Source organism: Lactuca virosa, chromosome 3 (assembly GCF_052849685.1).
Source record: "Lactuca virosa cultivar CGN04683 chromosome 3, Lactuca_virosa_CGN04683_v6, whole genome shotgun sequence".
NCBI lineage: Eukaryota > Viridiplantae > Streptophyta > Magnoliopsida > Asterales > Asteraceae > Lactuca > Lactuca virosa.
In genome coordinates, this window is record NC_136428.1 from 66,683,914 (window position 1) to 66,756,002 (window position 72,089).

The 72,089-nt window shown below is 38.2% G+C and overlaps 2 protein-coding genes across 2 annotated transcripts; one reads left to right on the top strand and one right to left on the bottom strand.

Moving 5' to 3' along the window:
- The first annotated feature begins 21,586 nt into the window (after window positions 1-21,586).
- LOC145165878 (NAC domain-containing protein 83-like) lies at window positions 21,587-22,749 on the top strand. Its single transcript, XM_079084793.1, has 3 exons — window positions 21,587-21,945; window positions 22,035-22,282; window positions 22,371-22,749. Exons 1-3 carry the CDS (start codon window positions 21,765-21,767, stop codon window positions 22,611-22,613), a joined length of 672 nt encoding a protein of 223 aa, XP_078940919.1. The 5' UTR covers window positions 21,587-21,764; the 3' UTR covers window positions 22,614-22,749.
- A 3,212-nt stretch (window positions 22,750-25,961) lies between these two features.
- LOC145163614 (uncharacterized) lies at window positions 25,962-26,705 on the bottom strand. The gene has a single exon (XM_079082430.1). It carries the CDS (start codon window positions 26,703-26,705, stop codon window positions 25,962-25,964), a length of 744 nt encoding a protein of 247 aa, XP_078938556.1.
- Window positions 26,706-72,089: the final 45,384 nt, after the last annotated feature.

A 72,089-nucleotide genomic window follows, 5' to 3' on the forward strand; every position in this document is an offset into this window, starting at 1 on the left:
TCCGAGGTCCTTCATAGCGAAACACTTCCCAAGCCAGGACTTAACCTCCTACATGGTCGGGATGTCGTTTCCTATGAGCAGTATGTTATCGACATACAATACGAGGAAGCTAACTATACTCCCACTGGCTTTGACATATACACACGATTCATCCTCGCTTCACAGGAAGCCAAACTCTTTGACTTTCTCGTCAAAACAAACATTCCATCTACGAGATGCTTGTTTCAACCCATAAATGGATTTCTCAAGCTTACACACCCTATTAGGATGCTTTGCATCGACAAAACCCTCTGGCTGACTCATGTAAACATCCTCAGTCAACTTCCCATTAAGGAAAGCGGTTTTGATGTCCATCTGACATATTTCATAGTCATGAAATGCAGCAATCACTAGAATTACCCTAATAGACTTTATCTTCGCAACTGGTGAGAAGGTCTCATCATAGTCAACTCCGGGAGTTTGAGTAAAGCCCTTCGCAACCAATCATGCCTTATAAGTGTGTACTTTCCCATCCATGTCGGTCTTCTTCTTGAAGATCCATTTGCACCCGACCGTCTTACGACCTGGCACATTGTCAACCAAATTCCGAACTTGGCTGTCATACATGGACTGAATCTCGTTGTCCATAGCCTCTTTCCACTTTACAGACTCCGGGCCTGCCATGGCTTCCTTATAGCTGTTAGGTTCGTCCAAATTTACTAGTGTACTATCACTAATAAACGTATCCCCTTTAGTAGTGATATGGAAACCATAAAACGGGGGTGAAACACTAACTCTTTTGGAACGTCTAAGAGGTAATGATTCGTCAATCGGTTCAACAGGAGTTTCCTCCTCAAGTTGAGCGCCAATGTCAGAGGTTCCTTCATCATTCGGTTCTTGAAGCTCTTCAAGATCGATTTGCCTCCCACTGTCCCTTTGGCTTATGAGTTCTCGTTCTCGGAAAACCCCTCTCCTCGCAACGAAGGCAACATTGTCACTCGGTCTATAGAAGAGATAACCAAAGGACTTCTGCGGGTAGCCGATGATAATACACCGCTCACTACGAGGTTTGAGCTTGCCGTGAGTCTCTTGTCTTACGAAAGCCTCGCAACCCCAAACCTTGATATGTGCCAATGAGGGAGCTTTCCCTATCCACATCTCGTGAGGTGTTTTGGCAACCTTCTTCGTAGGGACTAAGTTAAGGATATGGGCGGCAGTCTCTAAGGCATACCCCCAGAATGAGATAGGTAGCGAAGCACGGATCATCATGGGATGAACCATGTCTAGCAAGGTTCGATTACGCCTCTCAGCGACACCATTCAGCTGCGGTGTCCTAGGCGGCGTCAATTGCGAAACTATTCCACATTCCTTGAGGTAGTCGTGGAATTCAAGACTAAGGTACTCTCCACCTCGATCAGATCGAAGCATCTTGATTTTCCTGCCCAACTGATTCTCCACTTCTTGTTTAAACTCTTTGAACTTTTCAAAGGTTTCTGATTTGTGCTTGATTAAGTAGATATACCCATATCTGCTATAATCATCGGTGAAAGTCACATAGAAGCGGCTTGCATCCCTTGTGGTGGATCTAAAGGGCCCACATACATCTGTATGTATGAGATCCAATAAACCCTCACCCTTTTCACAAGTACCAGTGAAGGGGGACTTGGTCATCTTTCCAAGTAAACAAGACTCACATACGTCATCGTCCCTAAGGACGAATGACTCCAACATTCCATCCTTTTGGAGTTAGGCTATGCGTTTCTTGTTGACATGTCCAAGACGACAATGCCACAAGCATGCTTTGTCCAAACTATTGGAAGAATCGATACACAACACATCATTTCCTAAATTGTCTACAACCATTACAGTTTCATATATTCCATTACAAGGCAATGCTTCAAAATAGAATACACCATTAAGATAAGCATTAATAGAACCCTTTTCATTATCAAATGAATGTATAAATCCTTGTCTAAACAAACCATGAAAAGAAATGATGTTTCTTGCCATATCTGGCGAATAGCAACAATTATTCAAATCTAGTCATAATCCATTACTAAGCACTAAAGAGTAAACTTCAATCTTGATGACAGGCGACGATCTTCTGTTTCCCATGATCAAGTTTATCTTCCCATGCTCCACATCCCTATTTCTTCTTAGGCCCTGCAAATCAGAACAAATGTGAAAACCACATCTTCTATCAAGTACCCAAGAAATAACATGTGATGAATCATTAGATTGAATAGTGTATATACCCGCGAAGGACCGCTTGATCTTCCCGTCCTTGTTGTCTTGGAGGTACTTCGGGCAGCTTCGTTTCCAATGCCCTATGTCGTGGCAGTGATAGCACTCTGCATCCTTTGGGTTTGAGGTGGGTGCAGTGGGACCAGCCTTGGTTCCACTAGAAGAGGTGTCATCTCGGGACTTTCCCTTATGGTGGCTCTTTGAGGGAGCCTTCCTCTTCTTACCCTTCCCTTGCCCAATAGCCAAAACTGGGGCAGCAGTAGGAGTTGATGCTTGCTCAACGTGACCTCCTCTTTGTTCATGTGGTAGGTCATGCGGAACTGGTTATAGCACGGAGGTAAGGAGTGAAGAATTATGTCAATTGCCAGCTCCTCACTGAAGTCCACATTTAACTTCTGCAGGCGATCAACATATCTTTGCATCTTCTGAAGATGAGCAGTGACAGACTCTCCGTCTCTCATCTTGGTCATGATAATCGAAGTGATGATCTCGAACCTCTCCTGCCTCGCGCTTTGATGGTACCTATCCATCAAATCTTGATGCATCTCGTAGGGGTAGAAGTCCTCGTAGTACTTTTGGAGTTCTGCGTTCATGGTAGCCAGCATGATGCAATGGACTTTCGTAGCATCATGCTCGTGAGTTTCATAAGCAGCAATCTCCTCGGGAGTAGTAGTTTCGAGGTTGATCTCCTTCAGCTCCTTGTCGAGGACATATTCCTTGTCCTCGTAGCGGGTAACCATCCTTATGTTGCGGATCCAATCATTGAAATTGTTTCCGTCGAAGATTACCCTCCCACAAATTCATGAGTGAGAACGATCCTGAAGAGTTCGAGCCTGAAGCGTTGTTGTTGTTTGAGTTCGACATCTGAAAAGGAAAAGAGACAAAGTTTGATTAGATAAGAATCCCCAATTAAACACCCAAATGAGAAATTAGGGCTAGGATCCAACAACATTATTTACAACTTAAAAGAGGGATGTCGTAATTTAAATTGCAAATAATTTGAAGGTCAGTGAATGACGATTCAGTAATTTCCACCATGAAAAACGAAAACAATTAAGTTTTAAATGTATTGAAATTCCTAGAACTTTTGAGATTCATTGAACTTTTCAATGGCATGTTTAAATCTCGATATGCCCCTCAAGTTTGTGACTGAGATACCGAGGATCACAAACAGAGTGTGAATAACCATGCAAATATACATGGTGCCCTCAATGTTACAATCATCTAATCGATGTGCCGGTTAACCACACATGCTCCATCGATCCATGACAAACATCGAGTCACCCTTTGCCACCTTTGGTTAGAGCCAAATTAGTGTGTCGGTTAACCACACATGCTCCACTAACGTCTTAGCAAGGGTACAAAGTGTAATTTTATGGAATAGCATCAAATTCACATTTTTCCTAAAGTAACTAAGATTGAGAATTTTTGTAAAAATATTTAGTTACTTTATAAATCATTATACTTTTAATGAGGAAAGGGTTGCCCTATCCTACCCGTTCGGCTAACGACCCTCCATCAATCAAGGAAGTGGTGGGTGAGAGTGGACACCCATTAAACGACCATTTTATAGGCCATAACCTTATACCCCCCTTATAGATCGGCTTCGTGAATGAGGCCTACTAACGGTAAGATTATCATTTATCTTATACATATATAATAGTTATTCTTATAATATTATAATAGTATAGGGTTGAATTTTAAACTTGTAAAATTCTAGGGTTTGGAATTTAATTATTTCAAAATTAAACTTTTTAATCCACAAATTTAAATTCTAAAACTTGAGGGCAAGTTTTGAAACATTTCAAAACAATCTAGATCAAAATTCAAATAAATAATTAAACAATTAATATTGGTGATTATCTAATTTTGACCTAATCCAATTTCATGCAAGATAATTGACCAAATAATTCAAATAATTAGCATTTATCATATAAGGAAATAATTATTCAATTAATTTGACATTATCTTTTATTTTGGCAATGATAATCACATAATATCAATAAAATTTATATTTTATCAATTAAAAACGTTTTGGTAATTATCCCACATCAAAATAGGCATAAAATCCCGAAAATCCCTCTGTCTGACTACCCGACTCGTCGAGTCCCTTACTGGACTCGTCGAGTTCATCCTACTCAGCGAGTCCTCTTTGGGACTCGGCGAGTCTGTCAGACAGAAAGCCAAAAAATCGAATTCAAGCAATGAACAATCATACAATACATCAAATACAATAGAAACCAAGCAAGGTTCTGATACCACTGATGGGTTTAGAGCAAAAGAACAATCCTATGTGCTCATGCAAATCCTTAAAGCTTGGATCTAGGTTTCTCTATTGTACATGCAATTCATCCAAGACTTATGAACCCTAGATCTAGCATACATATTTCAATGATTAACCTAATAGATCAGATCTAGATGATTCCCTTTCTTGAATGGCTTGAATCTTCAACTCTTGGAGCTTAGTGTCACAAATGCCACACCTCTAATGGCTTACAAACACCACAAGTAAGAGGATGATGTTGGAGAGAAGGGAAGAAGGCACAATTTCGGCTATGAACTCTCTAGGGTTTCCAGTCACTGAAATCTGATGCCCTTAGGGTTCTATTTATACATGTGCTGCTAGGGTTTCAGTCAAAACCCTAATGGACAGCTTAGGCCTTAAGCAGTCCAAGGAACCTTCTGGAATAAGGCCTCCTTGGACGAATTCAAGATGGACTCCATCTTAATTTTTTCCATGCCCTAATCCATAAGGATTCTCAGCCTAATAACTAACTATCACACAATTGACAGTTCTAGTCCCCTTTATTTAATTAATCTCTTTCCGCCACAGAATTAATTCTTAATTAATTCTTGACTAATATTAATTAAACTATATGATTTCTTCTTGAATATATTATTCATATAATATATTAATAAACCATAATAACCTCTCTCTCTCTCTATAAATCATCTTGTCAAGTTGCTTTGGTGAAGGCAACCCAAAAGGACCGTGAACAACCGGGTCAAGTACATACCAAATATAGTTACAGGCTTAGACACTAATCCAACATAAACATTTGAGACTTATTGCTGTAAGTGCTAAAATTGTTAAGACACACATGTGAGCTATCTAAGGAAAGGTGTATGATTTTGAGAAGCCTAGATAAAATCTTATCGAAGCATCTCGTATCAGAAATCTGAACTTTGGTAATGAAAGTCAATAAGTATTGATTTCTAGAAGTCCAACTGATTTCTGGGTACATGTCAAAGCTAGTGGGAGCATAAGTATTATGCTAGTAAGATAATAATTATTGTGCTAGTGGGAGCATAATTATTATGGTAAGTGTTGCAAGTTAGCAATGTTAATTATAGAAAACAAAGGTTTCAATTTGCAAAGATGCAGGGTTTGAAAGGTTGTTTTGCTATAATTAAGGGAGAGAAATTTATACTTCTTTTCAAATCTAAAAGCTTAGATTGAGTTTTTAATCAAATTTTGGTCAACATAAGGAAATTCTATATATATAAATGTTAATTGCGTTCTCAAAATTTGATTATGATTTTTTGGATACATCTCAAAGCTAGTGGGAGTATAAGTATTATGCTAGTAAGATAATAATTATTGTGCTAGTGGGAGCATAGTTATTATGGTAAGTGTTGCAAGTTAGCAATGTTAATTATAGAAAACAAAGGTTTCAATTTGCAAAGATGCAGGGTTTGAAAGGTTGTTTTGCTATAATTAAGGGAGAGAAATTTATACTTCTTTTCAAATCTAAAAACTTAGATTGAGTTTTTAATCAAATTTAGTCAACATAAGGAAATTCTATATATGGAAATGTTAATTGCGTTCTCAAAATTTGATTATGATTACGGCATCCCTCTTCATAATCAAAATTATGAGAACATGGCAAATAGTAATATTATAGCAAAAGACTGGTCTAGTATCGTGTCTTTATGTTAGACATTATGAATCGCATCCCATATGCTTCGGGTATAGGATCGATTGCATATGATATAATATTCTCGTGTTCTAAATTTCCAAATGCCTAGGGCATTAAGAGGGGAAAATGAATAGAACCGGATATGACTAAAGTGGTTAAACAACTGTTAAGGACAATCTAAGGTTCGCCAAGGATTGGTCGCTTAAGGATAGTTGGAAGTATGGTAATAGATGGACCATATTGACATTATTATGAATAGACAAGATTTTATTAATAATGATTTGTCGTATGGAAAATATGGAATGTTTCCATATTGGGAGTTGAAGAATATATGAGAAAGTTAGAAACTTTTATGCAAAGAAGGATGTTCAAAGGAATGTACTTTGAATTTGAGACTTCATTTCCATGGAATTGTCTTATGGCAATCTCTAAAGGAATATTTTGTAATATCGTTGGTTAAGTCTCTGTGACTTTTGGTACCCAGACATTACAGAATAATCATTGCATATAAGTTTAGAATCTAACAGATTACAGTAAATGACAAGAATTAGATATTCTTACATTTACGGTAAGGATTTGGGATTGTGAAATGAGCATCATTGAAATATTTTTCAGTTGATCTATTTCAAAAATTCAGGACCATAGACAAACATAGTGTGCATGCTTGGAGCATGGCATAGCTATTGTTTTAATTCAAGTATTAAGTTGATAAATCGAAACATTATACAATGAATAATGAGTAATCAATATGGTACTCAAAGGTTTGGGGGCCATATAGGATTATTATTATTCTTGTGTTTCACTTTGCATGTTTTGACTTCCCGAATAACTAGGTTATTCAAACCATCCACAGTCGATCATACTTTGGAAGTAGGTATTGAGGTAAGACTGTCGTGAATGGGTCTGTAGTTTGTCTAGGTGTTTTAGACATAGCTGCAGTATTCATGAGTACTCCTAGAATAAGATTCGAGTATTGGATTCAACCCACGCTCATCTGAATCACTTCATGGATTTTATCACGAGTGATTGTGAGACGATAATATCTTATATTCTTGAAACGGAGACATGTGAGTTGTAGTTGCGAGTTGGTTGCACATTGGCGTATGTAAACGCACCAGTAACTTGGTGTTATAAAACATATTGTTGTGTGTAATTTGATGAGTAGGTACATGCAAGCATTTGGGTCGAAGTTTATCTGTTCCTTTTACCCCATGTGGATAAAAGCGATATATGTGGGCCCCTCGATGATTTAATGATGACACCCCTAAGTGCTTGGCCAAGCCTGGACTGGTTTGATTTGTTTAATTAGTTGGCCGTCATAAATCGGAAATCAGGAAACAACAGATGGACAGAGAGAATGATTATAATCCATGTCTCGGTCCATATGATATCAATGGAGGTACATATGATCCCTTATCTAATGGACGCGTCATTGACTAGGTCAGAGTTCGACAACGACTTTTAAGAGCTACGATTGCTAGTCGGGTTGTGGATTCGTACTTGCAATAATAGTTATTAGACTTATCCAAGTGGGAGACTGTTGGATTAGGTGTCTAACCCCATAACTATAATTGGTATGTACTTGACCCGATAGTAGCATGGTCCATTTGGGTTGCATATCACCAGGACAATTCAATAGGATGGACTTTTGAGAAGAGGTTATTTATGATTTATTAATATATTATAAGTTCTAATATATTAATATGAAATCATATTATTTAATTAGTATTGATCAAGAATTAATTTGGAATTAATTTTGTGATCAAAAGAGACTAATTAAATATATGGGGTTGATTTGGTAAATCATTCATTCTTATGGTGTGGGCCAATGATCCATGATTCCTTAGGTTGGGCTAAACCCATGTGACAATCCATGGATGATCCATGGAGGTTTAAACCCATGGAGCCTAAGGAATATGGAAAGTCATGCCCATTAGGGTTTACATGGTGTAACTTTAATCTTGCCACACTATATAAAAAGCCCCTTAGCATCCAAAGTTGGCGACTAGGCACACTAGTGTTCTTGGAGTCACTATAGTCAATTTGAGTGGAAGAAACTCTCTCAAAAGTCTCCTTTGTTCTAGGTGTGTTGTGATTCCATTTGAGGTATTCATACTATTGGTGCTAAGTTCTTGAAGGCCAAATACAACAAGTTCTACAAGCTACATGAAGAGGTAAACTCTTAACTAGTATTTTATGTTGTTTATGTCAATTGCATGCTAGTTGTAGGCTTTATGCTTTGGAAACAATATTGCATGTATAATTAGAGAAAACATAGATCCAAAGCATTTAGGGTTGTATGTGCATCATAGGATGTTGTAGTATACTAAAACCCATCATACTTTTCAACCACTATGTACAGACAGGGGCCAGACATGAAACACCGGAGGGCAGGACCATTTTGGCATTATAACACTTCTGAAATCCAACAACCCTATGCGGCCCTTCAAACTAGATTCTCCGTACCGCGAGCAGTTAACAGATATTATAATAACACTTTTATAATTTATACTTAGCACATATATTTCTTATAGGTTCGTAATAATGATAATGAACTTAAATATAAGTTATACTTAAAGTAGGGTAAGCATAACTTACTTACTAGGAGGTATGGCTAGGAACCAGACTCTGTGGGGGCATAACTTCTGAGCCGAAAGCTCTTCTTCTCGTAGCCTTCTGGCGCTCCGGGACTCGCCTCTAGCACTCGGGAAGTGCTAGGGAATGGGAGGGGCTAAGAAGGGTGTTTGAGAGAGAAAGAATGGGAAATAAGTGAGTTTTTGAGGTGATTTGCGCCTCTATTTATAGGCTCAGTCTGGTTCGAACACATGGCGTTCCCTTGATGAACGCTAGGTATTCGTAGCTAGGTGTTATCATCTGGTGCCAAGCCGTGGTGAGGAAGCAGTGGCTCAGATCGCGCCACGTGACGCTCGCTGATTACTTCAAAAACTAATTATGTTCTAAAATCTATAACTTTTGCATACGAACTCCGTTTTTAATGTTCTTTATATCCACGCGTAGGTATCTACGGGATCTACAACTTTCATTTAGACTCCGTCGGCTTATTTTGACTTTATTTCTAAAGTTATATTTTGACAGACTTAGACAGTTAAAATCCGTTAAAAATTCATACATTTTTCATTCGACGTCCGTTTTTGACTGTATTTATATCGTTGAGCTCATATTAATGAGATATTCAATTCTCATTTAGGTTGTGTTGGCTAAAAATCGATTGATATAAAATTCGGTTTTCGGGCTATACACTGCTATGCTAAATCTTAGAAAAATCATAATTTCCTCAAACGAAGTCAGATTTGGACGTTATTTTTTTGTACGCTCTCAGTTTAACATATACTACGACTTTCATTTAGACCGCTAAGGCTAAAAAGTAATTTATCAAAAATTCACTTTTTACGTTACGCGGTGCCGTGTCGGTTTAGCCGTAAAACTTCGACGGGTCATAACTTCTTCGTTATAACTCGGATTTCAGCATTCTTTATATGTACGGAAACCTTGTAACATATACTATAACTTGGTTAAGATTATTTATTCTAAATAATCTTCTATCAAAATATAATTTTTAACGCTCATTGTCTCTAAATTGGCTAGCCCGAATATACGAGCGTTACACTTAGATACTGGCTCACACATGTCTTCTATGATGACACGTGTTCATGGCTAAATAGGGCCCTCTCATGGAACATCCTGGTGATCTCAGTCGTCATCTCTGTCTTCTGATTGAGAGACAGGAACTCTTGTGCCAACCGCTCTCTGTCAACCAATGACACAAACTTATCTCTAAACATCTCAGTAAACCTCTCCCAAGTCACTGCAGAATGCTCCGTAGGAAAATGGTCAATCGCCATAAACTTCCACCAGTCCTTCGCTCCCAATCGTAGTAGGTTCAGCGCACAACAAAACTTCAGATTCTCCGGACAGTAGCAAGTGTAGAAGCAACCCTCAACATAATAAATCCACTCATCACAACAGTCGGGGTACTTGGTCCTGTTAAACTATGGTGGCTTCGTGTTGCTGAACACCTGATACCACAACGAATCACCCCCCTGCGGTCTCGCAGCAACAACGGTTGCGGTGGATGCGACAGCAGCAACCTCAACAATGGCATCATAGCACTTGTCGTAAGTCTCGATCGACATGGCCTTAATAGACCCGAACATCTCTGGCATGGCTCTCTGATCGCTACAGCCACCTCGGCGACAACAATCCTACGGATCTCATCATCACTGGCACTCGGCCTCTCGGGGTCGCTGGATCCTAAACTTTAGGTAACCACCATACTGAAAGATACAAGAAAACGATCAAAACCAGGCTAAAGCGTATACACAAACACTTACACATTCCTGCAAGTTCCGTAGTATCCTAAGATTCCTTCTTGAGTCGCGTACGGATCCGGTGCTTTAAGTAGTACGGGCCCAATACTACCTTCAACACCAATCCGTATTTGCCTCAAGTTGTGCTCTCAATACCCTAAGTCACAAGAACTCTATTCCTCAAGGGTATCTATACACTCACCTTGCAGGTTCCTCATAACTACTACTAAGCATCAAGGCACTCATCCAAGACTACTCCCCAACAACGCTCCGCCTCGCAAAGATCTCTGTTATCCTCACCACTTACATCACGTATGTCAATCGTATACAAAACAAGACTCGATAGACAGCCGAATAAATGATTCTACCTCAAGTCCATTACCAAACAAGGAACATGAAGAAAGGCTAAATCAGGCATTCTAAGGCTATAAAAATCCTACCCATGTACAATTATGCATCATACACCAAGAAAATACCAAAGAGAGGTTTAATCTTATAAAAGCAACCTCCTAGGCTAAAGACATCACAAATCATGCAACCCTAACACACACTTCCTGAGGAATCCTTAGTGTATTAACTAGCATGCAGTTCTATCAGTTCGTAAGATAACAGATCGACACTACACATAAAATAAGTAGAGATATTTTGGGAAACTACCGCTCGAGCTCTGGCTGATTATACACACTGCTTCATCTGACTTTTCTCCTTTGAATTTCGTTGTTTCTTTTTTGAAAAGTTTTTATGAAAATCCTCATATCCTTAGTTTTATATTGGAATCTCACAAGTATTTATCCAAATCCCTCAAACCTGGGCTCTCATACCAATTTGTAACATCCAGATTTCCAAACCAAATTTTTCATTTTTAAATTCATATAAAAACATTGTTCATAAAAACCATCTCAATAAAATCACAAATGTCAAATACAGATCATCATTAAAATATCATAGTGTCCTAAAATATCTGGATTCATAAACTGCAGGCGAATGTGTACAATCAAGCATTCGCCTTCCCGCGATCCTCAGAAGTACTTGAAACACATTTAATCAACAACTGTAAGCACGAAGATAAGTGATTTCCCGAAAATACCACATACAACACAACACAAAATAAATAGCTATGGGTTATCAGCAACCTTGGAGACTACCCGAAATCTCAGTAGGCAAACAACATGCCTTGTGGGTTATCAGCAATCCAGGAGACTACCCAAAGTCTAAGCACATATTGTATCACATATCACAGTGATAGCACATAGACCCATCTGGTCATCACATATATACATATATATTCTACCACACAGGTAAGAATAGTGACGGGACTCACCTTGCACAGATGACTAATAGAACTCACACCCGAACTACTGGACGTAGTCTCTGCCTTTTAATTACACCAATTAACCCTAATTAATAATTAAGGTAATTTTTCGTACTCCACTAGTCACAAGGCAAGTCTAATCCATGTTTAGGGCAAAAGACCATTTTGCCCCTTACAAACCCAAAACCGTCACCAATCCACCTAAGGCACAATTGGTCAAAAAGTCAACAAAAGTCAAAGGTCAGCACTCTGACCGCTACGCACGACGTACTTAGCTTTACGCTGGGCGTAGAGTGCAAGGCACGAAAGGATCAGGTTCGCAATTGGCCACGCTGGGCGTAGCCATAATGACGCTCGGCGTACGCGACTTATCTCAAAACTTAACGTTTAAGGTCTTAATCATTAAGACACTTTTCCCCAACCTCAAATCTGACCCTAAAAGATATCATAATCAATAAAGTCTCTGACTTTAAGACTTTGCATGTCTAAAGAGAGCTTAATCCCAAAACCCTAACATTTTACTTCACTAAAAACTCTATAACTCATGCATGGATGAAAGGAAAGGGCCAAGCTAGCATTTTTATGATTCTATACACCATAAAACATCTGAAAGGACAGCTCGTATGCTCTGGAGTATTTCATACTCACAAAAATCAAGGTTTTGGGAAAAATGAACATAAATCTAAGCTTAAACAAGATCTAGCAAAACAAGCTCCAATGTATGAACTTTATACCTTCAAAAGACGATCAAGGAGATGTAGATTTTAGATCCAAAAGCATGAATGCAACACCACTTCTTGAATGATCTTCCTTCACTGCCAAGAACACTCAAAAATCACTCACAAGTTTCAAATCTCACTCACAAGGGATAGGTTTTCGATTTTAGGGTTTAGAGGAATGGAGGCTGGTCATAAGAAGGTCCAAGGGGGATTAAGATGTTTAATGTAACGTCCCAAAAATAAGACCCAAAAATTTCATTTTTGATTTAATAAAAACATTAATCCAAACATTTCAATACAACCCCAAAAAGATCAAAGTATGTCACTACATCAAAACATATCAGTGTAAATCTCAGAATGCAGAAAAGGTGGTGTGTGCTCTGCAATCATCACGGGCTCTTCCCTTTCGATCCGGAAGTACCTGAAACATAAACTGAAAATCGTAAGCCCAAAGCTTAGTGTTTTCCCCAAAATACCACACACCATACATAAATAAACACATACTGGCCCCCCCGTCCCATATCGGACCTCGCTCGACATCGAGTCCCACTCGGCCTCGGGCCCTGCCCGACATCGACTCCCGCTTGAATTATAGATCTGGCTGCTGGCCCGCTAAAATCCCCGCCCTATAAATCTCAAAATAACACTCAGTTAATAATTAGATCACGACTCACACTAAGAGTCCAAACTAGGCTAAAAGACCTTTTTACCTTTCCCTAACTTTGCCCAAGGCCAAAGCCCAATCCAATTGTCCAAAAGCCCAAATTCCAAAATAATCACCTAAAGCCCAAATATGGCCCAATTTTCCAAATTGGGCCCAAACCCATTTCATGGGCCTTCAACCAAAAGAGTCCAATAAAATATCAACAACCCAACAAGAGAATTTTGATGGCCCAACAAGACCAACGACAACAAAAGTCCAACATGGCCCAATACCGAGAAGCCCACTGCTGAGTACGCAGGGCGTACTCATATCGTACGCTCAACGTACTCGCTTTAGGGCTTGTACGCGCATCATACCTACTTGTACGCCCAGCATACTCCACCAACTTGGCCAATTTTCACTATTCAGCTCTTAATCGATTAATACTTCAATCCAAACTCAGATCTGATTTCCTTAAGGTGGATTATCACGTAAAGTTGCCAACTTTACGTGCATGCATGGCTTAATGAGGCTCTTAAAGCTCAAAAGAGGTTAACAAATTGATTAACACATGCATGAGTCCATAAACACCTCCAAGCTTGCATTTTTATGGACAAGGGGACCAAAAGGATCCTAGATCTACCATCAATCACTTCTGGAGTGAAGCAAGAGGGTCAACAATCAAACCATGGACTCAAAAAACACAAAATGGCACCAAACTAGATCTAACATCATGGATTAGCAGTATGGAAGCATTTTACCTCACAAGGAAAGAAAATGAAGAACAAATCTCAGATCTTCAAGCTCCAAGCACAACTTCGAACGGTTCACTTCTTCTTCTCCTTCACAAAGCACCAAAAATCACACTTTAAGGCTCAAACTCTCAATATCTCACTTAGGGTTCGATTTTCTGGACAAGAGGGGATGGAGGCTGTCTAAACATGACCTAGTGAGGCTATCACAAGGTTTAAATAGGGTGCAACACCCTAAAATTAGGGTTTCACTTAATCACACATACGCCATGTGTACCCTATGTATGCCCAGCGTACGTGAACCAAAGTCACGACCAACCCGGGCTAGTACGCCAAGCGTACCTCCTAGTACGCCCCGAGTACTAGCTTAGAGACCAATTTGCAAACTTTTAATTTAACAAGGGTGGAATAAGAAACTTACAAAATCTAAGTGTTACATTTAAATAGGGGATACAACCCTAAAAATTTAGGGTTAAAGAGCTGCACGAGCACGCCCGGTGTACTCATGTGTATGCCTAGCGTACTCCAAACTTGACGCGCCACAAGCTGCTGACTTACGCACGACTTACAGCCCTGTACGCCCAGCGTAAGGGCCTTATTTGCAACAACTTAAAATATTAAGGGATAAAGTAAAAATACTTGACATCAGGTGTTACACTTGAACTTGTTGTTTTTTTGTACACATTCAGTCCTTATGACCGACCATTCCAAGTTAAGTTCTGAGCTTATACACATTTAGTCCTTAATGTTTTTTTCCAGAATAAGTCTTTATTGTTTTTGTACACATGCAATCCTTATGATCGATTTATTCAAGTGTTGCTCACGTGGAATACTATGCGGGACAATCATTAATGATGTGTTCTCATATGTGGGTTGTATGGATAGTGGAATCATATGTCACTTGTCTTGGTTTTGGTTTGGTAGTGAGATCATCTAATATTATTTAATAAAGGCATATTAATAGTATTGTATATTTAATATAATTATAGAAGATTACAAGTTATTTTAATCCTATCACTATGTGAATTATGCTTCAACTCATTCACTTCTTTCTTGAGACAAGAAACATTATCTTTCACAACAACAAACCGATCTTTAAAATATGGTTTCAATTTGATATGTTCTTTATTAACCCATTGCCAAATTTTTCACATTTTACTTGGTTTATTTAGTAACAAAAAACAAAATATAAGCATGAAAGAAATAAGGTCAATTTGAAAAGAACAAAAAAACCCATTTGTAGAAAAAATGGTCAAAATCAACATAACAAGAAATTAAGGAAGACTCTAAACTTTTTGTCAGTGTGTTTTTTTGTTTTGTAAATGTAATTTTGCATTGGGAGGAAGCAATCACAAAGAATGTTGTTTTATGCTTTGGATATAGATGAAAGTGAAGCCAAAGACACCTTTATCTTTTAGGAAACTATCGCACCAACATTATTTGACGAATTCATGAATTAGGTTATTGAAGCCACATATAAGAACACCTCATTAATGATTGTCCCAACTAGGATGCCAGGTGAGAAAAACTTGGAGAAACTAGTCATAAAGACTAAATGTGTACAAAAACAAGGACTTATTTTGCAACAAAAAAAAACATTAAGGACTAAATGTGTACATACTGAGCATCATATTACCCTAGTAACTCGTTTTTCCATGCATAATCTAGAGTAGCCAGTCATAAAACTCCTTTAAGAAACTTATTACTCTACAGTAGCCACTCATAAGGACTGAAATATATACAAAAACAACAAGTTCAAGGATGTATTTCACAACAAAAAATAATAAGGACTACATGTCTATAAAATGAAAAACTGTACTACCATATTAAGTCATCTTCCCTAAAACTTAAAACTCCTTTAAGAAACTTATGAATTAGGATTAGGGAACAAATTTACTAAGGGAATGGAATACAATTACCAGAAACCACATACATAAACACATCCACACATAGATCTATAACATCAAAAAAGAACAAAACTATAATGACATGTGTTAGCATAAGCATAAACATAAAAACAAGAACTAAAATATAATGATATGGAAAAAGAAACCCATAAATGAAACTCAACATCAACCTATAAAGATTGTTATAAAATGATCAAATAAATTTTCATATGAAATCTTTGGGTGTAATTACTTTGATTTTCATACAAAAATAAATATCTATTATAAATGAGAGATTAAAATGCCAAGAAATAAAAACTTAGCAAAAGGTATACTTTACTTGGGAAATAATATGAGATTATGTTTTCCAAAATTGGTTTCAACTATATACATGCCTTGAAAGGAAAAAAAGATGAAGCAGAATTGCATATCATTCTCTTTTTAAGCCCATATTTCTTAGAAACAGATAAAAGCATTTAAGTCCATATCAGTTAAAGATATCATAGATCCTCCACAAGAATAAAATAAATATTAGGAATACAGATTTCAAACCTTTATACCAACCATAATTCCACATGTGGGTTTAATATAAAAAACTCTAGAGAGAAGAACATAAATGGTGTGGTGGGTTGGCCCGATGCAGGTTAGGGTTTCTCGTGGGTCGTAATATTAGATGCCCTGGAGAAAAGAAAATTAGTGGTGAAATGTGATGTATTTAAATTAAGAAAGAGAAGATATGAAACATAAAAACAAAATCTAACATAATTACGAGAAAGTCTTCATCTTCAGCATGTCATTATTTTAATCTATAATTAATCAAAACTAAAAATCAAAATCATTAGCGGATCTTCCAACAAACAGTGGTGGTGGTGTGTGAGCATGCATATGTAGAGATAGATAGAGGTGGTATGATTTAGGTATGTATGGTAGTGATCTTCGCTATGGTATGATGATGTGTGTGCTTAGACAAAGAGAAATGATAAGTTGTGGTGGTGATGAGGATGAGAGGTAGTAGCGGTGGAGGTGTTGGTGGTGACGACTAGGGTTTCCAGAGACAAATATGGTTTTTAAAATTTGAATTTTTTAGATATGAGGAAGTGGTGTCCAATGAAGGACCATGATTGGAGTGACCTTAGCGTATCCGTGTAAGTCTACAATTTGTTTAGCAACGTGCACAATGCTATGTAATTGGTACATTTTAGATATTGGTTTGTGATTAGTTTAAACATATTCCCATGGATCACAGCCAAATTAATCTAGGTCATCCAAGTTATATCTAATGATTAATAATTCATCTCCTTGTTTTAAAGATTATGATCTTAAAATCCAATTTCTCACTATTATGTATGCATTACTTAATAATTGTGGGTGTATATATATATATATATATATATATATATATATATATATATATACACACACACACATGGTGAATTCAAATAAAAACGCAAAATTTCATGAGAACGGTGCTCCAAAACTTTGTCAACAATTACATTTTTTCTTCGTTACTTGATTGCTCAAAAACGGGTTTTTGAATGTCAAACTTATCATTGTTCATTATTTATAATCAAAATTTTAATTTATTTTGTATTTCTTTTATTTACAATATTGAAAATCACAATTTAAAATCTCATTTAAGTTTTTAACTTAACAAACAATCAATTTATTTAATATTTTATCGATTATAAATTATCTGATTAATATTAATTCTGGATTTTTAATACAATTATATACTTAAAAACATAAATGGAAGGATGGTTATTATTTACCATTACACTATATTATTGTATTTGAAAAATAAAAATATAATAAGAAAATATGCATAATCCTGATCTTACCTCCACCAATCTACTAATTTTCATGATATTCGTATTACCATGACTCATAAAAATTGTTATATACTCATCCGCAACATCAACAATAACTAAATTACTCATATGTTCCTACAAAACAAAACCTCGATTATTTTTATAAGTTCTTATATAGTTGTACAAACGTTAAAAGGAAAGTGAATGAAAAAGTATAAAACATAAATAAAGTTGTTATGATGTTAATAACCCTATTATACTAAAATTGATTGTTGTGCAATGTCAAAACTATTCATTAACTCATATGATTTGAGGAATCATGACTTTGTTCCCATCATTCTTTTTATACATCATTCGTGTTTAGACAGATGCTGGTATTTCGATTTAAAATGACGACTCTTATTCCTAGATAAGTAAAATAGTATCTTTTTTATACTAACAATTTTATTTTTGCACTTATGTCATAGAACCAATTAATAATTATTATTTGAAAATTATTTTGATATTTAATAATTAAAAAATAAATTAAAGAATTGTTGGGGTTTCAAATAAAGACAAAACACAAAAAATTACTTATATTATAATAGACGGTGCGAATATCCATACCTTGCACAAACTACGTAATAAAAATTCTAACAAATATATTATGTTGAAAAGAATTATGTTATTTACATTGACTATTAAATTATAATTGTTACACTAAATTGATTATTATAGAATTCAATAACCTCTACCGCATCTTGTGAGTGAATGTAAAACTCAATGCCAACAATGACACGAGTAACTCTATATATAAGGAAAAGAATTACATTTACAACCCCTCAAATAATAAATGATTATACAGTGAACACAAAATTTACATAAGGCTAATATCCCCCCTCAAGCGAAACTGGTGGAAGTCCGATACGGAGCATGTGGCGAAATTGCTCGAACTGGTGTCGAGGGGGACTCTTCGTGAAGATATCCGCAACCTGAAGCTTGGTCGGCACAAACATGGTGAGGAGTTTTCCCGATGTAACGAGTTCGCGAACAAAATGATAATCCAGATCAGTATGCTTGGCGCGCTTATGAGAAACTGGGTTCTGAGTGAGAAACAGAGCACTCTGGTTATCACACATAATGGTTGGACGGCCAGTTGGCAGGGCATGAAGCTCACGTAGCAAATGAGCGGTCCAGATTAGTTCGGCAACAATTTTGGCCATGGCTCGATATTCAGACTCACAACTGGAGCGAGAGACCGTCGGTTGCTTTTTGGCGCTCCAAGACACAAGATTACCCCCCAGGAAGATCGGGTACCCATACGTGGATCGACGAGTGTCGAGGCAACGGGCCCAATCAACATCAGAATACCCCACCAGGTTCGTGAGCTTGGGCCTGGAAAATATGAGTCCAAAGGACAGAGTGCCTTTGACGTATCGAATAAGACGTTTGACGGCATGATAGTGAAGAACCGTTGGAGCTTGCAAGAACTGACTGACTTGATTAACTGCATAGGAGATATCCGGTCGAGTGATGGTCAAATACTGAAGCGCCCCAACAAGAGACCAATAATGAGTGGGATCCGCATATAGCACCCCAGAAGCAACAAACGAGGTGTTGGTCGCAAGGGGCGTTGAAACCAGCTTAGAATCAAGAAGTCCAGCACGATCAACAATGGAGTGAGTAAAAAGGGGCCTTCCTAGTCCTTGAAGTTGTTAGAGTTCGGACTTATCAACTTGTGTAGTAATAGAAGTGATCTTCTTTACAGGTGCCTACCACCCCTAATTGAGCTCTCTCTTTATCATCTCGCGCCAGATGCAACAAAGGATGAGTCCTTTTTCCTTCTCGCGAACCATGGAAGCGCCTAGCACCCAGAGGAGTAAAGCTTCTTTGGGAAAACATGTTGCTCACGTGCGCGGGCATCTACTGATTCACTTGATGACTGATGCTCGGCCACTGCTGCTGCTACTACAGAGTATTCTTCTCCTTGGTTCCGGGATGTAGTTACATGTTCATGGTACTACTGTAGTCGACTTAATAGTGATGTACTTTTAATAGACTTTTGGCTACCTTGCTCTCCCAAAGGAGCTTTCTAGCTACTGATCTCCTCGACCATCTTCCTTCTGGTATAAAGGAAAGAGCTTCCCGAGAGCCCCTATGCAACCTTTCGGCGTCCGACCCGCGTTAGAGGGGAAGAAAAATGGAGAGAGAAAGAGCAGATGGATTCTATCCCCTATATCGAACACTCATTCCTATCTATTGATAGAAAGATCTTCGTCAAATACCGGACTAGCAACACTTTACTATAATAAATATATTATATATTATTATTAAAAATTATAGAAAATAGTTTATATAAACAAGTTTTTAGTCCACTTAATTTATTCATTATAAAATTATTGTAATTAATTAGTATTGTTAATGTTTAGATAGAGATTTTAATTTAATTTTATTATATTTGTTAATATTAATTAACTAATTTATAAGTATTATAAAAAAATCATGATTGTTTTATATGTATTCTGTAAAAAAAATACATCTTTTTTAATTCAAAATATATAAAATATAGGTCAAACATAACAATAAAATATAATAAATTCATTTGTTCACTATATTGTTATTTTTACATTTATTATCACTTTTTTAAATATAACAATATCATGTTCTCTAGATTTATGGATGCACTTTTCAAAAGAATTAGTTTTTATCATATAAAAAGATTTAGTGGTGCACCTTGTTGTATGCTTTTCTTCTCACTCGTTATATTGTGATCACTAATTAACTATGAATAATATCCAATAAAAAAATAGACAAAAAATAAAAACGTAACAAAATGTAATATATTCATTATTTCATTATATTGTTGTTTTTACATTTATTATAACTTTTTCAACTACTTTTGTCCTCACTTATTAAAATTTATATTAGAATATATATAAAATATATTGTAATAAAATTTGTCGAACCCACAATATTTATGTCATTTAGATTTTTGGATGTAGCTTTTAAAAGAATTAATTTTATCATACAAAAAGGTTTAGTGACAATTTGTTGTCCATTTGACTTCTCACCACTTGTATTGTAATCACTAATTAAATATAAATAATGTTCCAATACAAAAATGAAAAAATTCGTAACAATAAAAAATAAAAATTCGTTTATTTAATTATGTTGTTGTTTTTACATTTATTATAACTTTTTCAACCACTTTTTTGTTGACCTAATGACGTATTGAAATTTATGTTAGAATATTTATATAAAATATATTGTAATAAGATTTGTCAAACATACAATATTTATGGCATTTAAATTTATGGACGTAGTCTTTAAAAAAAATGATTTTATCATACAAAAAAATTTAGCGGCATAAATTTACATTCTCATTAGTATTAGTAATATTGTGATTACTAATTAACTATGAATAATTTTCCAATAAAAAATAAAAAAAATAACAATAAATATAATAAATTATTTATTTCATTATATTGTTGTTTTTACATTTATTATAACTTTTTCAACCACTTTTGTATCGACTTATTAAAATTTATATTACAATATATATATATATAATATATTACAATAAAATTTGTCAAACATAAAAATAATGAGTTGTAAGACAAGAAAACAAGCGGTGGATAGGGAATAAATTATTTAGTATTAGTAAACATTCTCATTAGTATTAGTAATATTGTGATTACTAATTAACTATGAATAATTTTCCAATAAAAAAATAAAAAAAATAACAATAAATATAATAAATTATTTATTTCATTATATTGTTGTTTTTACATTTATTATAACTTTTTCAACCACTTTTGTATCGACTTATTAAAATTTATATTACAATATATATATAAAAAATATATTACAATAAAATTTGTCAAACATAAAAATAATGAGTTGTAAGACAAGAAAACAAGCGGTGGATAGGGAATAAATTGCGTCAAAGGGGAAGAGGAGATTGAGTCCGGTTCACGCAAAATACACTCGTCCTTCTTCGTCTATCCTCTTTACTATTATATAAAGACTCCTTACTTTCCTTCTTACATACCTACACCCCACACACCTTTTCTCTTGTTCCCCAAATCTCTAAATAAAAACTAAAAACAAATGGAGTTTTCAACTATCCAAGAACCCTAACCTTAAAACAAAAAGATTTCACCCTTTTTCTACTATCTTTTTCAAAATCGCGAAATGGAAAAGCTCAATTCCGTCAACAATGGTGGCCTCCGATTACCTCCTGGGTTCAGGTTCTTCCCCACTGATGAAGAGCTTGTGGTGCACTTCTTGAAACGCAAGGTCCAATCTCGCCCTGTTGCTTCCCCCATCATTGCTGAAGCTGATGTTTGTAGGTCTGATCCATGGGATTTACCAGGTCCGTGACTCTTCTTTCTGAAAATTCAAAATAATTCTTTCAAATAAATGTAATGTGAGATGATAATGGGTTGTTTTCGTGTGTTTTAGGTGATCCGAAGCAAGAAAGGTACTTCTATAGCAACATGGAGATCAAATACCCAAATGGAAAACGATCCAATCGAGTCACTACATCTGGATACTGGAAGGCGACTGGTTTAGACAAGCAAATTGTTGATTCGAAGAACAAACAAATTGTTGGTTCGAAGAAAACTTTGGTGTTCTACCGAGGCAAAGCCCCAAACGGGTCTAAGACCAATTGGGTCATGCATGAGTACAAGCTTGCTAATCCTATCCAGGTAAGATCGAAAAAAATCGGCTTAATTTACGTTTTGTTTTCTGAAAATTCTGATAATTAACCTCATTTCGAATTCGAATTATGTCCAGGGCATGGAGAATTGGGTGATTTGCAGGATGTTTTTGAAGAAAAATGGAAGAAAAAGTGGTGAGAACGATGTGAGAGTTGAGGAAGCTGGACCAATTTTCTATGATTTCCTGGCTGGTATTCCAAGAACTGGCGATCTGAATTTGGAACCTGCTGCATCATCGTCTGGTTCAAGTGGGGTTACAAATGCTTCTCCCATGGCAGATGAAGGTGAAGAGAACAGTAAATACATGCGGGGAAATTAAGAATCTTGTTGCTGAGTTTACTTACAGTAGTATAACTAGTAATGTAAAGTTAGTTTTTTTTTACATCGGGAAGCTAGTTGAAGTATGTAATCGGAAGTTTATGATGATAATGAAAATGATGATGAAATTTCAGTTTTATGTTGTGTTCGTGTTCTTCAATCTAAACTTGAGAATCATACAAAAAAATTGTGGTTTAATGGAAGATTTTGCAGTTGAAGACAGGGTTCGTTTTGGGTAAAGAGGGGAGGGACGATTCCACCCACAAACAAACCCCAATTTCCTCATGTCAAGATTCCATCCGTGCATCTATTTTGAGAAGGAACATATACTACAAGAAAATATAAATTGGAAATGAAAGCAATGTGTTTTTAATTAATTTTTATATTAGGAAATGTTACATGATATAACTTATAAGTTTATAACTAAATAATAAAAAAAAATCTGTTACTAAATATAAATCTAAAAATCTAATTATAAAGAAGTTGATTTATATTTTAGACAAGTTAATCGTTAAAAATCTACAACAAAATATTTTTAGTTAATGCTTTGTGAATAGTGTGTTAATTAACTTATTATGTGTTTCTTTGTTTGTTTGTAGTTTTAATATTATATTGTTTGGTAGTGATATTTTGTTTCAACTATTTTGTTACGTTACAAAAGATTTTTTTATTTTAAGGTATTAAAAGTGTAATCTCTTTTTGGGATATTCTAATTCAGGTTTAATCATTTTTCATTTATTGATCATATAAAGTTTTTAAGCGATTAATTATGGGGGAGTGTGTCATTATCCTATTTGATAATTGCATAGTATAACTTTAGATCTATAGTTTTCTCATTTGATCCAACAAAGTCCTATTGACACCTACATCTCTCGTGCATTATCCCTAAATGCTTTCTAGCACTTCATTTGGCGTATTCATTATTTATTTAAGTAGATAAAAATATTAGTAATATAAGAAGTCAGAGTTCTCATCAAAACAAATGAGACCAATAATTGGTACAAGTCACTTGCACAAGAGATTCTTCATGATAAAATATTCTCTGCCATTGTAAATATCAAAGTTCTAAATAATATGAGACGCATCGTGGTGACAATGTTAAGCCTTAAGTTTTATGAGTTGTGACAAGTCATGACGTTTGTTAAGATGTCACTTAAGGCGGCAATTATGTGTGTGTATATATATATATATATATATATATATATATATATATATATATATATATTCTATTATTATTTATATTTATATGCATATATATGACTTAATATGATATTTTCTGGAGCCATGACATCAAGTACAAGCCCTGAAGCCATGACGTCAAGAACAAGCCTTGGAGCAATGACAAACTTTTTAGAACCATGATTAATATTGACACTCTAAAGGAGGTAGGGTTTATGTATTTACTAGATAGCGCAAAACACACGAGAGCGCTGAAGAGGTAGTTTTCAAACTATAAAACAATTACTCGGTTATGGTTGGTAGATGGATATTTTAGGTCTTAAATGTGTAAATCCACTATACTAATGGTAATGTTTATGATTTGGTTAATCCAATTTTTTTATACACTTAATCCCAACCTTATCAAACCATCAAAATAGATAATCGATTATGATTGATTGGTTGATTTTTCGTAGCATGAACATGCAAGGCCATTATTAAAACATTAATATGTGCGTTTTGATTTATTACAGTTTTAATATGTTATTACTTATAACCTAATCATACCACTTAACTCCCAAAACAAGATTAAGAAAATTACAAAGAATTTCATTATTGTCTTTCATGAACTTTTGACAATGTCATGTAACAAGGACAAATGGAAGATCCCACAACATCTACACTGAGTGTGAATGTTATATGTATTAGAGTTTTTGTTTTTGTACAAAATAACGTAAAACATCGTATGCATGAAAATTAAAAGAAAGAAGTTATTGATCCAGAAATTAAATAACTACCTTTTATGGAACATATTATAAAAAGTAAAAACTAGCAAAAAGCTAGAAAAACATTTATATTTCGATAACCAACACTAGGTTTTGTAACCAAGAAACTAAATTGACTTTTAGTGTTTGTTATTTTTACGAACAAACCAATTAAACGAATACATGATAATTCTATCATAAATGGAATCGCCAAGGTAATTTTGTAGCCAAAAACTACTCTACTCTCTTAACTCCAAAGTACTTGTTAACAAAGTACTGATATGGTGGTCATTAAAACATCATCCAACACTGATAGTTTCGTAAAACATACATGACTTGAAACAAATATTAAAGTCTTTACGAAAAGAATACTGCAAACCAACTCCATGATATATAGTTGTGTATCCCAACATGAGGCTAAACTCATTCTTCGACTAGATCCATTAAAATAAGGGAAATCTCTGATAAAGTCTCAATATTTTGGATTAGTTTACGGTTTAATCCCAATATTTATTTTTTGAACAGAAAAATCGTGATTTTTAATTTTATACGATAATCTGTCATTTTCTGTTAGAAAAAAATAATGACTATTTCGTTAATTTGAGTAAAATATAAAATAATTGAGACTTTTCTGTTCAAACAACAAAAGTTACAATTAAACCGTAAACTGACACAAAATATTGAAACTTTATCGGAGATTTCCCATTAAAATAACAAGCTCTTTTTCTTAGACCATATTAGTAATGGTACACTTGTAATTTCTCAACTTAATCACTAGACACTCACACTAATCAAATGCTTACAAATGTATAAGCTTTGAATGAACTTACTCCAACCTAAATATAACACCAAATGTAAACAAGGATAAATTTTTTGGTTTAGTAATCTGGATGACGTGGAAATACCATAACGACTTGGTTTTTGGAGACAAGGTATCACAAAGTTAATATGTTTTTCATAGCATAGTTGATTTTTCTTTTATGTGGTATACGAATAGAAACAAAAGGGTTAAGACTATTAGGTGTGGGCAACATGTTATTACATGTTATCACATCTAAATTGTCCACCTCATCATCCTAGTCACAATTTGGTGTTATAACATCAATGGTGGAAATGGACAACACCAAATAACATGAGATAACACATACTATTTTCTATTTCTTTTTTTATTTTTTTTGATGTTTTTAATTTCTATTATTCTAATTTGTTTTATTTTTTTATTTACTTCATATATTTCTAATTCGTTTTATTTTTTTAATATATGTCATATATTTATAAAAAAACATATAAATTAATAAAACATAATTTCATTAACTAGAAAATTAAAAATACCATACAAACTTAAAAAAAACATTACAAACTAAAAAAAAAACATTGAAAAAAAACACACGATAGTCCTAATAATTAAAAATAAAAACACCGACAAACTATTCTTCGCCAAAGTATTTGCTTTCGATCTTTGCTTTCATCCTCCGTATCACCTCCGCTCGTCTCGGTGGCAAATTTTCTTTGTTCGTCGTAAGAATCGCCAAATCCTTCGATATCCGATCTTCTTCGGCTTCTTGACGAAGGAATTCCAAATGCTCCCGTTGCAATTCATATCTTTTATTTGCGATTTCCGTATGCGCGTCGATTTTTTTTTTCATGTCCTCGTTGTCTCGAAGCCGACTTTCATTCTCCTCCGCATGTCGTTGAGCTCGCTTCGCTTTGTCGCGCCCCACCGGTCGTCGTGGCGGAGAGATTTCCTCGATGTCGTCAAACTCGTTCGGGATCTCATCGGTGTCCGCGTTGAGGTCGATGTTCGTGTGTTCGTCGGAAACGTCAACCGAACCCGAACCACGAGACCTCTTCGATTGTTGTTTCGATGATGTTGGCGTTTTCATCCATTTTGGATCTTTCCTCACTATCTCCCATATTTTTTCATACTCAAATACGTGCCCCATTTGCAAGTGATATTCCTCCCTCGCGGCTCTAAACACATCAAAATCATTGGCACCACTTTGACGTTGCGAAGAAATTTTGTTGTATATGGAATTGAATTTGGTGCACTTCCGGCTAATTTGAGTCCATTTTCCACTAAGCATATCATTATTGCGATATGTGTCACCCTTGTTCAAAATCGTGCGGAATTTGACGATTATGGCATCCCAAAAAGCAACTCTCTTCATCATGGTTGGTTGTTTTGAAGTACCGCACCAAGCCACCGCCAACGCATGCTCTTCCTCCGGTGTCCACCATGTTGGAGGTGCTTCTGTTTCATCCGTCCCGACAACAACCTCTTTCCCTTTCTTTTTTGGTCTCCCTTTTTTTCCCGATGCTCTCTAACTACCGCCAACTTGCGTCTCGACAACGGGTTCTTGCGTGGGTGTGGGTTGTGTGACGGTTTGGCGCATGGAACCGAATGTGTGAAAAAGGTTTTGTTGTATGTTTGCATTTTGTTGCATAAATGGTGAGGTAGGGAATTGTATTGGGGGTGAGGCGGTATTGAAAAAATTGCCGGAATATGGAATTTGTGGTGAGTTTTGGGAGTTTAGAAGGTTCATGTATTCCTCGTATCCCGCAAAACCTAATGGAGTGGATGTGTTTGTCTTCGGAGGAGGGGTATTCGAGTTTTGATCCATAGTGGGTATTTTGTTTTGAATGAAATAGAGATAGATATAGATAAATAGCGATAGAGAGGTTAGAGTAAAATGATATATATATATATATATATATATATATATATATATATATATATATATATATATATATATATATATATATATATATATATATAAAGTAAATTGAAGAAGTAAATTTTTTTTTTTTTACAATTCCACCGTATACAACAACGGTATTATTACCGTTTTTCAACGGAAAGAAATTGAAACGGTTAATTTGGAGTGTTAATTTGGCTCCATAACCCGTTAATTTCTATATCTTTGTAGTTGTTTTGGTTTCCTAGCATTTGGTTAATTTTTAATAAAAATAGGAGGATATTTAATTTCTCATATTACAGTTGTCCAAGAAAAAGTAAGTCTTTCGGTTTAAAGCTCTCGATCACGCTTCAATTAAGTTTCCTTAATTTTTAATAAAAGTAGGAGGATATTTAATTTCTCATATTACAGTTGTTCAAGAAAAAGTAAGTCTTTCGGTTTAAAGCTCTCGATCAAGCTTCAATTAAGTTTCCTTAATTAAAAATATATGAACTCAGGATACCTTATCATGATCGAACATGCATTTGGAAATGTTGTATACCATTAATGCTCGTTACGGAGTTGAACAGCTTTTCCTACGGTGAACCTACCCGCTTTTAAAGAATATTTATATGTTTATCGGCATCAAAATATATAAAATACCAAATTGGCAAATTATGGTTTTGTTGATTTTATAAAAACAATATATGACTTCTCAAAAAACAATCTTGGTACATTTATCTCGAGTATAAGCGTTAATATTGGTATCCTAAATCATTTAGGATGTATGAATTAACAAGCATGGTATGAATTAGTAAGATCATAAATAGTTTTCATGCTACAAATTGAATCATTATATACGCCAACTGATCGGTTCTTGAGTCTTAAATATTATAGGCCATCATCTACTAATGTTAATGCATACATTAAATTATATCAATTTTAATATGCTATTATTCATAACCTAATCAGTTTAACACCTATTGTGGAATTAAAAAAACTTATGATATTTTGTTCTCATCTATCTTGAACTTTTAACGGTGTTATGTAAAAATGGACTAATAGATGTACTCTTTTGACGATCGATATACCTCAAGTGGGAGTCTAACACCCATTATCATAGGGGATTTTGGGTTTTTTTAAACATATTGTGCAAATCATGTCATCATTCGTCATAGCAGGAACATATATAGTTTTATTTATTTATTTTGAAAGAGAGGAATATATAGAGTTTTCAGACTATAAACTAAAATAACAAAGTTATCTGGAGACATATGGGCTCTTCAAGTATTGAACATGCATGAATAGCATACTAACATATATATTTTATACTAGTTATAAAACTCATGTAGTACATGAGTTAATTTAAAAAAAAAAAGTTAAGTATAAAGGTCAAAATATTTGAGAACTTTGAATTTATAAGAAAATAAGAAAAATAATGAATTATTATAATGTAAATGTTTTTTATCTTTTAAATTTAAACAAATAATTTAAATAAAGAAAAGAAACTAATGAGCTTTAACTTTGTGAATTTTCAAATTAAAAAGCAAGTTTATTAATGAAATTAATATCAATTTATTGCTATATTTATTGCAATTATTACCTTAAAATATTATATAGAATTTAATAAAACAGAAAACTCATAAAATGACATGTGGAAAAAAACTAAATTCAAAATAACCACAAATAACATTTGGCAAATTGAATGAAAACGAGACAAGTAGCAAAAAAAAAACATTTATTTATTAGAGAGGATTTTGAGTTATTTTAAATTTAACTAATTACCAATTTATGAAATAATATAAAGAACGGCGTGATCAGCTATGTTAAAAAAATATTTCTAAATTATATTGGTTGATCGTCGCTTACTAGGATCATATTTAAAGGGAACTATTTTATAAAAATAGCAGAAAGACTAATGAAAAAAGCAAACAATGAAACAAAGAGGAAAAATAAAAACCTCAAATGATGAAGGTAAGAATTTAAGAGATTTAATTAATGAAACTAACTTGGCATATGAGTCGATCGAATGGGAAAAAAAATAAACTAGATTTTGTGGTGCTACCTCAAATGTAACCCCGTAGAGGCTTGTTTATGTACATTGTTTCACTAGCTTGTCACTAGTTTTTTTTCTTTATGTATTGTTTTCCATTCTAAAAAAAATAACGTAACAAATTCTTTATGTTTGTCGGGATTGGATGCCGTACCACAAGATATCAAAGAGATACATGAATCATTGAAGTCTTCAAAAAGATTCAAAGAAATAACAATGCAATATATAATGAACTTAGAACATACTCCCGGTTGCGATCACGGGATGAATTATCCACTCATAATTGGCGAAGATTCAGAAATAGAGTTATTGATGAACATGCTTCCAATGCTGAAGAAATTCTTCAATCTTGATGAATAAGGCTGAAGGAAGTGGTGTCACACTTCCTTATTTTGCCAGACTTCAATACCACACACAAGGAATGGTATACCATGAAAATAGGAGAGAGAGAGAGAGAGAGAGAGAGAGAGAGAGAGAGAGAGAGGAGCACTCCCTCATTTTTCCGCACAACCCAAACCGCATCGGAGGGGCGGTGTTCACTACGGTAAAACATGTCACATAAGCTCTTACCGCACTCCACTCCCTCTAGTCTAAGGATTTGATCTTGATAAAATATGGATTGGAAGTATTTAGGGAAGGATTTTCAACCGTTGGAGCCTATAAAAAGTAAGTCAAAACGTCTAGAGACCGTTGATAAATGATGAGGCAAACTTCCCTATTTTTAGGGCTTCTCAAATATGGAAAGTAGGGTAACTCATGACGGTGGCATCCTAGTATGTTGGATAATATGTTGCATACCATTTTTGCATGCTCTTTAAATTCTTTGTTTTACACGGAAAATGGATGAAAAACGTGGGGCGTCCTACGTAGTATCCTAGGATGTCAGAAGCCTATGGTTTTTACGTCAAATGTCTGTTTTCACCAAAAGCATTACAAAATCATTGGTTGTCCTGGAGAGGCATCTAGACTGCAGACTTCTAAGCTAATTTCGATGATAATGGTAGAACTAACATAAACTTAAAATACTAAAGTTGTAAATAATTATTCCTTCTTCCCACAATATAGCTATAATTAATTATGGTAAAAAATTAAATCAATTAATATTCCGTAAATTAAGCATATTAGTTTCACCCTATAACAATATCATATATCATCGTTATCTTCACCCACATAACACATACCTCTGTATCATCCATCACCATCATCTACACTCGTGTACCATTCAACCACATCAGGTTATCCTTTCATCGTCACAAGAACCAAATCAACCCCCCAAACAATCCCATCATATCTTGATGCCTTTGATTAGCACTTCCCGGGGAAGAAACAAATGTTTGAGCCAATATGGGTTGTTATTAGGTCAATGATGCAACTCGACAAAAGGTGCATGGGAGGAATTTCTTACCAGGTTTCAATTCTTCTCTAATGCTCTTGATTTCTTAATAACCAAAATGATTCTAATCATGCTTTATCTCTATGAGAAATCATCAACATGAGTGGGTTGATTCCAAATTTGATTATGTATAAGTCTCTGACTGGTTTGCTTTGTAACAATGAGGAAATCGGTAACACCTACCAAGTTGCTTGATGAAATGTATTTCAATGGAGTTTTCTATGATTCCCAAACCTACAACATAATTTTCGAATGTCTGATCAAGAATAAGAGGTGAAGAAAACATGAGACTTTTACTTGGATTAATTAAGAACGAACAACCTCTAACCCCTTTAGATTGTGCATCTGCCATCTCATATTTAGGCTCGGTTAGAAGCTATCATGGTTTGTAATTTTGGGCATCACAAATATTTTTTTAATAAATATGTTTTTGTTTAATTGTTTTACTTAATAAACAAACCAAAATACTTTTTAAGGGACCCATGGACTTCCTTGGCTTTTGGGGTTTCCAATAAGATGATTCTAATCGCACTAAGACTTATTTGATAAACTGTAATGAGATATGTGTCTGATCGGTTAATAAATCTCCCTGACCGAACCCTCAAAGAGGCCATCCGACCGAACCTAAATGTGGATTCTCGGACTACCGAACCTGGGCATAAGTAATGGTGTACCGAATTACTTGTACAAGACGAGTGGAGGTCGAACCTATCGAAAGCAAGGTACATCAAGTAGTAATGGGATCAAGACAAATGCACCTCGATATACACAATAACAAGTTGTAGCTTACCGTTAAAGTTAATCACGGTACTTAGGATCTATCAGACATGACTAATGAATTAACCTAAGTATAGTCTTTGGTACCTTCGACCTTTCTTGCATTAATGAAAATTAGACTTGGGCCTGCTCGGCTTGGAAAGGCGATGATTCCTAATGTAAGACGTATAAAGGACCATGAACAATTAGAGCAAAAGTACACAAACACAAATACTCTTTCTAAATTAATCGAACTAAAATCTCGATCATTGACTAATTTAACCATCGGAGCGTTCTCCCGGGACCCATTCCCGGTGAACTCCTGACTGGTTGTGTTATATTTCAGGTACGGAGTTTCGGGTTTCTTTGACCCCATTAGGTTCGGGACCTTCATTGAGACCGAAGACACTGAGATTCATCACGTGACGTCATCCATGGGACCACACAACAAATGGTCACTGGTAGCGATCTGATCGTCGACACCAGTCCGATTACAAGGATGTAAACTCTAAAATCTCTTACAGGAATGTCGCAAATAACAATGGTAGTAAGAAATAAAGATGTAGGAGGACCTTCTGTCCCATAAGTGCATGAAGGAAGTAAAGAAGAGTTCATGAATGAAATACAAGAGATGGAAGAATACGATAGGAAGAAAAGGAAAAACAAAAGAAAAATGTTGAGAAAGATCGGGAGTATGTGTCGGTTAGAACGTACAACTTTAGTGATTCTGAAAGCAGAACAGTAAAGGATTGGCAAACTCATGGAAAAGGTGAAAACGGGGAAAAAGCAAAGGATGGAACAAGAACGAAGGTAATAGAAAGCATTATGGAAGTTAAAGAATACAATAGAGCCTTCAAAAGCTTAAATTTTAGAAACCAATTTACAGATGATATTAACGAAACATCTACTCCAGTGGGGCTTAAGGGACCCAAAGTTAAACCATATGACGACACTGAAGATCCTAATGATCATGTTTCGAACTTCCAAGGGGCTATCAAGATGACCCCCATGGATCCTAACTATGGAGTCTCTACTTTGCGAGAACGTTAGATGGGTCGGCACGATACTGGCTGGCTAACTTGCTGACGAAGAGTATTGGTAGCCTTGAAGAGTTGTGTATGAAGTTTTGCAACAAATTTATACACCAGCGAAGATTCCAATAACGAGCACATGTCATATTCTCTTGTAGGCAGCAGAAAGGAGAATCAAATAAGGCATATTTCAAACGATTCAATGAGATAAGTAGGAAAGGAGTGGCAAAATGCTGAAAATATGATAAGGAAGGCAAATATGTTCCTTATATAAGAGGATGAATGTGTAGAAAAGGTTGGGATAGATAGAAGAGCGATGTCTTGAGCAGAGAAATGTGTCCTCCGATCTCATAATACCTTTTCGGGAGTATTCTATCGAATACAAAAAACGCGAAGGTTTGATCATAGAAGAAGAAGAGGAGTTGGAGACAGGTTCGTCCCATATAAATAAGAGACGTTTGAAGTACACCCTCAAAGGAATTTGGGAAAAGGAAATGGTGGAAACAACCAAAAAGATACCCTCGGGATCCTACCTAATATTGCGATTTCATAAAAAGTTAGGCCACACCACTGTCAACTGTGAAAGCCTAAAAAGAGAAAATGATAAGGAAAAAGAATTAAAGCGAAAAGAAATCCCAGTAAAAAAGAAATATGAAGTGGTCTATAATGAAGAAGTGATGATGAGCAGAGGAGAATGCAGTAGAATGTCGATAAAGAAGAGGAAATGGACTAGTATTGAACTCACAAACAGTAACACAATACCATCGAACCATCAAGGGACCGAACCTCTCATCATCTAAGGTTCAGTCGGTAAGACGTTGATTCACAAGATATATGTGGATAACAGAAGTTCCGTCAACATCATATACAAGAATTGCATGTCACGACTGTCGGAAGATGTCAAAGAGTTTGTTAAACCAGCGACATCGAGCGAGATAGGCTTCACGGTGCAATCAATGTGGCCGAAAGGGAAGATTTTGCTCCCCTTCACATTGGCATATTTTGAAAATGGTTTGAAGAAAACAATTATAAATGAGTTCCTCGTAATCAAGGCTCCTTCGCCATACAATATGTTCTTAAGAAGGACTAACTTATGGAAGTTGCAGGCAGTACCTTCCACGGTACATGGTTTGTTGAAGTTCCCAACCGAAGGAGGCACAGTCATGTTAAGGAGCATACCGTTAGTTCCACATGAAAGGAGTCGTGCCACACAACAAGTCGGGGAGCAAAAAGAAGCAAGTCCAGCTGCGGATGAAGAAAAAATTGTGATCAACCATAAACATGCTGAAGGGGAAATTCAAGTAGTCTCGGGACTGCTGAACCATCTCAGGATGGGGTTGAAAGGCCTTTTAAGAAGATATGTATACGTATTTGCATGGAAGCCTGAGGATATGATAGACATCCCAATATCTATAATTGAGCATCATTTGAATACCAACCCTGAACATGCACAAATTAAACAAAAGAAGTGGGGAATGGAAAAAGAAAGGAATGTAATAGTAAAAAATAGGTGGAGGACTTGGTAGAGGCTGGAGTTGTGAAGGCCACGTAGTTTCCTAAATGGATTGCAAATCATGTTTTGGTTAAGAAAAGCGATAGGATAATGTGAATGTGCATTGATTTCACGGACCTAAACAAGGTTTGCCCAAAAGACAGTTTCCCCCTGCCCGAAAAAGAATAAAATATAAAGTCATTAGGGGATACAAGTGGAAATATCTTTTGGATGCATACAAGGGATATCATCAGGTCCGGATGGCAAAGGAAGACAAAAATAAGACAACATTCCATACCGAAAAGGGAACTTTTTGTTATCGAAAGATGTCGTTCGAACTAAGAAATGTAGGGGCGACTTATCAGAGGTTGGTTGATCTAGTTTTTGAGAAGCAAATTGGAAGAAATGTTGAAGTATATGTAGATCACATGGTCATTAAGAGTAAAGAAGATCAAAATTTCCTCGAGGATGTGAAAGAAACATTGGTTCGGCTGCGGGAGACGAACATGAAGCTCAACCCAAAAAAGTGTGTGTTTGGGACCCAAAAGGGAAATTCTTAAGACATATCGTGACTACGTCCGGAATTGAATCCAAACAAGATAAGGTTCAGGATGTGATAAGTATGAAATCTCCAAAGTCAATAAAGGAGGTACAAAGTCTAAATGACAAGTTGGTTGCTATGGGGAGATATCTTTGGTGAAATTGGAAGAACAATCCTTACCTTTCTTTTAGTCCATGAAAAACCATGTGGGGAAGAATGATATCACATGGAAAAAGGAGGCCGAAGAAGCATTTGTAACGCTGAAAAAGCATTTACAAACCCTTCCGACATTAGGTAGTCATTTAGTGAATGAGCCATTAATTGTATATTGTATATCTCTCAACAAACAGATAAGCCAAAAGCGCAATGTTTATTGTGGAAGGAGACAAGAATCAAGTTCCACTTTATTTCGGTTGTTGGACACTTCAAGGGACAAAGTTAAACTACTCGCTAATAGAGAAATTGACACTATCTCTAGTCCAAACGGAGAGACAATTGCGAACGTATTTTTAAGCTCATCCCATTACAGTACTGACTGATCAACCGATAAGGCAAATCCTGATGTAACCAGAAAGGTCCGTACAAATAACCAAATAGGCAATAGAGCTGGGGGAGTACGATATCTCATACAAGCCTAGGGTAAGCATCAAAGCTCAGGCACTTGTAGACTTCTTGACTGTGATGCCTCAAGAAGAAAAAATGGATGTGCGTATTATAAAAGAGCCAAGTGACAGAACTACCTCCAAAGAAACCATGTTCAGTGGCCTATGTATATTATACACAGACGGAGCCTCTAGTCGAGACAGTTTGGGAGATGGAATCATTTTAATGATCCCTACATGGGAAAAAGTGACATACTCATTGCGCTTTAATTTCGAATGTTCAAAATTTGAGGTAGAGTATGAAGCGCTGATAGGAGGGTTACAATTAGCTCTTAGTATAAACATATCGAAAATAAACACGTTTGGAGATTCCATGTTAGTAGTCAACCAAATTAATGGAATGTATGAGGCTAAGGAAGAACACATCAATAAATATCTGGCTAAAGCACGAGAACTAGTCAAGTAGTTCAAAACATTTCACATTGTTGGGGTACAAAGTTTTCCTTGAATGACTTTGTAATGTTTGACTTTTGTAAAACCCACTTGCATGTAGAGTATTAGCCTTGTGACACATGAGAGATAGAGAGTGAGAGAGAGACATGTAAACACCTCTATATAAGGTGGGTTTAGTCCACTTGTAGAGGTGTGCTTGAGAGATGTAAAAGTGAGTGTGTAAGTGTGTGTTATTTATGTAGTTTAGATCTAGATCCTTTTTGTGTAACACCATATACAATCAATACATCTCTTGAACACCCAAATCACCATGTTCATTGTGCAAACTTTAATTCCGCATGCCAAACCATGTTCTTATGTCACTACAATTGGTATCAAAGCGGGTGTTCTTGATTGGATCAAGAATTGATCCTTGATGGCTATCTTGATTTGGTGATTCTTCATGTTCTTATTGATCTTCGTGTTTAGAAAGTTTTTTTGTTCTAGAAATCGATTTTTTCTAGATTTGATCCATAATTCGACTTTCTCTCTCTAGAATACTTGTTTGTACCACTTTCTCTCACTAGAATTTGGTTCATATTCACTTTCTCTCTCTAGAGATCTTCTTGATTTTCACTTTCTCTCTCTAGAAAACCCAAGTTCATATTGTTTGATTCGAAAGAAAAGAAGCAATTATGGAGAAATGGATGATACATAGTAAAGAAGTTCAAGGTGAATGCACTTTTGAATATCTTCTTTATAGCTTGACTGTTGGATTGAAAAGTGAATGTGATATCGTTGTAAATGGAGAAAAAAATGAAGTTGGAGAATTAATTAGTTGTCCAATTTATCAAACCAAAGATTTGTTTGATCGTTTGGTTACAACATATCAAAAGAGACGAAGAAATAGAAGAGATGGAGAAATCATAAAAGGAATTTCTCGTGCTGAATGCAAATATGGAAGCAATAAACTTGAATATTATGCAGATTATCGTGAAGCTCGGGATGGTGTTCTTGATGATGATGATGTTCAAGAAAAAGGAGTTCAAGTTGATTTTCATGATGAAAAAGTTTTTTGCTCGATTGGAGTTCAAACCGATGATATTTTGTGTTCTTGTGATTCGTTTGAAGGAATGATTCCTTATCGGAAGTCAGTGATCCAAGAAATTCACAAGTATCAAACTCCAAAAGATTTGATTCAAACTCAAGAAGTTGTAGAAAGTGGGTTTGTTCATGGAGTCAAGTCTTCAAGATGCAAAAAGATGAGAAAGAAAAAGAAGAAAAAGATCAATCGCAAAAACAAGCGGGTTTACTCAAATGTTGTGAAGCCGAAATCCGTGAAGCAAATTTGGGTTCCAAAGCAACAATCTTCAAATGTTGCATTGAATTTGAAGTCAAAACCCAAATGTGTTGGTGGTTCTTTTGAAGATGTTCTTGGATTGTTGAAGAACACGAAGAACGAGTTGTACATCAAGCAAAGTGGGTGGTACAATGTTCAAATTGGAGATTTTCTTGTTCCAACAAAAGAACCAAGATCTTCTAAATTCGATTCGTTTGTTGAAAATGGATCTCAATTCGTCAAAAGGTATCTCAAATTCTCAAATGGATTCCAAAACATCCATGATTTTGATTCGTATTTTGCGTTTTTCAATTTTTGATCGATTTGACTCGATTGGATCGATTTCGTTTCATGCCCAATTGTAGATCCAATCTATTTATTTTCCAGATCAAGTCCAAGCCCAAACCATAATCAAAATCATTTTTTACTCTTTAATAATGAAATCCGATTCGTAAGCCCAATTTTTTTTCTTGGTACTGTTCATATAATTCTTTAGCCCACAATGAAATTTCGTATGTTAAATATTGGGAGCCCACTTATTTTGTATCATTTCGATATCTTTGATTACATTCAAAGTATAAATCTGATTATCAAGTTTCTGTTCCTCAGTAAAGGTATTCTCGTGCAAGTCTTACTTATACATTCAGTTCATCAAACCATATCCAATTGATCTTGATTTCTTAATCTCAACTTCTCATTTTTTTTTCTTTCGATCGAGGTTAATTGTTGATCTGAAACTCTGATTCGATTTCATATGATTAGTATATGATGAAATCGACTTTATTCAAGTCAAAACTAAGAAATTAACAATTGATTTGTTGATCTTGTTAATCTTGGTCAAGAACACTTGAAGGAGGTTTAGAACTATTGTTTGAACGCATTTTGATCTGGAATTTGGTGAAGGAATTCTTAATTTCGTGTTTACTAACAAACGATTTGAAAAGTCAAAGCTTTATAAAAAGTCAAAATTGAGTTTGGCTGGGTTGCAGTAGGTGTTCATGTTTGAAAAGCGAAGTGATTGGAATTGAGATTTAAATGTCGATGGTTATTGGTATTAATGTGGATTCGTTTTGGGTTGAATGAAAAACAAACAATTGTTTTTGAAGTCATAATCGACTGGTAAAAATCAATGTTCGAAGTATGGTCTATATTGATTGATGTTGGTAACAAGGACATGGTTTGAGAATCAATCTCGCCTTGGAGTCTATGTTCGTTAGTTTGGAAGTCGATGTTTGAAGGAGATGATTTGGGAATCGAACTTGATTTGAGATTTCGATTTTGAATGTCGATGGTCGATACTTGAGTATCGATACTCAATTGTTAGTCGACTGGAACAAGTTGATAAAAGAACGAAAACTTGATTTTTGAAAAGCGAAAACTTGGAGTCTGAGTTTGATTTTGGAGTTCTTGGGTTGATTGATGAGGTCTAAAACCAAAGAACGAAGTGTCGATGACAAAGGTTGATTTTGAGTTCGAAGAGTCGATACTTGAAGACTGAGATGCTTTTCAATCGATTTTGGTGTTTCAATAGTTTTGGATGAAGGGTTGATAGTATTTGATTCGACTGTTGATGTTTAATTCGTTGGAGTCGAAATCGATTTGGTTTGATTTTGAGTCGAGTTCTTCATTCGCATCTGTAATTGTGGTTTGAAGATCTGTGAAGATTTGGAGTTTGTTGGCTAATCAATTTGAGGGTTGGACTGAGAACAGTCGATCGATGCGAAGTTAAGTTGAAATTAGAATCGTATGCAGGGTTCGCTTTGGAATGAACGAATTGATGAATTGTAATTTCGATCTAAGTTGAGTTGTTCAATTGATTTCGAATCGATGATTTTGGAAATTGGTGTTTGAACTTTGGTTTACAGTCGAATGGTTGTAAGATGTGCAAAGGGTCGAATTTGTTCGAGTTTGTTGACGATTCGTGTAATGAAAAGGCAAGAAGTTTCATTCAAATGGGTTATGGTTTTGGTGTTCTGATTAAAGGAAGAGGAGAGAGAAAATGTACAGATGAAATTTCGTACGAAGGGGTAATGCATATTAACGAAGGGTGTTTGATTTCGTACGAAAGTTGTTTGATTTCGTATCAAGGATGCTATAGATTTCTAACGAAAAGATGAAGGCGGATTCATACGAATTAAAGAAGGAGAATTTTCGAAAATGGTCCCTACTTTCAGACACCTTTTTACAAAATTTCCTACGAATAAGGAAAAGTTTCGTATGTTTTAAAAGAAAAGTGCAGAATTTTCGCATTGAGTCCTTGGTGTTTCAAAAATTTGGCTAATCATACCCAATTTCGAAAATGAGTAATAAAAGTTGAGAAATTGCAGAATTTTCATTTCTGGTCCCTGCCGTTTGTGCGAAATTACGCTTTATGCCCAGTTTCGCAAATGGGATAGTGTTTCGCATATTTGGTTGTTTTTGGCGCAATGGGTCCTTGCAAGTTACAGAAAGTGACAATTTCTACCCGGATTTTGGAAAATCTTGCAACTTTCACCCAAAAAGTCAAAAAATTTCACAAATTGGGAATTTTTTTGTGGCTTTTCGTGATTGTTTTTCTGTGCAAGATTTTTGGTGATTCATTTTTGGTACACATCAAGGGGGAGTATTGTATTGTTCATTCCTAGGGCGGATCTCACCCTTCATGGGTTTTATAATCATTTTTTTGATTATAAAAAGGGGGAGAATGATGGGTATTCGAAGCGGATTTGTCGGATATTCATTTGCGGATTTGAAGACCGGTGTTACTTCGAGGGGGAGTTTGGTCTTGATCGCACTAGCTCGTTGGAGACTGAATCCGGAACATCCAATCCTAACTTTGAGGGGGAGAATGTTAGGGTGCAAAGTCACTCTTGGATGTAGTGTTTTAGGCTTATCCTCTTGTATGTGTAAATGGGTTGAGTCTTTCCTATAAATAGGAAGTGAGTGACTCCCATTATGTAAGGAACCTTTGGAGTGTTAGACTAGAGAGAGAAATTGTGTACAAACCCATTTGTATATCCTTTCTAGATCTAATATGAGCTGACAAAGATTTATTTACTCCTTGTGTTCTTGATTTTACATGATGATTCACTAGATCTTTCTAATTCCGCACATGCCATCATAACCAAAACAACTACACACATTACACAAGTTCCTAGACCCAAGAACAAAGAGGCAGATGCCCTAAGTAAGAAAGCTTCTGTAGTGTGGGATCATGTAACACCCGGTTTTCCAGGTACTAATTTAATACTTTCATTTTTGAGAACTTGGGCTGGCTACGACGTGGTGGTGAAGATCACCACGGCGTGGAAACCATTTATAAGATCATGTATCATTTAAGTCGCCACGACGTGGACATGCAATGGCCACGACGTGGTGACGAAAGAATGCAAAACCCTAAATTTTTGGGAAAAAGGCCATATTTAAAGGAAGTGATGACTTGAGTTTCCTCCACCCTCAGCCTCCATCACCTCCTAAGTGCTCTTGATCAAATCTTAGCTTCCTTGCAAGCTTCAGAGATCTATAACATCCATAAAAATCATGAAAAAAATTAAACTTTTAAAACCAGCCCAAAAATCATAATTGTTTACAATATAGTTTTCAAAACATGTTCAATATCAGAGTTTTCCCAAAATCATAAATCAAAACATGAGGAGTTGCACGATCACACCTTCACCTTCCCGCGATCATCTGAGGTACCCGAAACATAACCCAAAACTTTAAGCCCAAAGCTTAGTGAGTTCCCCCAAAGCACCAACACAAAACAAATATCACATATACAATAACAGCATACTATGGGTCCAATCAACCATCAGGTTGGAATACCCCAGGCCCCTCAACCATCGGGTTGGAATGTTGACATACTATGGGTCCAGTCAACCATCGGGTTGGAATACCCCATGCCCTGAACCATCGGGTTGGATTGCCAACATATTATGGGTCCAATCATCCTCGAGATGGAATACCCTAAGGCCCATTCAACCATCGGGTTGGTATGCCCCGGCCTGTTGTCTTACGCACAAAGCAGTGAACCCTCAGCCACCGACGAAACATGTGCACATATAACAGATAATCATATAACAATCTACAGCCAGTCAAACAGATCTACAGATCACAAAGCATAAGCATCATCCTGTATACCTGAATACCGATCTAACAGGTCACTACAGTACAATAGCATGCATAACATGATATCAATCCAATGGGCCGACATTGGTGCCTTCGACTCGTAAGTACTGTGAGGAAAACTCACCTGACAAACTGAACAGAACTGATGAGGCCCGAATCCGAATCTCATCTCTCTAATCAATACCTATTTCCAACAAGTGACCAATTCCATCAAAATCCCAAAACACCCAAAATGCCCTCAAGGTCAAACTTGGTCAAAGTCAAAGTCAACTGGTCAAACCCACTAAGTCAATCGAGTTAACCTAACCGATTCGACCCAACCGATTCAACCCAACCGAGCTGACCCAGTGCGAGTACGCGGGGCATACTCCGGAGGTACGCTTAGCGTACTCCAATCCTCGCATTGACCACCATCGGGGTGGTTAACTGAGTACGCGGGGCGTACCCTCGCATCCCTCAAACTCTATTAAGTGCTTAATGTCTTAAGAACTCAAGTCCATACTTCATATCTACGGTCCAAATGCACCCTAGAGTCATAAAGTTTCCAACGTTATGACTTTACAAGTCGACAAAGTGCTTAACACAAGGTCTTAATCCATTAAGACCTTCTACAAGATGCATGAAACAATTCTAGGAATTGGGACCTCATTTTTATGGCTTAGGACCCTTCCTAGGGTCTGAAAGGACAGCTCAAAATGACAAGAACAAACCATACACAAGATGGGACCTTTGGGACAAGAAAAGCAACATACAACACCCAAAAATGGGATCTAACAACCAAGACATCAAGCTTTGGACTTTATACCTTCTGGAGTTTCTCAAGAAGGAAAAGATCCCAGATCTACAAGCTTGCTTCCACTTCAAGGCTCCTCAATGCAACTTCTTCCTCCTTCAACACACCAAGAACACACTCTTGAGCTCAAAACACACACTAAGAGGGATTGGGTTTGCAAAAGCGTCTCAAAGGATGTGGAGGCTGAAAAGGTGAGGGAAGATGAGACATAATGCTGCTTAAATACCACCCAAACGCTAAATATTAGGGTTTTCCTCCTGAAGCTAGTACGCCCCGCGTACATAAGTGTACGCCCAGCGTACTAGGGCGCACCTTAGTACGCTCAACGTACACATATGTACGCATGGCGTACTCCTCCTTCCATAATTACGAAATTGCCACTAGGGCTTCAAAGCATAACTTCTTGGACTTAGGGACCAAAATGACATGAAATAGAATTATAGGGATGAATTTAGAAGTACCTGAACATCGGGATGTTACAATTCTCCTCCACTTGAACTATACTTCATCCTCGAAGTCTTCTATTGTGAACAACTCAGGATAATGCTACCGCATCTCAGCCTCTGGCTCCCAGGTCAACTCGGAGCCTCTCAGATGCTGCCACTGTACATTTACCAAAGGTATCTCCTTGTTGCGCAAGACCTTCATCTTTCTTTCTAAAATAGCTACCAGCTTCTCAACATAGTTCAGGCGCTCATTGACCTGAATATCATCCAAGGAAACCACTGCATCCTCATCAAATACACACTTTCGCAGCTGCGAAACATGGAAAGTGTTGTGAATCTGTCTGAGCTCATCCGGAAGATCCAATCTGTAGGCAACCATGCCAACCCTGACAATCACTCGAAAAGGCCCAATATATCGGGGACCCAACTTTCCCCTATTCCTGAAGCGTATCACACCTTTCCAGGGTGAGACCTTCGGCAATACCATATCGCCGGCCTGAAACTCCAACTCGGATCGACGCCGGTTGGCATAGCTCTTTTGCTGATTCTAAGCGGTCCGCAGTTTCTGCCTGATTTGATGAATGAGCTCGGTGGTCTAAAGGACCACTTCAGTCCACCCCATAACCCTGTGACCAACCTCGCCCCAACAAACCGGGGTACGACATCTACGCCCATACAAGAGCTCGAAAGGCGGAGCTCCAATGCTGGAGTGTCACACCCCCGAACCAGACGGCGGAAACGTCCGGGGGCTTGCGCGTGACTTCATCCTTGGAGTATCATCACAAAGTATATAATTGAAACATAACATCACCATCACCGCACATGTAATATAACAACGTACATTGGTTACATCGAGTATTGTGTTTGAATGTTACATGCCAAAATAATTAAAGTCTGATGAAATAGAAATATAACAAAACATCCATTAGTTTGTTCATCCCAACCTGCTTCAACGGTTTCCTGAGAATACAAGTTAATTTAAAAAGGTCAACATAAAAATGTTGGTGAGTTCATAAGCGTGTTTGAGAAAAATATTTGTATAACTTTGTAATCACAAGAAAATCCTGTATTTTCTTAAAATAGTTTAGTATGTTTGTGTCCGATCTGATATTAATGCATGTGTGTTATTGTTTAATAAAATGCCAAAAAGTTATTGAAGAGAATGTAAATAGAATGCCCCCAGACAACCCTACGTTGCCTGTAAAAGAAGATAAATAATAGTCTCCCGTAAATTTCATAATGTTAATTCCTCTAAGTGAGCCATCATAACCATACTAAATAATGACAATTTCGCCTGTCTTGGCGTTGGTGAACGCCGTCGGAAAATAGAATAAGGTTATAGTCACCCTAGACTGATGTAGTCTAACTGTAGCGAACAACTCAGGTGTGGGGTGTCATCCCCGTATAGATCTATACACAAAACCCCGCTCTCCCTCCAAGAGACTCTGGTTATAACTACAGGCTACGATCGTACACTCAATATGTGTCAACCGACACGTCTCACTAGATCCTTAATCGAATTTTACGCGAAGAGAAACATATAAAACTCATTCCGGGCCCAATGAACCATGTAAGCGAACCACTGAGGCTCACTAAACACGTAAGTCATTTTCAGGCCCGAAAGGAATGAGATTATATAACATGGGCCCAAAATATATGTAAAAGGACAACTAAGGCCCATTTCACATGTAAGGTATTTATAGGCCCAAATAGCACGCAAAAAGTATCCAAGGTCCGTTGCGCATGTTAATGGGTCAGTGAGGCCCAATAAACAAATAAATATTATTCAGGACCTATCAAGCATATTAATGGGCCACTAAGGCCCAATAACATGAGAATGACAAAATTAGCCACTTTGTTATTATTTTGCTAGCATTAGCTCAATTATTTACTAGAATAGCATAAAAAACCCACTTTTGTAAAAATAACATTCTTGGCCCAATAAGCCAAAATTTACAAGTAAGGCCCGATTTTAGTAGAACTAAAATTTCAGGCCCTATTTTGGACAAAACTTGTATTTTAAGGCTAGTTTTTGTAAAAATAACATTTTTAACTCATTTTTGGCTTGATTTTTGTGAAAATATACATTTTCGGCCCATTTATAGAAAATTTCATCTTTTTCGCCCAGATGTTCGTAATTTCGCAACTTTGACCCTTTTTATCAAAAATTTACATTTTTGACACAACTTTCTTGAAAATGACAATTTAACCCACAAAAGACAAAAAATTTGAATTTCTTGGGCCCAAAACCGTGAGAAGCCCAAATAAGGCCCACTTATGAAAATTTTTACATTTTTGGTCCCTATAGGGTCTCAAATGTCGAGATTAGCCATTATTTAGCAAAAATTTTCTTTTGAACCCCTTATTAGCTGAGAGTAACATAAACAACCCATATTTTGTCACTTTTGTCATTTTTAGTCCCTTTCATGAAGTTTTTCTTAGATTCAAGTATCCTTGATGTATTTTAAACCTTTTTCTTGTTAGGTATGTTGAAATAAGTGTTATGCTATACCAATATCATCATCTTTTAGTAGATCTTTTATTTCATGAAGTTTTCAACACATAAACACATATGTAACTAAAGAAAACACACAAAATCATGCATACACACATAGATCTACACAAAACAACTTGTATTCTCCCCCAAAACAAAGTAAAAATCGAAAATAGGGGGTATGAACTCACTTTGCTTTGAAGTTTTCGGTTTTTGGTGAGGAAATGAGGAGATCTCGTCCCTAGATGTGTTCTTGAGGAGATTTTCGAACTTAGATGGTTCTAGGAAACATGATTCACGAAAACATATGTGTGAGAGGAGTGATTGAGTTTAAAATGAAGTATATCAACTTGAGTTTGTAAGATCTTACCACAATGTGAAGTTTGGAGTGATCTTCTTGAGAACCCACTTAATGCTCACGATTTTTCTTGAGAGAAGAAGGGTGGAAGAGTGTTGAATGGTTGAGAGAATAAGTGTTGAATTTGAAATGTGAGAGAGGTTGGAGAGTGAGAGAGAGGCCGAGAGTTAGAGAGAGATAAGGGAGAGTTGACTTAAGTAGAGGGTGATTTGATGCATGCTTGGATACATGCACTCTTGCATGGATATCCATTAGATATTAATGAGGTGGAAAGGTTTGATTAAATTGGGCTTTTCTCCTTTTTTTTACTTTGGCCGAGAATGGGGAAGAGGAAAAGAAATGGGAGAATTTGGGCCCTTTCTTGACTTAGCTTGAGTTTATGAGGCCCAATATGAATATTTTTCAGACTATTGGGTCCTTATGAGGGTTCACGACCCAATGAAGCCCAAGGATGTAGTTTACGGCCCATTAGGGCTTATGAACTAATTATGGCCCATCATGGCCCATTAGAGATAAGATGAATCATTCTAGGCCCACACTACCCAAAATACTTTAGTTTCATGGATGTGGGTCCAATTAGAGCCCAAATAGGGTTCCTTGGCCCAAAATAGTCAAATTGGAGGTTTATTGGTCCATTAGGCCCAATTAGAGGATCATAGTCCATAATAAGTGATATGGGCATATTTAGTTATAAAAATCATGCATGATCTTTAATACTTTATGTTGTTTTTGTCTCATTTAATGAACAAAAGGTGCTTAATTAGTTTAGAATTTCATTTTTCAGCAACAATGACATGCTCGGGTGGAAAAGGAAGCGGAACTAGCGATTGGAAGCTTGGATCTTGGATTTTGAAGAAAGAAGGATGTTGCTGGACAGCTTGACCCCTCATCAATGTTTTGGCCATATCTCATGAACCGTAACTCCGATTGACGAGATTCAAAATGTTCTGAAAACTACACACAATTTTGGACGACTTTCGTGTTTCGAGAAAATGCTGATTCCAAACGGACTCGACGAGTAGGCCATCAACTCGACGAGTTACGTCGAACTTTCGCGACTCTGGACGCGCTGACTTGCCGTGCACGGGTTTTAAGTGACGGACTCGCCGAGTCGGTCACTGGACTCGATGAGTCACCTCTGTTTTGTGAAAATCTATATAAAGGGACTTTCAGATCGATACCCTGGAATGGAGAGAAACCCTTGGGGGTAAATCTGCGATTAGAAGACCTGCTAAGGTGCTGGAAGCCAGAGAATTAACCCTAGATCCAATTTTGAGAAGAATCGAGGCAAATTCAAGTCCATTCTTACTTATTCTTTAAGTTGAACTATGTTTGAGTTGTTTGATTTCGTTTTTGATCTTAGTTTTACTGTAATCATGAGCTAAAACTATTATCTTCTGTTTAGGATAGATGACTTTATATGATTATGGTATGATTTTATGGTTAGGATTAATTTTATTTGGTAATATTGTTTTGTTAAGCTTGTTAAAGAACCTTATATGTTAACAATAACTATTTTCTGTTAATAAATTAGTAATTAAGTTGTATGAACATCTCTTAATTGCTAATCTCATATGATTTATGTGACCACATAGTTATATGTCTAGGAATAACGAATGTGAAACTAGAATTAACTAGAAGATAGGTAAATTAATGTGTGAGCTTGTGTGATACACCATCAACAAGAGGTTAATTGAATCACCAATTTGATTAGCTAATTACAAGTCTTACTTAACCCGAATCAATAAACTAGGAAACTCATTGGTTTAATCAACTAATCACTGCTTGAATTAATTTTTTTCTAAGGATTAGTAATAGCGAACGTGAACCTAATCACACTTATCGGTAGCCAATGCCAATTAATCCATTGCACTTGTCATAAAATCAACCATAGGAATAAATGATTCGAACCTAAACAGAAGTCTCCTTAATTATTGAATTTAGTTGATTTTTATTTGCTTAGATCTTAGTTTCTTAGTTTAAGTTTTAGTTAATTGTTTAAGTTTCTAGTCTTGCAAAACTAGAGAAAACCCCCTTTCTATTACTTGTTTTATTTAGATAATATTAGCATTTATTTTAATTGTTTACCGTTCCCTGTGTTCGATACCCTACTTACTTGAACTAAACTGCTAATCGATAGGTACACTGCTTTTCGTGTGTTTGTCTTTGTGTTTAAGTTAGTAGGATTAAAACTAGTTGGTTTTACACACATCAAGTTTTTGGCGCTGTTGCCGGGGAACGGTTCTAAATAGTTAATTTTATTTGCTAATTGTTGTCATATATTTTTATTTTTTTATATAGTTTCATTTTTATTTATTATGTATTTTCCAAATCTCGATGCTTTTGATGCTTTGCTTGAGGAAGTAGTACAGGAAATTGAGCAAGAAGATGAGGAGTGTGGATCGGATGAAGATTTGAAGAAATTTGATAGATGGTTAGATAACATCTTGTCTAACGATCAAGAACAATTTGAGTCACAAGAGCTAAAGTTACAAGATGAAGAATTTAATCCAGAAAGAGATTTGGAGGAGCTGGAAAGGTTGCTAGCAGAGAGGTCAGACGAAGAACAAGAACAAGCTGAATTGCAGGAACCAAGTCGTGGATTGACCATTACCACGACATGGCCCCAAGTATTTCCAGTTTGTGTTTCGAAGAATGGGGTGACGATTCCAACTTTGGAGAAAGTTCTGAAGCGCGATCCATTTCTGATTAGTACCCGACCGGTTCCAACCCTTGTCAAGATTCTTGGGTTTTATAAATTAAAGCTCGTCTGGCCAATTTTAGAAGCAAAGCACAATATTGCACAAATTGGTTCACCAAAGAAAATATTCAATGCAACGGATGGATTGGCATTGAGTTTATTGGAAGTTTATTAAGTTGAGAGTCCAGCTAAAGACTCGCACAAAAAGAAGCGCTTGCGGGAGGCAACCCGTCATTAGAGTTTGCTTTTCTTTTTCATTCTAAACTTCTAGTATTTAGGGATAATTTAGGATTTTTATTTTGATGTTTTTTTTATTACTTGGTATTTGTTTTTGATCTTTTCAGTTTGAGTGTAAGGATACATGCGAGAGTCTAGAGTCAAGGATAACCTAGGGAAAGAATCAAGTCTAGGCGAGAGAGAAAACGAAGTTTTGAGTCTAGTTACGAGTCCGGTGATGAAAGAGGTTATTAAGAGCTCATTTACTAAAGAAAAAATAGGGAAAGTATCAATTTAATATTCCCCACACACATCAGAATCGAAACTGGAGCAGAAACATTTTTTTTCCATACAGCGATGGACTCGGCGAGTGCACTTACCTACTCGACGAGTCCCAGTATAAAAACTCGACTTCTGCCTGTATTACGCTACAACTCGGCGAGCCACACTACAAACTCGACGAGTTGATCCTTATTTTGTCTCTCAAGCTGATGATTTGATAATATTTGATACGACAATTGGCTACATTTTTGAAGAACATTTTCCGAGCGTCTCCGAGAGTTTTTTTCGTCTACATTTGGAGCTATACCACACGATACTTGACACCCAAGGCATGGATGAGCTGTTCCCATGTCTAAAGTTAATTGAAGATGGAGCTAAATTGAAGATGATCAGCCTCGCCACTGCTATCCCAGGGGAGTTTGTTCCAATTCCCTCTTTACTTTAGTATTTTTCTTTATCATGCATAGCATGCAATGGGGACATTGCATGAATTAAGTGTGGGGTAGGGGGTTGGTCATATTAGTTGAATTAGAATCCTAGGGGGTTGGTCATATTAGTTGAATTAGAATCCTACTTTAGGTACAATTTAAAAAAAAAATTCATAAAAATTGCTAGGGATAAATTAGGAAACTTTGGTAAAAAGCAATTAGGAATCATGCTAGTATTGTGTTTGATGATTCTTTGAAGACCCAAATGTTTAGTTGAGCCTATACACGTTATAATGCATTTGTGGCCTCCTTTATTCTAGTGAAATCATGGGACAAAAACACAACCTCGCTTAGTTTGAGGGATGCAATATGTTTAGCATCGTGTACCAGAAATGTATCCAGGAAATTTTTTATCTTTAATCAATAAAGGTTGAAGTTGAGTGCCCTTGCTTAAGCATGTAGGTTTTGAGTGAAAAAAAAAAGTGAGATACATGTAAAAAAAAGAGAGAATTACAAGAAAAGTTGTAAGAATTTTAGAGCAGCTAAAGTGAAGATTAAAAGATCAAAGTTCTGAAGAAATTCAAAAAGTTGAAGATACCAAAAATCAAACAACAAGGTGGTCAATTCAAAGAAATCAAGATTAAATTATCAAAGAAGTGAAGAATTCCAATAGCTCCATAGTGGTATCGAAAAGTTGTAATTTTCTAGATTATATATGCTTGGGTTGCTTGACCAAAAATACCTTGAGGTTAAAAAAGTTTTCTGGGGATGGATTTGGAGGGATGCATAAAATGAGCGTTGTTCAAAAGAAGTGGGCGAGTGTTTATGAGGATTGTTAGTATTTAGAATTAGAGGGGTCCTTAGGAAAAAATTTAGACACAAATGCATGCGTTGCGGTCTTGATGTAATGGCTGGGTTTGATTGGGATTGTCGTATGTGATATTGGTGTGCTAAAATTCAGTTTTGCTTGGGGGCAAGCAAAAGTCAAGTGTGGGGTATTTTGATATGGGCATATTTAGTTATAAAAACCATGCATGATCTTTAATACTTTATGTTGTTTTTGTCTCATTTAATGAACAAAAGGTGCTTAATTAGTTTAGAATTTCATTTTTCAGCAACAATGACATGCTCGGGTGGAAAAGGAAGCGGAACTAGCGATTGGAAGCTTGGATCTTGGATTTTGAAGAAAGAAGGATGTTGCTGGACAGCTTGACCCCTCGTCAGTGTTTTGGCCATATCTCATGAACCGTAACTCCGATTGACGAGATTCAAAATGTTCTGAAAACTACACACAATTTCGGACGACTTTCGTGTTTCGAAAAAATGCTGATTCCAAACGGACTCGACGAGTAGGCCATCAACTCGACGAGTTACGTCGAACTTTCGCGATTTTGGACGCGCTGACTTGCCGTGCACGGGTTTTAAGTGACGGACTCGCCGAGTCGGTCACTGGACTCGACGAGTCACCTCTGTTTTGTGAAAATCTATATAAAGGGACTTTCATATCGATACCCTGGCATGGAGAGAAACCCTTGGGGGTAAAGCTGCGATTAGAAGACCTGCTAAGGTGCTGGAAGCCAGAGAATCAACCCTAGATCCAATTTTGAGAAGAATCGAGGCAAATTCAAGTCCATTCTTACTTATTCTTTAAGTTGAACTATGTTTGAGTTGTTTGATTTTGTTTTTGATCTTAGTTTTACTGTAATCATGAGCTAAAACTATTATCTTCTGTTTAGGATAGATGACTTTATGATTATGGTATGATTTTATGGTTAGGATTAATTTTATTTGGTCATATTGTTTTGTTAAGCTTGTTAAAGAACCTTATATGTTAACAATAACTTTTTCTGTTAATAAATTAGTAATTAAGTTGTATGAACATCTCTTAATTGCTAATCTCATATGATTTATGTGACCACATAGTTATATGTCTAGGAATAACGAATGTGAAACTAGAATTAACTAGAAGATAGGTAAATTAATGTGTGAGCTTGTGTGATACACCATCAACAAGAGGTTAATTGAATCACCAATTTGATTAGCTAATTACAAGTCTTACTTAACCCGAATCAATAAACTAGGAAACTCATTGGTTTAATCAACTGATCACTGCTTGAATTAATTTGTTTTCTAAGGATTAGTAATAGCGAACGTGAACCTAATCACACTTATCGGTAGCCAATGCCAATTAATCCATTGCACTTGTCATAAAATCAACCATAGGAATAAATGATTCGAACCTAAACAGAAGTCTCCTTAATTATTGAATTTAGTTGATTTTTTTTTGCTTAGCTCTTAGTTTCTTAGTTTAAGTTTTAGTTAATTGTTTAAGTTTCTAGTCTTGCAAAACTAGAGAAAACCCCCTTTCTATTACTTGTTTTATTTAGATAATATTAGCATTTATTTTAATTGTTTACCGTTCCCTGTGTTCGATACCCTACTTACCTGAACTAAACTGCTAATCGATAGGTACACTGCCTTTCGTGTGTTTGTTTTTGTGTTTAAGTTAGTAGGATTAAAACTAATTGCTTTTACACACATCAATAAGCTTGAACCGGGATCTTTAGGGTTTTCAACCCATAGTTGAATATATGGAATGTATTGTATTAGGTTTTGAAATTCACTCAGGAGTTTGGATTTAAATGGATGATTTCATTTTAGCATATAGCATGATATTCACTTAGAGTACAAGTCTTGAAATAGTTGCTGATTACATGAAAATAAAATCTCCTAGTTAAAAATGCTAGTTGTGACATCATCCCCCCGTTAGAGGGAATTTCGACCCTTAATTCTTTCGAAAGGTAGGATTATGAATGAGAGAATAAGTGAGGGTACTTCTGCTTCATCTGGTCTTTGTGTTCCCATGTGAATTCCGGTCCATGCTTGGCGTTCCATCGTACCTTCACAATCAGAATGTGGCTCTGTTTCATACGCTTCATTTCCCTATCCATTATCTTGACTGGTTCTTCGACGAACAGGAGATTCTCGTTTATTTCGATCTCTTCTAAAGGAATGACAGAGTTTCATCTGATAAGCACTTCTTCAAATTAGAGACGTGGAACACGGGGTGTACGTTGCTGAGCTCCGAAGGTAGCTGCAGCTTATAAGCTACCAGACCAATTCGGGCAAGAATCTCGAACGGTCCAATGTATCGTGGGTTTAGTTTTCCTCGTTTTCCAAAACGAATCATCCCCTTCCAGGGAGAGACCTTTAACAGCACTCGATCTCCGATTTGGAATTCCAAAGGTTTTCGTCGTTTGTCAGCGTAACTCTTTTGTCGGTCACGTGACGCTTGGAGTCGGGCTTTGATTTGGATTATCTTCTCTGTAGTCTCTCGGATGATTTCTGGTCCTGTAAGGGTGCTGTCCGGTGATTGCCCTTTTGCCAGCTGGGTGTCACCCACCTCAGCCCAGCAGAGAGGCGATCTGCATTTGCGACCATATAAGGCCTCAAAAGGAGCAACCCTTATGCTTGTGTGATAGCTGCTATTGTATGAGAATTCAATCAAGGGCAAGTGGGTATCCCATGACTTGTCGAAATCGATCACACAGGCTCGAAGCATGTCTTCGAGTGTTTGGATGGTTCGTTCGCTTTGGCCATCGGTTTGAGGGTGGTAAGCGGTGCTCATGTCCAGCTGTGTTCCCATGGCCTTCTGGACTGACTGCCAAAATCGTGAGGTAAATCTACTGTCACGATCTGAGATAATAGATACCGGCACTCCATGGAGTCTCATGATCTCTTTGATATAGATTCGTGTTAATCTTTCCATCTTGTACGATTCTTTTATTGGCAGGAAATGAGCGGATTTAGTTAGTCTATCGACAATCACCCAAATAGCATCCAATCCGTCTGCCGTCTTAGGTAATTTGGTTACGAAGTCCATAGTAATCCTTTCTCATTTCCACTCGGGTATTACTGGCTGTTGTAATAGTCCCGAGGGGTTTTGGTATTCCACTTTCACCTTGGTGCAAGTGAGACACTTGCACACGTAAGTGGCGATCTCTGTCTTCATATTCGGCCACCAATAATGTTGCTTAATGTCCAGGTACATCTTATCTGAACCTGGATGGATGGAATATCGCGTTTTATGGGCTTTGTTCGTGATCATTTCTCTGAATCCCCCAAGCTTAGGGACCCAGATTCTATTCATGAAGTAGTAAGTTCCATCCTCCTTGGCTTCAAAGTTCTTATCCATCCCATGCAGTGTTTCATTCGCGACGTTCTCCGGCTTCATTGCATCCGATTGGGCTTCCTTGATCTGCGAGGTTAGGTGGGATTGGATGGTTATTGATAGGGTTTTCACCCGGCGGCCTGAGTATTCTTTTCTGCTCAGGGCATCGGCTACCACGTTAGCCTTGCCTGGGTGGTAATTGATCTCGCATTCATAATCATTTAGCAGCTCAACCTACCTCCACTGCCTCATGTTTAGCTCCTTTTGGTTTAGAATGTGTTGGAGGCTTTTGTGATCGGTGAAGATGGTGCACTTTGTACCTTAGAGGTAGTGCTTCCAAAATTTCAAAGCGAAGACCACAGCTCCCAGCTCGAGATCATGAGTGGTGTAATTTACTTCATGTGTTTTCAATTGTCTGGATGCGTAAGCTATCACCTTTCCACGCTGCAAGAGGACACAACCTAACCCTTGATTCAAAGCATCACAGTAGACTACAAAATCTTCGGTTCCCTTCGGTAAGGATAGCACTGGTGCACTACAGAGGGCTTGTTTCAAGGTTTGGAAGGGGCTTCTTGCTTTTCCGTCCAGTTGAAAGACACACCCTTTTGTGTCAAGGTGGTGAGGGGTTTGGCTATCTTGGAAAAATTCTGAATAAACCTTCGGTAGTAGCCTGCGAGACCCAGGAATTGTCGGATTTCTGTTGGAGTTCTCGGGATCGCCCAACCTTCAATAGCCTTTATCTTAGAAGGATCTGCGTGAATCCCCTCCTCGCTGACTACGTGACTCAAAAAGTTTACACTGCGGATCCAGAACTCGCATTTGGAGAGCTTCACATATAATCTTTCAGCTCTTAGGGTTTCCAAGATTTGACGGAGATGTTGACCATGCTCCTCTTTGTTTAGAGAGTATATAAGAATATCGTATATGAAGACGATCACGAATTTATCAAGGAACGGGCGGCAGACTCGATTCATGAGGTCCGTAAATGCAATGGGGGCATTTGTTAGACCGAAGGGCATCACAACGAATTCGTAATGACCGTATCGAGTTCGAAAGGCAGTTTTTGGGATGTCCTCTTCTCGGAGTCGAAGTTGATGATAACCAGATCTTAGGTTTATTTTGGAGAAGCAACTAGCTCTTTGGAGCTGGTCAAATAGATCGTCGATCCGAGGAAGTGGGTATCGGTTTTTGACGGTAAGCTTGTTTAATTCTCTATAATCGATGCACATTCTGAAGGATTCGTCCTTTTTCTTGACAAACAAGACCGGAGCTCCCCAGGGTGAGAAGCTTGGTCGGATGAATCCTTTGCTCAACAACTCACTTAGTTGGCTGGATAACTCCTGCATTTCGGCAGGAGCTAACCTGTAGGGTGATTTGGCAATTGATGTGGCTCCGGGTATTAGGTCGATTCGAAATTCGACCTGTCTCTCTCTCTGGGGGTACTCCCGGAAGGTCTTCTGGAAATACATCCGGGAAGTCACATGTCACCGGGATGTCTTTAATGTTTACTTCTTCTTGTTGGGTTTTGAGCATTCTAACACTCCTAAGGTGTACATGCAACCCTAATAACCTTGTATCTATGTTTTCTCTAAAATACATGCAAATAAGAATTTCCAAGGTTTACATCCTAACTAGCATAGCATGGAAAACTAGAATCATAATACACTAGAAGAATGACATACCTTTTGATAGTGATTGATTGCTTGGAGTTTGAGAGCCTAGCACCAATAGTGTGAATGCCTCAAGTGGAATCACAAATCACCACAAACTTTGGAAAACTCTTGAGAGAATAATATATGTGCTCTAGAAATTAGGCCACCACTCTTGTTCACACACAACTAGTCATTTCAAGCATCATAAGCTCCTTTATATAGTGTGGAGGATTAGGGTTACATCCATGTAAACCCTAACACCCATGACTCTTCCTTTCCAAGGATCCATGGGTTAAAAGCTCCATGGACTATCCATGGATTCCCATGCATGCCAAGCCCATTCCAAATGAGTATTAGCCCACACTACATAAAATACAAGAGCCCATATTTAATTAGTCACCTTTTTGATCACCAAATTAATTCTAAATTAATTTATGACCAATACTAATTAAATAATATGATTTAATATTAATATATTATAACTTATAATATATTAATAAAGCATGAACATACTATTCTCAAAAGATTATCCAAACAAATTGTTCGGGTGAAGTGCAACCCAAATGGACCATGCCGGGTCGGGTCAAGTACATCTCAAATATTGTTATGGACTTAGACACCTTATCCAACAGTCTCCCACTTGGATGAGTCTAATAACGTATTTGCAGATATGACTTCAGGAACCAACCGGCAATCGTAGCTCTCAAACCCTGGTGAACTATGAAGCTCCATTTTAGATAAGTGATCATATAATCCTCTGCTCTCATGATATCAGCCGGACAAATACATGGAACAATGTCTTACTTATTGTCCAGCAGTTTGTTTCCCGATTTCCGATTTGTTTGACAAAGAACTTAATCGAACACATCAATTTAGTTCTGACCGGGCCCGGTACATAGGTCAAAACAAAATCATCGAGGGGCCCAGATATCGCTTCTAATCCTCCAAGGACTAGAAGGAACAGATAAACTTCGACTCATATACTTGTTTCTACTACTTGTTGAATTATACACAAAGGCACGTTTTATAACATCAAGTTACTGATGCGTTTTCGTGCAATCAATGTACAACCAACTCATATCTCTAGGTTTGAAGAATTATATGATATTACCGTCTCACGATCACTCGAGATAAATTCCATGAAGTGATGCAAGTGAGCGTGGGTTGAATCCAATACTCATAACTTATGTGCACTCATGAGTGTTGTAGCCATGTCCAACATCTTAGACCTCTACAACCAACTCATGACAGTCTTGATCCATATCTACTTCCAACATATGACCGACTGTGGATGGTTTGAATAACTTAATCATTCGGAAAGAATAACCTAGTTATTATGGAAGTCAAAACATGCAAAGTGAAACACAATAATAATCGAATCCCATATGGTCTCAGAACCCTTTTGAATATAAATAAAACCACCTTTTATTTATCACCATATTGATTACACATTATTCATTGTATAATGTTTCAAATAATCAACTTAATACTTGAATAAAAACAACAGTTGTCCCATGGTCCTAGCATGTACACTTTGTTTTCTAAACAATAGTTATGCCATACTCCAAGTATGCACACTATGTTTGTCTATGATCTTTACTTTGTGAAATAGATCAATTGAACATGATTCCAATGATGCTCATTTCACAATCCCAAATCCTTATTGTAAATGTGAGAATTCCTAATTCCTACCATTTACCAAAAATCTGTTAGATTTTAAACTTATATGCACTGATCCTCTCGTAATGATTATGCACAAGGTCACCAAAACCTTGTCATCAGTCATTACAGAGGATTCCAAAGGAGATCAATTCCATGGAAACGAAGTCTCATATTCAAAGTACATTGCTTTGAACATCCTTCTTGCATAAAAGTTTCTAACTTTCTCATAGATTCTTAATATCCAACTCCCAATATGGAAAATTTCCATATTCCCATTTTGATTATCATATCTGAACAAGAGCTACCTCTTTTCAGAATATATCCATATGGTCCTTCCAAAATTTAACACTATACTTCCAACTGTCCCTTAGCAACCAATCTTTGGTGAACCTTAGATTGTCCTCGACAATTGCTTAATCATTTTAGTCATATCCGGTTCTATTCCTTTTTCCCTCTTAATGCTCTAAGCATTTTGAAAAATTTAGAACGGATAAATATTATAGCACATGTGACCGATCCTATATCCGAAGCATATGGGACACTATTCATGATGTCTCACATAAAGACCTGATACTAGATCAGTCTTTTGCTACAATATTTTTTATTTGCCATGTTTTCAAAAAACGACTATGAAGAGGGATGCCATAATCATAATCGAATTTGAGAACGCAATATATATAGAATCTCCTTATGTTGAACCATTCCAACATAAAATCCATATATATATCCTTGACTAAAGATGATTGAAATCTCAATCTAAACTTTTTAAGATTGAAATGAAGTATAATCTCCTCTCCCTTAATTATAGCAAAACAACCTTTTCCAAGTGAAACTCTTGTTTTCTATAATTAACAATACTCATCATAATTGATTATGCTCCCACTAGCATAATAATTATTTAGCACAACAATTATGCTCCCACTAGCTTTGACATGTACTCTGAAATCGACTTCTAGAAATCAATACTTTATTGACTTTCATCACCAAAGTTCAGACTTCTGACACGAGATGCTTCGACAAAACTTTATCTAAGCTTCTCAGAATCATACATCTTTCCTTAGATAGCTCACATGTGTTTCTAAACAATTATGAAGAGGGATGCCGTAATCATAATGTTTAGACCTGTTTGCCATTTCTCACAAGTCCATGTTAGTGTGCCGGTTAACCATACAAGCTCCACTAACGACTTTGAGAATGCAAACAATACAATTGCTATCTACTTAAAATCTACTTAGTGAAAGCGTTTCCTCACCATCATTTTCATGAATCGGAAAGAAACCTTATGACACTTAGATTTTATGACGTATGTGTTCCTATCCATATGAATTTGTCAAAACCATAATCACAAGACAAGGTTAGTGACAAATTCAACCTTACATGGATTGAACTTGTTCAATCTTAATTTCTTGTCACCTGGTAGCACAAGGCCCACCAATGCTTCCAAGCTGTTATGCACACAGTTTAGAACTAACAGAACTCATATGCATAGTCAACTTAATAGGAACAGACACATAAACAAGAATCATGTCAACTTAATTGTAACACCCAAAAATTCAAGCCAAATTTAAACTTTCAAAACATGTCGAATTTATCAAAACATTGCAACTTTGTTTTCAAAATACATTTATATCAGAGTTTTCCCAGAAACATAACATAATAGGAGGAGCTGTACGATCATGCCTTCGCCTTGCCGCGATCCCCTGATGTACCTGAAACAATAAACTGAAACTGTAAGCCCGAAAGCTTAGTGAGTTACCCCCAAAATACCGATACACATACAGTCCACATAACCATGTCACACCATGACATATCATAACAAACTGAGCAGAACAGCACATAACGGGTCCACAGCTTTACAGACTGGAATACCCCTGGGACCACAATGTGAGTCTGGAATGCCTACCGGGCCCTCAGCCCACATCTGGATTGCCACCGAGCCCTCAGTACGAGTCTGGAATGCCTACCGGGCCCTCAGCTCGTATCTGGAATGCCACCGAGCCCTCAGTATGAGTCTGGAATGTCTACTGGGCCCTCAGGTCGTATCTGGAATGCTCCCAAGTCCTCAGTATGAGTCTGGAATGCCTATCGGGCCCTCAGCTCATATCTGGAATACTCTAGGGTTTGTTGGCTACCGCACGGAGCAGTACAACCTCAACCCATCCCACATAACATATCAACATGTAACAGATAATGCACATGCAGACAATCAATCAGTATCACAGGTAGTCCTACAGACCTACCCTCTAGCGTATCAAACTAGCATGCATAACTAACTCATACTCAACATAATACAACTACTAGGATATCATATCCGATGGGCCGGCCTTGGTGCCTTAGACCCCTTAGTATAGTGAGGATAACTCACCTCGCAACTGTCGTCGGAAATAAGAAGGCTCAACTCCTGGGTCCAACACGAACTCCACCACCTATAGGTACCATACAAACCTTTTTCATAAATCTCCCAATTACAAGAAACCATCAGAAGTCAACTGGTCAACCCTTGGTCCAAGTCAAAGTCCACAGTCAAAGTCAACAGTCTATGTTGACTCGACTCGTCGAGTGCAGATCACTGACTCGTCGAGTCCTTCCTGAACTCGAGAAGTCGTGAAATCCTTGATTGGCTCGTCGAGTTCCCTTTTTAACTCGTCGAGTTCATACGTGGCCAAGATTTGGAAGAAACCCTCGCCAACTCGCTGAGTCTTCTAACAACTCGCCGAGTTCAAGGCAATCTTCAACGAACTCGCCGAGTTGCTCAACCAACTCGCCGAGTTCACGGCTATGTTCATAGGACTCGCCGAGTCCAGCGTTCTACTCGCCGAGTTCATTCAGTCCTTTTTCCATACAGACCTGGTTTGAGCCATGCAGCGGTTCCAAACCACAGATCTAGGCTTCTAGGGCATGCTTATCACGTAAAGTTGCAAACTTTACATGCATGCATAGCTTTAAGGGCTCCAAATGTCAAAACTAAGCTCTTAATGGGGTTCTAAGCTCAAGAGGGACCTCAATCACGAACATAACTGAGACTTTACAACTCTAGAAGGTAATGAGGGTCCATATCTGAAGTATAGCCCAACCATAAGGTTTCTCTACCAAGGATTTGGGGTTTTAAGGCTTAAAAGCAACAATTTAGGGACAAACAAGATCTAATAGATCAATAATCAAGATGGAAACTTTATTACCAGAATGGGTGACCACAAATGAATGTGTTCTGGATCTAAGTCCCCTTCCTTGAGCTCTTCAACCCCTTCCTTCTTCCACTTGCTCCAATGTGCACCAAAAGTCCCTTCACAAGGCAACAATCACTCAAACTCACCAATGGAGACTAGGGTTTCGATAAGGAATGCTCTGAGGGTGATGGAGGCTGAGATGGGGCTATAAGGACGTTTAAATAGGGTGCAAACCCTAAGGATTAGGGTTTCCTCCTGACTGGCCTACTCGCCGAGTCCAGGCGTGGACTAGCCGAGTAGATCACTTAAAGCCCGTGTCCAATTCGACATCTACTCGGCGAGTTAGGGCTACAACTCGCCGAGTAGCTCTTACAAAAAGAACCATTTAATCAAATTAAATACGTACCAGGAACGGGGAGTTACAATTCTCCCCACTTGTCTCAGACTTCGTCCTCGAAGTCTGCTGCTGCTGCATCTGAAAACAACTCCGAGTAATGCCCCCGCATCTCCTCTTCGGACTCCCACGTCCACTCTGAACCCTTCCGGTGCTGCCACTGCACCTTCACTAACTGAACCACCTTGTTCCTCAAGGTCTTCGCCTTTCGATCTAAGATCGCAACTGGTCTATCGATATAATTCAGGCTGCTATCAACCTGAATATCCTCCATGGGTACTACTGCTGACTCGTCCACCAAACACTTCCTCAACTGAGAAACATGGAAAGTGTTGTGGATCTGGCTAAGCTCTGCCGGGAGATCCAATCGATAGGCGACCCGACCCACCCGGGCCAAAACCCTGAAAGGACCAATGAACCTGGGGCCCAGCTTGCCCCTCTTCCGGAATCTGACGACACCCTTCCAGGGTGATACCTTCAGGAGGACCATGTCACCCACCTGAAACTCCAACTCGGATCGGCGTTTGTCGGCATAACTCTTCTGCCGACTTTGAGCGGTCTGCAAACGCTGTCTAACCAGCTGGATCTTTTCGGTAGTCTGCAAGACTACCTCCGTACTACCCATCACCCTGTGCCCAACTTCGCCCCAACAAACCGGGGTGCGGCATCTCCGCCCGTACAACATCTCGAATGGCGGGGCGCCAAGGCTAGAATGATAGCTGTTGTTGTAGGCGAACTCCGCAAGCGGTAGGTGAGAATCCCAGCTCCCACCGAAATCAATGACACATGCCCGCAACATGTCCTCGAGGGTCTGAATAGTCCGCTCGCTCTGGTCGTCTGTCTGCGGGTGGAATGCTGTGCTGAAGTGCAATCGCGTGCCCAGCTCCTCGTGAAACTTTTGCCAGAAGCGGGAGGTAAACCTGACATCCCGATCAGAGACAATGGAGACAGGAACCCCATGGCGAGACACGATCTCCCGAACGTACAATTCGGCCAATTTCGCGGCCGATGAGCCCTCTCGTATAGCCAAGAAATGGGCGCTCTTGGTCAATCGATCCACGATGACCCATATAGCATCAAACCCCTTTGCCGTCTTCGGCAATTTGGTAATAAAATCCATCGTGATCTGTTCCCATTTCCACATGGGAATCTCTAGGGGCTGCAGCTTTCCATGCGGCCACTGATGCTCGGCCTTGACCATCCTACAGGTCAAGCACTTCTCAACGTACCAAGCGATTTCCCGCTTCATGCACGGCCACCAATAGCTCAAACTCAAATCCCGATACATCTTGGTAGCCCCCGGGTGAATAGAGAAATGAGACTTATGAGCCTCCTCCATAACCGTCTGCCTAACCCCACCCGTCATTGGAACCCAAACCCGACCACATCGGGTTAATAGTCCCCGACTATCCTGCACAAACCGGGTGTTCTCGCCCTTGATCCTCTCCAGCTTCCAATTTTCCGGGCGGATGCCCTCAACATGGGCATCTCTGATCAAACTTACCAGCGGAGAATCCACCGATATCCTCATACATACCGCTAGGGTGGAAAACCCCGCTGACTTGTGGCTCAAAGCGTCCGCCACTACATTCGCTTTACCAGGATGGTAAAGGATCTCGCAATCGTAGTCCTTGACTACGTCCAGCCACCTGCGTTGCCTCATGTTCAGGTTCGGCTGATCCATGATATGTCTCAAGCTCTTGTGATCCGTGTAAATGGTACAACGGACCCCATAGAGGTAGTGTCTCCATATCTTGAGGGCGAACACCACCGCCCCTAGTTCCAACTCATGCGTAGGGTATCTCGTCTCATGCGGCTTCAGCTGCCGCGATGCGTAGGCTATCACTCGTCCTCTCTGCATGAGGATCGCCCCTAAACCTATGATGGATGCATCACAGAACACCACAAAATCCTCGACTCCCTCCGGGAGTGTCAATACTGGAGCCTCACACAAATGCTGACGGAGGGTCTCAAACGCCCTCTGCTGCTTGGGACCCCATCGGAAATCCACTCCCTTCCTTGTCAGACGAGTGAGGGGCACTGCAATCTTGGAGAAGTCCCGTATGAACCTCCGGTAGTACCCTGCTAACCCCAGAAAGCTCCTAATATCTGAGGGAGATTTCGGAACCTCCCACTGCATAACCGCCTCGATTTTGGTCGGATCGACCAAAATCCCCTCCTGGTTAATGAGATGTCCGAGGAACTGGACCTCCCGTAACCAAAACTCACACTTCGAGAACTTGGCGTACAGCCGTTCCCGTCTTAGAACTCCCAACAGCTCTCACAGATGTTCCTCATGCTGCTCTCGGGTCTTGGAATACACCAAGATATCATCTATAAACACTATGACCGAGCGATCAAGCATCGGTCTACAGACCCGATTCATCAGGTCCATGAACACCGCTGGCGCGTTGGTGAGCCCAAACGGCATCACCACGAACTCGTAATGTCCATAACGAGTTCGGAACGCGGTCTTCTCCACGTCCTCCTCTCTGACCCTGACCTGATGATACCCAGACCTCAAGTCTATCTTGGAAAACCAAGATGCACCCTGTAACTGGTCGAAGAGATCGTCTATCCTCGGGAGTGGATAACGGTTCTTCACCGTCAACTTATTCAACTCCCGGTAATCGATACACATCCGGTGCGAACCGTCCTTCTTCCGGACGAAAAGTATCGGTGCTCCCCATGGAGAACTGCTAGGTCGAATGAACTGCTTGCCCAGCAGTTCCTGCAGCTGCGATGACAGCTCCTGCATCTCTGGCGGTGCCAATCGGTATGGCGCCTTAGCAATAGGGGCCACACCTGGCACCAGGTCGATCCTGAACTCGACCTGTCTCTCTGGAGGTATCCCTGGTAACTCCTCCGGGAATACGTCTGCGAACTCCCTGACCACCGGTACGTCGGAAACCGAAATCTGATCCCTGGCTCGCGTATCTACCACACACGCTAGATAACCTGCACACCCGTGCTGAATGTACTGTCGTGCCCTGGCAGCTGAACAAAACCCTGATCCCACTCTTGTGCCCTCGCCATATACAATCAGTTCTCCCCCACTTGGGGTTCGAACTACTACTCGCTGCCCCTCACAGTCGATCAGGGCACCGAATCGACTGAGCCAATCCATGCCTACAATCACGCATACCTCCCCCATGGGAATCGGAATCAAATCTATCGGAAATGACACCCCGAAAATCTCCAAGTCACACCCTCGATAAACTGAAGAAGCAGAAACCCCGTGTTCGTTGGCGATAGACACTCGCAACGGACACTCTAACTCGCCCACTGGCGCACTGAACTCCCTACTAAATGTCTGAGATACGAAGGACCGACTCGCCCCCGAGTCAAATAAGACCAAAGCAGGCAAGGAGTTCACTAAAAACGTACCTAACCACAGGTGCAACAGATAAGCATACAACAGATATAGGAAAACGAGATAAGGATAGAAACATACCAGCAACCACATCTGGTGCTGCTCTGGCCTCCTCCGCTGTAAGCTGGAAGGCACGACCCTGAGCCTTTGGAGGCTCTGCCCTGACTGGTCTCCCATCCGTGATCCTCAAAGTAGCCGGTGCTGGAGCCTGCGCCGGTTTGGCGGCGAGTAACGGGCAGTTGGCCTTCAAATGGCCAACCTGATCACAATGGTAACATAACCTCATACTCTGAACTGGAGGGGCCTGGCGACAGTCTTTCCCGTAATGCCCCTCCTTGCCACACTTGTGGCATCCACTACCAGCTCGACACACACCAGAATGACCCTTGCCACACTTCCCACATGTGCGGCTCTGCTGACCCCCGGTCCTAGTATCAGCGGTCTTAGACCGCTTCGGCGCCGACTGAGAATGTGTCGGGGCCTGCCGCTGTTCTCTCAACTGCTGCTCAATCTCCAACTCACGCCGTCTGGCGGCCTCCTGCAACTCTAGAAGAGTATCACATCGATGGGTAGACACAAACTGACGGATATCCGTCTTGAGCATGCTCAGATAACGGGTCATCTGGGCCTGCTCTGAAGAAAACTCCGGGCAAAACATCGCCCTCTCAGTGAACATCCGGGTGATCTCCGTCACCGACTCCCCATCCTGTCTCAAACTCAAAAACTCCTGTGACAATCGCTCCCGCTCAACCCGTGGAATGTAATGGGCGCGGAACATATCCCTGAACTGCTCCCAAGTAACAGCAGCTCTCTGATCATCAGAGTACGACCCAATCGCAAGTCTCCACCAGTCCTTGGCCCCAGACCTAAGCAGGTTCAGAGCACACCTGACCTTCTGGTCAGCAGGACACGAGCAGGTGAAGAAACACCCCTCCACATCTGAAATCCACCTCATAGCCTTGATGGGATCCTGCGTCCCATCAAAAGTAGGGGGCTTCATGTTATCGAAGTCCCTGTACTGAAAACCTCTATCAACTCCTCCTCCCGTCGCTGATACAGCTGATGCAGCTGCTGTGGCGGCTGTCTCTGCAAGGGCTGCATAACGCTCATCAAAATAGTCCACCATGGCGGTCTTGATCGACCCGAACATCTCCGGTAACTGAGCCCGGAATGCAGCAGCAACCTCATCATGCAGGATCTCTCGAATCCTGGCATCCAACTCCTCTGTACCCATCTGCACCACTGGCTCAGGTGCTGTCGGCCCCTCCTGGCCTCTGTCCCCTGATCCTGATCCCGAACCGGATCCAGCCACGAAGCGCCTCGTCATCACCATTCTGAAACATATCACCAGTTATCAGATAATTCATATAAATCACTGGGAGCCAACTCCCTACTAACCCTAGGGATTGCGACTTACTTGACACGCGTATAGGTCCTGTGCTTTCAGTAGCATGGGCCCCTACTACCTTCCACACCTACCCATATTTGCCCCAAGTATCACCACAACACCCTAACAATATGCACAACATGGCGAGCGCTCAATCCTCACTCCTAGAGGAATGCTAAATATCTTATAACTGACCTCCCGGTCTCACTGAATCCCTCCTATCCATGAAACTTCCACCAACCCTGCAGCACTAATGTATGCTAGCCATGCATAACGCTGGACCCTATAGACTTTAGAATATCCAATCCTACCCCAAGCCCCCAATCAAACAAGAACAGAACATAAGGCCAAATCAAACATTCTCAGGCTATAAGATCTTAATTATGTACAACTGGGATGCATACATTAGACAACTACAGTAATGATGTCAATCTCACATAAAGGAAACCCTAGGCTAGCAGGCATCATGTATTCAGGCAATTCTATCATGCAATTCCTGAAGATCCCTAGCCTAGCACTAACATGTTGTTCTATCATATCGTATAATCAAATAACTTGTATGGTATTTTGGGGTCTACATACTGGCTCCGGCTGATCGTACGCCCTGCATCCTCCTTTATTTATTTTGAAAACCTTTTTGAAAAATCATTTTGAAAATCCTTTCCTTGATTTGAGACTGGAGTCACACGAGTGTTCCTCCAATTCACTCAAACCAAGGCTCTGATACCAACTTGTAACACCCAAAAATTCAAGCCAAATTTAAACTTTCAAAACATGTCGAATTTATCAAAACATTACAACTTTGTTTTCAAAATACATTTATATCAGAGTTTTCCCAGAAACATAACATAATAGGAGGAGCTGTACGATCATGCCTTCGCTTTGCTGCGATTCCCTGATGTACCTGAAACAATAAACTGAAACTGTAAGCCCGAAAGCTTAGTGAGTTACCCCCAAAATACCGATACACATACAGTCCACATAACCATGTCACACCATGACATATCATAACAAACTGAGCAGAACAGCACATAACGGGTCCACAGCTTTACAGACTGGAATACCCCTGGGCCCACAGTGTGAGTCTGGAATGCCTACCGGGCCCTCAGCCCACATCTGGATTGCCACCGAGCCCTCAGTACGAGTCTGGAATGCCTACCGGGCCCTCAGCTCGTATCTGGAATGCCACCGAGCCCTCAGTACGAGTCTGGAATGCCTACCGGGCCCTCAGCTCGTATCTGGAATGCTCCGAAGTCCTCAGTATGAGTCTGGAATGCCTATCGGGCCCTCAGCTCATATCTGGAATACTCTAGGGTTCGTTGGCTACCGCACGGAGCAGTACAACCTCAACCCATCCCACATAACATATCAACATGTAACAGATAATGCACATGCAGACAATCAATAAGTATCACAGGTAGTCCTACAGACCTACCCTCTAGCGTATCAAACTAGCATGCATAACTAACTCATACTCAACATAATACAACTACTAGGATATCATATTCGATGGGCCGGCCTTGGTGCCTTAGACCCCTTAGTATAGTGAGGATAACTCACCTCGCAACTGTCGTCGGAAATAAGAAGGCTCAACTCCTGGGTCCAACACGAACTCCACCACCTATAGGTACCATACAAACCTTTTTCATAAATCTCCCAATTACCAGAAACCATCAGAAGTCAACTGGTCAACCCTTGGTCTAAGTCAAAGTCCACAGTCAAAGTCAACAGTCTCTGTTGACTCGACTCGTCGAGTGCAGATCACCGACTCGTCGAGTCCTTCCTGAACTCGAGAAGTCGTGAAATCCTTGATTGGCTCGTCGAGTTCCCTTTTTAACTCGTCGAGTTCATACGTGGCCAAGATTTGGAAGAAACCCTAGCCAACTCGCTGAGTCTTCTAACAACTCGCCGAGTTCAAGGCAATCTTCAACGAACTCGCCGAGTTGCTCAACCAACTCGCCGAGTTCACGGCTATGTTCATAGGACTCGCCGAGTCCAGCGTTCTACTCGTCGAGTTCATTCAGTCCTTTTTCCATACAGACCTGGTTTGAGCCATGCAGCGGTTCCAAACCACAGATCTAGGCTTCTAGGGCATGCTTATCACATAAAGTTGCAAACTTTACATGCATGCATAGCTTTAAGGACTCCAAATGTCAAAACTAAGCTCTTAATGGGGTTCTAAGCTCAAGAGGGACCTCAATCACGAACATAACTGAGACTTTACAACTCTAGAAGGTAATGAGGGTCCAGATCTGAAGTATAGCCCAACCATAAGGTTTCTCTACCAAGGATTTGGGGTTTTAGGGCTTAAAAGCAACAATTTAGGGACAAACAAGATCTAATAGATCAATAATCAAGATGGAAACTTTATTACCAGAATGGGTGACCACAAATGAATGTGTTCTGGATCTAAGTCCCCTTCCTTGAGCTTTTTAACCCCTTCCTTCTTCCACTTGCTCCAATGTGCACCAAAAGTCCCTTCACAAGGCAACAATCACTCAAACTCACCAATGGAGACTAGGGTTTCGGTAAGGAATGCTCTGAGGGTGATGGAGGCTGAGATGGGGCTATAAGGACGTTTAAATAGGGTGCAAACCCTAAGGATTAGGGTTTCCTCCTGACTGGCCTACTCGCCGAGTCCAGGCGTGGACTCGCCGAGCAGATCACTTAAAGCCCGCGTCCAATTCGACATCTACTCGGCGAGTTAGGGGTACAACTCGCCGAGTAGCTCTTACAAAAAGAACCATTTAATCAAATTAAATACGTACCAGGAACGGGTCGTTACAAGAATCTTGTCAACTGAATAGGTTGCAAACCTTAAGTCGTGTGCTAGTGATAAAACTCAGGTTTTACTCTTGATTAAATCTTGAAATCCTTTTAGGATCCTTAAGACTCCCACTGTCCTCTTGACATATAAGTTTCCCTAGTCAAGGACCATTCCTTTACAAAACAAATGTTCAAGGGATAGTGCGGATTCTTATCAAGATAAACACTTCACACAATTGGTCTTAGTTGGTCTTTGTCTTATCCAAGACATCACAACTTACCAATTTCAAATGTACAGGAGTAGAAAACATTTTACACTACATTTGATAAGTGTTTTAAACCTTACTTTATGTCACTCAATGTTACAATCTTGGAGTACGACTCTAAGAGTTGTTTTGGAACAAAGTATGATTCATCTTTTTGATTTTAATCATTCCAACAATTCATGAATCCTCTTCTTAGCCATAAAATGCACTAAGATGTCCTTAGAGGATGAATTGTGACATGGTTTCTTAATCATTAAGATGATCATAAAACAAGATACTAAAGTACTCTCCCATCTTTTCAGATTTGAGAAACCTTTTATCTTTCTGCCCAATTTGATTCTTCCCATTCGCCCTGCCATACATTGAAACTTTTCCAATGTTTCAGAATTGTACTTAAACTTGTAGGTACGACCATATTCACTAAACTTTAGTAAATCATGACAAATATTCTTATCGATCTTTGTGGTGGACTTTGACCTGCACACACCCAGTGTACCCGATCCTTTAGTCTTTCACCTGTCTCACATATACATGTGGTCAGGGAATTAGTCTAAACTTTCCAAAAATGAAAAATTCTCATTCATCACGCAATACAACCTGCATGATTCCAAGTTTCTGTCCAATTGAAACCTTGGGTGATGAGAATCTTTCCTTATTTGATAAATTTAGACACTACCACAGATGAAAGAATCAAATTCATTATTGCTAGAAACATACAAACATTAACTTTCCATGAATGCCATTGCAAGGAGATATAAAATAAAGTAAAACAAAATTTTATTTATTTATAAAATGCGGAAAACTTTTCCTTACAATGCAACTTTAAATGGAAAGTATGCTATTACATATTTCCTAGAAATCTATCATAACTTCTAAGTAGTAGCTCAAGAATCTGATCTTCGAACCATGGGATTGAAATCCATCTTCGCTATCAGATTCAGCATACTCCTTTTATTAAGTGTCCTTCCCTTTGCTTGATCCTGCCAAACACCAAAATGTAACCGAGTCACATTTTGTATTAAGAATCATCAATAAGGAACTTAACAGAGTTAGATAGTGGACTTGCCTGAAGCAGAGTCAAACATTTTGTTTCTACTTGCTTTCAGATCTTTCAGGTATTCAGGGCAGCTTCGCTTCCAATGTCCCTTCTTATGACAATAAAAACATATAGACTCTTTGGGAATGGTACACGAGATTATCACAGACTTAGCCTTTCCCTTTGCCTTTTGGTCAACCGGGTTGACCAAGGCCGATCCCTTTCCATTGGGAAGAAAAGGCTTTTCTGGACTTCAAATGTTACCATTGTCCATGTCCATGGAAGTTTGAGAAATAGACCTTCCACCCATATTTGCTTGACCATTGCGCCACATTATTTATGACTCAGCAGCAACAAGCAAATAAGATAGATCTATTAGGGTCATGTCGTGATCTATCACATAGTAGTTCTTAATGAACTCACCATATGAATCTGGAAGTGACTGAAGAACCCAGTCAATATCCAACTTCCTTGGGACAACGACACCCAACATTCTCAACCAGTCAAAATGTGACTTCATTCCTAAGACATGAGTGCACACAGGTCTTCCATCTTTATGTTTCATCGCTAGTAGGGCTTGAGTGACCTTGAATTTTTCAAGTCTTCGAGCTTGTGGGTCAGGGAGAATAAATGGAGGAGGTGGAGGTAGAGAAGTATGATTTCCATGATATTTGGGAAGATCACAATTGTCTAAACCAGACATCTACAATGGGAGATATTCAAGTTAGTTGATTTTAAGTCCTTAATATAACACCCAATATGAAATATTAAGGCTAGGACCCAACACAATATTTTATATCTTGGAAAAAGGATGCCGTAATCCAAGCTATAAAATATTTGAAGGTAGGCAAATAACGATTCACCAATTTCCACCATGAAAAACGAAATAATTTATTAGGTTTTTATTGGATTTGAAACTCCTAGATCTTTTGAGATTCATTGAACTTTTCAATGGCATGTTTCAATCTCGATTGTGCCCTTCAGGTTTTATGACTGGGATGCCGAGGATCACAAAACAAGGTGTGAATAACCATTCAAATTCACTTGGTACCCTTAATATTATCACCTAATCAATGTGCCGGTTAACCACACACGCTCCACCGATCTATGATAAACATTAAGTCACCATTCGTGATCCTTACTAGTCCAAGTTAGTGTGCCGGTTAACCACACACGCTCCACCAACGACTTGGTAAGGTACAAAGTGTGAATTTCATGGGTTAGCACCAAATTCACATTTTCCCAAAGTAACTAAGATTGGGAATCATAAAAATATTTAGTTACTTTATAATAATCCTTATACTTTTAATGAGAATTAAAGTCACTGTCCTACCCGTTCGGCTAACGACCCTCCACCGATCAAGGAAGCGGTGGGTGAGAGTGGACACCCATTAAGTTGCCATTTTATAGGCAACAACCTTATACCCCCCTTATAGACTGGTTTCATGAATGAGGCCTACTAACGGTAAAACGACTTAATCTTATACATATATATAATAATTAACCATTAATGTTATAAATAGTATAAGGGTTGAATTTTATCTTTTAAAACTCTAGGGTATGGAATTAAAGTTTGTGTGCGACTTTACAAATTCCAAAACTTGAGGGCAAGTTTTGAACAATTCAAAAACTCTTGGATATTCATAACTTATGAGTTTTAATTAAGTGTTTTAAAACTTTTAATGAAGAGACTCTTGGATATCCATAACTTGAGGACACGTTATGGAGTCCATAAAAGCATTTATTAGAAAACTCTTCAAGAAAATGTAACTTATGACTTCTTAAAAAACATTTAAAAGAAAAAATTTTGGAATTCCATAACTTGAGGACAAATTATGAATTCCATTAAAACACATTAAGATCAAGAATTAACTAACAAACAATTTGCAAATAATTCCTATGATCTAACAAAACTCATATGAACATGAACATCCACATCAACAATTTCAAGAATCATATGAACACATATAAAAACTTGGAATTTTGATATTAGCCTTGAAATTGGTTTACCACAATCATTACCACATCAAAACAGGTTTTATAAGTCCAAAACAGTTTAAGGTAATGATTCTAGACCAATTCCAGCACAAAATCTCGAAAATCTGCACTCAGGCCTGCCAACTCGTCGAGTGCATGAACTGACTCGGCGAGTTGGTTGAATATATGCATGAACTCGGCGAGTTCCATGAGGGACTCGGCGAGTCAGCTGTGCAGAATGCAGTGTTTCGACATTTTTCAGCTATATGCATCAAGTATTCAAGAAAACAAGCCTAGGCTCTGATACCACTGTTGGGTTTTGAGCATTCTAACACTCCTAAGGTGTACATGCAACCCTAATAACCTTGGATCTATGTTTTCTCTAAAATACATGCAAATAAGAATTTCCAAGGTTTACATCCTAACTAGCATAGCATGGAAAACTAGAATCATAATACACTAGAAGAATGACATACCTTTTGATAGTGATTGATTGCTTGGAGTTTGAGAGCCTAGCACCAATAGTGTGAATGCCTCAAGTGGAATCACAAATCACCACAAACTTTTGAAAACTCTTGAGAGAATAATATATGTGCTCTAGAAATTAGGCCACCACTCTTGTTCACACACAACTAGTCATTTCAAGCATCATAAGCTCCTTTATATAGTGTGGAGGATTAGGGTTACATCCATGTAAACCCTAATACCCATGACTCTTCCTTTCCAAGGATCCATGGGTTAAAAGCTCCATGGACTATCCATGGATTCCCATGCATGCCAAGCCCATTCCAAATGAGTATTAGCCCACACTACATAAAATACAAGAGCCCATATTTAATTAGTCACCTTTTTGATCACCAAATTAATTCTAAATTAATTTATAACCAATACTAATTAAATAATATGATTTAATATTAATATATTATAACTTATAATATATTAATAAAGCATGAACATACTATTCTCAAAAGATTATCCAAACAAATTGTTCGGGTGAAGTGCAACCCAAATGGACCATGCCGGGTCGGGTCAAGTACATCTCAAATATTGTTATGGACTTAGACACCTTATCCAACACTTCTTTCATTTTATCCACAACATGAGCGAGGAATGCGTAGTTTTTCTTGTGCAGGCACTTTTGTGCCTTGATGCACGAGATAAGACGAAGATTGACGCCAACTTTATCACCATAGATTATTAGGGTTTCGTGATTGGGGAGATGAAGGCGAATGGCCTTCTCGCGACACATAATATCAGCATGATGGGGGCTTAACCAATCCATGCCGATTATCACATCAAAACTCCTAATATTTACTGGCATCAAATCTATTTGAAATGAATGATTGTTTAGTGTTAAAGTGAACCCTACATAAACATCTTTGGTTGCTTCGGTTTTCCCATTAGCCATTTCCACCGTGAAGGCTTCGTTGAGATTCTGGGGTTGTTGATTTAGTAAGTGTTTGAACTTGTTACTAACGAAGCTTCGTCGGCTCCGCTATCGAATAAAATGCATGCATAAGTGTTGTTAAGTAGAAACGTACCAGTAACAACTGTTGGGTCCTGAA

Bases quoted from the DNA above. Each gene is read 5' to 3' on its own strand.
- LOC145163614 (XM_079082430.1), bottom strand. From the start codon at position 26,705: ATGATGAAGAGAGTTGCTTTTTGGGATGCCATAATCGTCAAATTCCGC.
- LOC145165878 (XM_079084793.1), top strand. From the start codon at position 21,765: ATGGAAAAGCTCAATTCCGTCAACAATGGTGGCCTCCGATTACCTCCT. The intron at 21,946-22,034 runs GTCCGTGACTCT...CGTGTGTTTTAG, and splicing joins TGATCCATGGGATTTACCAG to GTGATCCGAAGCAAGAAAGG. The intron at 22,283-22,370 runs GTAAGATCGAAA...AATTATGTCCAG, and splicing joins AGCTTGCTAATCCTATCCAG to GGCATGGAGAATTGGGTGAT.